This window comes from Lucilia cuprina, chromosome 2 (assembly GCF_022045245.1).
Source record: "Lucilia cuprina isolate Lc7/37 chromosome 2, ASM2204524v1, whole genome shotgun sequence".
Lineage (NCBI taxonomy): Eukaryota > Metazoa > Arthropoda > Insecta > Diptera > Calliphoridae > Lucilia > Lucilia cuprina.
Genome location: NC_060950.1, coordinates 50,191,068 through 50,258,567, shown reverse-complemented (window position 1 = coordinate 50,258,567; position 67,500 = coordinate 50,191,068). Strand labels below are relative to the sequence as shown.

The window sequence follows — 67,500 nt, the reverse complement described above, 5'->3', positions numbered from 1 at the left end:
AATAATCTTTTTTCGGGGTCTTTTGGCATTCTAAACAATGTTCCACCACCCTTTTCATATTTTTTCTTGCAAATAGTGCAGGATCGCATTTTGAATTTAAAATATTGGCAAAATTTCTTATAATTTTACTTTTTCTAACTGAAAACAATTTTAAATTTAAATAAATTAACACTGACAATTAGGAAACGGAAAATACAAGTAAATAAAATTTGACAGTTAGAAAATATAAAACAAATCGAACAAAAAATAATCAGCTGGCTTATTGACTTCACCTATAAATAAATACATCTTGAGTGCTACCAAACACATATATTCCAATTTTCAATATATTTTGATGAAAAATGTAGTCACAAACACGTTTTTACGATTTAGGTTGTTTTAAATGTTTATTTCTATTTTTTCTAAAAATGTTGATTTTCCAAAAGTAATTGTTCATTGTTTACGTTGTTGACAATACTAACAAAGTTAACTGATCATAGATTCAATAATGAAAAGCACTATCATCAGTTAAATTCCGCCTAAATTTGTTCCGAGTTTAATCTAACAGCATGTTAATAATAAGAAAACCGCCTTAAAAGCAATATTAATAAAAACCCCATTTAACGATTTTGAAGATTCTAACTACGTAAGACAGTTTTCAAGATATAAGATTTTTCGATTTAATCCATATGGGTGTTCCTAGCCACCTCGTACCCTTCTGATGAAAGTCCTTTTTATTACAAAATGTTTAGATGAATAAAATAGTCCTTTATGCAAAATTTTAAGAATCTACTTCTATAAATTTCCCAGATAAACGAAATTTTGCATTTAGTTCATATGGGAGGTGCCAAGTCCTCCATTGAAAGTCCGGCAGTTATAATCTAAATGTTCAGATAAATGTCAAAGTTTTTTAAATAAATTTTGAAGATCCTACCTTTAATTGTTTCTCAGATATACGAAAATGTTCAAAATATTAAAGTTCTTCGTGCAAAATTTTAAGTATAATAAGCCCCGCTAACTCCACTTTTGGTTAACCGAACGTTATTCTGCCGATTAAAATATTTTTTGTATGAAAACTGTCAATTTAACCTTAAGATATAGAATAACTAGACATTGTGTTATTGGGGGTAAGAATAATAGAACTAAACTATTAGTTTTTCAGATAAACGAATTTTTCTATTTAATTAATATGGGAGGTGCCGCTTTCCTCATGTATGTTAAAGTTATTCGAGCAAAATTTTAAGATTCAATTTTAATAGTTTCTAAGATAAACAAATTTATTTTTAATTTGTATGGGAGGTTACACGCCCTAATGCTAGGCCGTTCACTTTTTGTCCTAAATTATTATATTGGCACTAAAGAGGTTCCGACAAAATTTTAGGATTCTAACTGTTATATTATCTCAAATATACTGTTTTAATATTTCTTAATATGGGTGTGGCTCCTCGCCCACTTGAAATTTCAAAATTTCCGGTTCAGGCGTTTAGTAGTCTATAAAGTTCAAATATACAAACAAACAACCATTAATTTTTATATATATGCATATATGAGCAATAGAGTGACCGCAAAAAGTCGATATTGGATTCTTGTTCGTGTTAACCCCACAAAATGATTCCCCGTTCCAGCTATTGAAATAGCCGAAATTTTAGCTCGATTGAAAAACGTTAACACGTGCCGCTCGTCGCTCAAAGTTTGAAAAATGCAAATTTTTGGTCAAAAAGCTAACATATGAAGCTATAACTCCAGAACCGGAAATAATATAAACAAATGTAGTACCTCAAAATAATGCTAATATTATACTTCAAAATTAGTAAAACAAAGTTACAACAGATTTTGTCTCCAAAAACGTGACTTGGTCGCGGTATACGCATACTTCGTATATTTCGATATTATGTGATAAATGTTGCCAGTAGGTAAATATTTTACATATTATTGTCAAATAATCATAATGTACATAGATTTGGTATTTCGGAAAGGAGTAAAACACAAAAATTGGTTGAAAAATATAAAAGTTATTAAAAATTTCCCAGGACATTAACGTGTCTCAGAGCACTTGATTAGGAAATTAGGAGCAAATTATACTTATTTTGGAAAATAAAACTGTTTTATTACATAAAATATATGTATAAAAATATATATTATATATCACGGCAGTTTCAAAACTCCATTTCTTTTTTAAATCTTTGTTAAACATTTTTCAGAAATTTTGAAACCGGAGGATTTATGGTCAATATATTAGGAAATAAAACGGTGAAAAAATTAGGTCAATGCATCTTATAGTTAAGCTGGGGCAGATTCGGCACTTTTTATTTAGAGCTCTATATCTAAGTACTTAATTAACAGATATAAAAATTTTGTCGCTGGTTATTGTTCTAAGATAATGAATGATAAAAACTCGTACCAAAAACTTATGATAAAATAGTATTAGTTACATATTTTTAGAGTTTGTCAAAACAGTCAGATTCGCCGAAGGTGCCCCTAACCGGGGTATCTGTGGCATTTGATAGGGATTATAAAGTAAAACACCATTTAATAAATAATTAGATACAGGTTATTCAGTATTTATTTATAAGTTGAAGAAAATTAATATAAAAACAAGTAAGAGTGCTATATTCGGCTGTGCCGAATCTTATATACCCTTCACCATAGTGTATTTTAAACATATTAGTTTTATAAATTTTAAATTTTTCCCGTCTACATTATTACTAAACCAAAAGGAAAACAGACAGACGGACATTGCTTAATGGACTCGTCTATCTATAAGGATCCAGAATATATAAACTTTATAGGATCGGAAAATTATATTATAGAAATTACAAACGGAATGACAAACTTATATATACCCTTTTCACGAAGGTGAAGGGTATAATAAAACATTTCTTTTCTTTAAACGTAAAATATATTGTCTTGCTAAGCTGGTTTTCGAAGCGTTAATGTTGGGTTTCGCTCCATAAAACCAATCTTCGCCTGCTTCTTTCATAATGTTTCTTTTCCCAGCAAAAGACTTTTCGTTAAGATTGGCATATTCATAAGCTAATTTCCTTAAAGCCTTATAAGTCATTACACATATTTCTTTATGTATTCGACCAATTCAAGCACTTCCTTTTTGGTAAATACTTCCTTCGAAGTAAATTTAGATTTATAATTATCATTGCTTTCAGTCTGATTGGAATTTAGATCCTCTAATGGATATATTCTTTTAATACGCGATTCAATTGTTTGATTATTAAGGCTATATTTTCTAGCGGCGGACGTTGGCGTCTCAATGCCACACAAAACATTAGAAACAGCTTTTTGCATCGCATTTTCGTCAATAGAAGCGCGATGGGTTTTAGGCTTGTAATTTCGAACCATATTAAAGAATTTTTTAAAGACAAACCAAAAAGTAATTATAGGAATTAAAACGCTGAATTCACCCGAAAGCACTTTCTTTAGTTTTTCTTTTTTTTTTCTATTAGTCTTCAAAAAACATTATGATTTGACTTATTTTTGTAAGAAAATACATAATATTTAATGACTTTTTTTATAGCGCTGTCTTAAAAGTTTAAAAATTATATATACGAAATAATTACCAAATGGAATGAAATATTACAAAAACACCTTTAAAAATATTAAAACATGAGCAGTTAAATAAGCTTATTAGCTAGAGATGGCAAACTTTGCGGCAGTTATTTATTTTGATATTCGATACTTATACAACAAACCTAGTGATGTACAATGAGAGCTTTACATCAATAACGCCATTGCCGAAAGTACCCCAATGCCGGAGCTGCTCCAGTCTCCCCTACCTGCGATTTGAATTCTGGAAATTTTTTGGAAATATTTGGAAATTCTCATTAAAATATGTCGAAATATTATTTATTTGTTTGCTATATTTTCTTAAACTACAGGAATTTGTAATATATAGTCCGATACAAAAAGTAATAAGAAATTTGGGCTTGTCAGTTGGTACTTAAAGGAGTTGTCATTCGGTTCCTAACTCTAAGAATGTATTCGTAGAATTCTTGCACCACAATAGTTGCATAAAATCTTACATACAAATTGTACATTAAAATTTCTACTTCCCCATAGTTTTCAATTTGTTCTGCCACATCTGATCAGTAAACATTTAATTAATATATTTTTCGGACTTTAAATATATTTTAAAATAAAAAATAAGATTATTTTAAATATTTTTTTTTTCAGTTTCAATAACAAAGTGTACAACTTTGTCTTTGTATTATATATATTTTTTATTTTTTAGAAACTAAAATTTTACTGATTCGATAAAATTCATTTTGATTTTGATACATATTTAAACAAGTTTTGATCACCTTGAATTATAATATGATCATGTATAACAATATTATGATAAATACAAAAATATCATGATTAAATGTTTTGACGGTATTTAACCATAATATGATATTTTAGAATTGTTACAATTATGATAATATGTTTAGACTACAATCATAATTTTAGCCACAACCATGTTTTTTTTCTCTGCGTGCTCTTACAGAGAATTATATCATTTTCAATGAATCGTTTCGTAAATAAAGGTATTAAGATATATGCGTTTCACAAAAATAGTTTGTTATTAGAAATGTATCACTCTCTGGGATTCGGAATTAGTTGATAATTGACCCAATTGCTAATCAAAAAATCTTACAGATGTTTATATTTTGGTTTTAAATGTTATAAATTTATTACTTTGTAATCATAAATGTGTATTTCATTTAAGAAAAAAGTTCGTGTTCACCGAACTTTGAAAACCAAACAAAGTTCGGGTTCGGTACCGAACGAAATTTTGAGTTCGGTCGGACTATAATGTATATTAATCACTTTAACAACATGTATTTTGTTTCTGTACATTTGTCAAACTCAACTTATTGAAATAAAAGCAAAAAAATATTTTGACGTTTGTTTTTTGAAATATGAAAAACATTTGTTTTAATAAAACGAAAAATAATGTCATCCGACGTAATTAATTTGTAAATGGGTAAGAACAGGGATGGAAAAAGAGATTTTGTTTCAGTATCAAAAAATATTTCAGAGAGTACTTTTTTGGATCTCAAAGTACTTAGGTTAGGTTGATAGGAGGATGTGTACAAAATCAAATCCGAAGAAATACACCTAGGCCACAATCGGGACTGTTGTGCGCTCTTTATCATGAAAAAAAGGAACTGAATGAATTATTCCAATCAGTGTTAGTCAGGAATGTTATTTTAGGAATAACATCACTTCCAAGATACTTGGATCTATCTTCGACGACTGCTTGGCAGTGGCAAAGAATGTGCTCCAGAGTTTCACTGTCTCCTCCACATGCTCTACATACGTCTGGATCCACACGTCCAATTTTGCATAAATGTGATCGTAATCCTGTGTGTCCACTCAAAACACGTACTATCATACTAACTTCAGACTTGCTCGTTTCGAGGAGATTTTTAGTCTTGCTCTCATCAGGATCACCCCATAGGATTTTCGTGGTTCTACCCACTGTTTCATTATTCAAAGAGGTCTTATGGGATCCTCTCACCCATATTTTTAGTTCAGCTTTTGTTGCGTCGAATGGTTTTGCGTTTGTCAGTTTAACTGCCTTGATCCCCTTCCCTTTTAAGCTATTACATTCGCTCTTTCGTTACCAACTACTCCCGAATGGGCTGGTACCCATATGATGTGAACCTTGCCTCTGGGAGTGTATTCAGTTATAGCTTTCTTACAATCCAAAATACTAAAATATTTTTTTCGCTAAAAGTTTGTAATTTCTGAAATATGTATATTTATACATTTTTAAATTGGAATGGGCGTTATATGTTGATATGGTGTCTGTCCCTCAATGTTAACATCTTTGATATAATTTGATGAAGTTTTCCCAGGAAATGCATGGTATCTCATATCTACGATACAAATATTACCACGAAATTGTACTTTGTAAAATGTTATATTTAAAGCACTCATGGCGCTGTTATAAAGTCTCGAAAATTATAATAATATCTCAGATTCCAGATGTGATGGAGAAAATATGAAGTAATATTCAAACTCAGCGCTGATTAATCATAGTCTTAGGGTTTCAACTATTTTAACATTTAGTCTGATAATATTGAAGAGAAACAGCTACTAAAGTTATAGATTACTTTAGTAGCTGTTTCCTACAACTTTTAGTTGATGCATTTTCTGTTAAATATACTTTAATATTTCAATTAAATAATTCACAATTTACCTTTGAATTTTATGTTTTGAAATGAAAATAATTATAATACATTTTTTCTAAATTTTGTGTATAGGTGATGCATATTTGGAATACGTGAAAGATAGTGCTACAGCGTTTGCCGTTTTAAACTCCCTTGGTAAAGTATTTGCAAGCAAAAGTGTCTCAAGTCAATTATATTTGCGGAAGAAACTACTTACTATGAAATGTGGTGAAACGGAAGAGTTGGAAGCACGTTTCCGAAAGTTTGATGGTTTGATGAGACAGTTGGTTGCTTCAGGAGCGAAATTAGAAAAGCTTGATATTATATGTCATCTATTATTAACAATGCCTGATTCATTTAGTACAGTAATTACAGCAATAGAAACATTAAGTCCTGAAACGTTGGAAATGGAATTAATTAAAAACCGGCTATTAGAAGAAGATAGAAATAGAAATCGCCATATTAATCAAGACGCATCAGAAGAAAATATAGCTATGAAAACCTCATTCAAATGGAAATGCCATTATTGCGGCAAGAAGGGCCATAAGAAAAAGAATTGCTTTAAATGGAAGCGTGATCAATCAAATAAGAATGTTAATACAGCTGAAACAGGAAATAACGCTATTAGTTTTGTTGCAGAAAAGGTTTGTTTAGGTTCATCGGTAAGTACTGTTATGATGTGGGTCCTAGATTCTGGGGCTAGTGATCATATGGCTAAAGATGAACATTTCTTTGAAAATCTTCAAGAGCTTGATGATCCAGTTTTTATAAATGTTGCAAAGAATAAGGTGTGTATAAAAGCATCAATGATGGGTAATGTTAGCGGAAGAGTTAACGTTAACGTAAGGTATATTAATTGCCAAATAAAAGATGTTTTATTGTGTAAAGATGTTAAGTGTAACCTGTTTTCAATACGTCGACTGGAAGAAGATGGTTTCAAGACAGTTATTGAAAATGGAACTGTGAAAATCTATAAAGATGGAATTTTGTGGTTGCAAGGTATGAGAAATGGTAATTTATATGAATTTGATTTAAATTGCTCGAAAAGTACTAACACAAGTTTGACAGCTCAGAAAAATCAACTCAATATATGGCATCTTAGATTAGGCCACTTGAATGTTTCAGATGTGCAAAAGTTGTCATCTATGGTTGATGGTATCGGTTCAATAAATTCAGAAAACAAATTGTTTTGCGAATCTTGTGTTTTAGGAAAGCAGTCAAGAAAGCCATTCAAGTCGAATTCTCAACATAAGTCAAGTCGTTGTTTGCAACTCATCCATAGTGACGTTTGTGGTCCAATTACGCCAACTTCTTGGAATGGAAAACGATATATTCTTAGTTTATTGACGATTATTCCCATTTTACGGTAGTATATTTGTTATCAAATAAGTCGGAAGTTTTTAAATATTTTAAAGAATTCAAATCCATGGCGGAAAGTATGCACAATTGGAAGATTTCAAGCTTAAGGTGCGACAATGGTGGAGAATATTCGTCGTCAGAATTCAAGTCGTTTTGCAAAAGTAATGGGATTACTATTCAATACACAATTGCGTATACACCAGAGCAGAATGGAACTGCAGAACGCATGAATAGGACGTTAATGGAAAAAGCACGTTCTATGATATCCTCTTCGGGTTTAACTAAACAGTTATGGTCAGAAGCAATATGTTGTGCAAATTATCTTACAAATAGAAGTCCAACGAGTGCAATTTGTGAAAAGAAGACTCCTGCGGAAATTTGGTATGGAGCTAAACCAAATTTGGTAAATATAAAGACATTTGGTTGTAATGCCTACTCTCATATACCAAAAATGCACAGAAAGAAATTGGATATGAAATCAAGGAAACTGATAATGGTAGGTTACAGTGGTAATGGTTATCGTCTTTGGGATTGTGTAAACCGGAAAATAGTGCTAGCTAGAGACGTAATTTTTAATGAAAATTCCTTTACGCTTAAAACGATAACTAATGAAAATAAAAGTGAATTAATTTCTACAGGAATAGAAGTAGAGAAAATACAACGAAATGATCAATCTATAGAAGAAGAAATAATTGCCAGTACAAATGCGAATTTGGAAAGTACAAATACCAATGGAAATAGTGAACATGGAAACATCAGTGATGGTAAAGAAAGTAGTGAATATGAAGATTTTGAAGAGTTAGAAAGTCAAGTGGAAACCCGCGATGAAAATGTCTTAGAAGAAGTCTTAGAAAATTCAGCAACTAGAAGACAAGAAAAACCATCGGAAAAATGTAATGTAGAAGAAAAAGGTGAAATACAGTTAAGAAGAAGTAGCCGACAAAGAAAACCACCAGAAAAGCTTAATTATTATGCTATAGCACTCAATGCGGAAAGTTTTGTATCTGATATTCCAAAATCGTTTGCTGATATAGAAGGTAGGTCCGATTCAATGCATTGGTATAATGCAGTTGAAAGCGAATTGAATTCCCTAAAGAAAAATAAGACGTGGGATATTGTTGAGCTACCATCCGGAGTATCAGTTGTTGATTCAAAATGGGTCTTTAAACGCAAATTAGATGTAAACGGAAATCCTGGAGAGTATAAAGCTAGAGTTGTTGCAAGAGGTTTTTCTCAACGTAAGGGTTTGGATTTTGAAGAAACATATTCACCCGTTGCTAGAATAGAAACGTTTCGAGTGTTATTAGCCATTGCAAATAAGAGAAATTATCACATTCACCAAATGGACGTAAAAACAGCCTTCCTGAATGGTAATTTGAGAGAAAATATTTACATGAAGATTCCTCAAGGTTTGAATAGTGATAATAATAAGGTATGTAAACTGAATAAAGCTCTATATGGCCTCAAGCAAGCTCCGAGGATGTGGAACGAAAGGTTCAATAATTATATACCGAAATTAAATTTTAAAAGATCGGAAAATGATTACTGTCTATATATTCGTAAAAATAAAGGTAACCTTGTTTATTTGCTTCTTTATGTAGATGACCTGCTGCTGGTAGGAAATGATATTGCGGAAATAGAAACTGTGAAGTCGTTACTAATGGATGAATTTGAAATGAAGGATATGAAGGAGGCTAATGTTTATTTGGGTGTCAAAATAAATAGAAATCTCAAGCAATCAGAATTAACTATAAGTCAGAAATCCTTTATAAACAAACTGTTAACCCGTTTTGAAATGGAAAATTGCAATGGAGTCGATATTCCTATGGAACCAAAATTATTACTCGAAAAGAATTCATTATCTGAAGATATTCAACATCGTTACAGGGAATTAATTGGTTGTCTTATGTACTTGATGATTACTTCCAGACCAGATTTAAGTTTTTCAGTTAATTATCTCAGCCGATTCCAAAACTGTGCAAGCGAAAATCACTGGCAACATTTGAAACGAATACTTAGATATTTAAAGAAGACGATTGATATAGAACTCAAATACGATTCAAGATCAGATAATGTTATAATTGGTTACTCAGACGCTGACTGGGGAGGTGATGCAGAAGATCGCAAGTCTGTCAGTGGAAATTTATTTCAAATTTATGGATGTACTGTATCCTGGACAACTAAAAAGCAACCAACTGTCACACTATCGTCGACCGAAGCCAAATATGTTGCACTTTGTGTTGCAAGTTGTGAAGCCGTGTATCTCAAAAAGCTTTTGTTAGACTTAGATGTCAAAATCGAATCGCCTATAATTATTTACGAAGATAACATGTCGTGCATTAAAATTGCCGAAGAGCCAAAGGAACATCAGCGAATTAAACACATCGACATTAAATATAATTACGTTCGTAATTTAGTACAAGATAAAATAATTCGAATTGAATACAAGCCATCAAAAGAGCAAGTTGCTGACTTCTTTACGAAATCTTTACCAAGGATTCAATTTCTTAAATTTAGAGAATGTATTGGATTTATTTAATTGGGCAGTGGTGTTAAATATACTTTAATATTTCAATTAAATAATTCACAATTTACCTTTGAATTTTATGTTTTGAAATGAAAATAATTATAATACATTTTTTCTAAATTTTGTTCACTCGTTATCAAGTAGCCATACAATAAACACATCAAATTGTTGTCATTAATATTTTAAATAAACTTTTATATAAAATATAATCTTTTCTGCCTCTGTCTACTCAATTTTTTCGAGAAAAAGTGACAAAAAATATTTTGGCACTTTTTCATACAGATTTATTACCGTTTAAACGATAATCGAATATTGAGATTGTAGCCCTGAAAGTATCAAATAAGACTGGGAGTATCACGGTACTTTTGCACATCAAATAGTATCAAAAAAGTACCATCGTACCAATTTTGCCATCCCTGGGTAAGAATTTTTTTCTTGATACCACTGAACACTAAGAAGTGAAACGCTGTCATTTTTTACAACAATACCCAGCAGTTCGACAAAGAGTCAATGCATACGAAAAAGACAGTAATTTCCACTAATAGTTAACCAACTGGATGATTGTAATTCGTATGTTTTGGGTCATTCGTCACGAATGTACGCTGTGTAACCGAGTGAATACAGTAGGCAATTGTCTCTTTACTGTCTCCAAGTAATCAAGAAATTATACTCTTAAAAGTTGTTTTCGTTTTTATTGAACTGCCGGAAGTAGTTATTTTACCCATCTTTTGGAGATAAGATTATTGCTTTCTACTAATATGCCACGATCAGGTTGACTTAAATTTATATCATACATACATACATACATATGCTACAAAAACCATATTTTCGTAGTTGAAATGTCTGTCAAAAAATTATTTCAATTGCTATTATCAATGAATATAACTTGCTTTGATCAACGTATCCTTTAAGAAAATGTGATACATTTCAGTTTAATCCTGAAAGAAGTATAAATGTTGTTAAAATTATTTGTGCAAAATTTTAAGATTCTAACTGTAACAGTTTCCAAGATAACGAATTTTTGTATTTAATTTATATGGGAGGTGCCACGTCGCCTAACGCTAGTCAGCCCACTCTTTATATTATCTCAAGAAAAACGAATTTTTGTATTTAATTAATATGGGAGGTATCGCTCCTCTCATGGGTAGTCCGCCAATTTATTACCTAAATGTTAACATGGATGTTTAAGTTATTCGTGCAAAATTTTAAGATTCTAACTGTAATAGTTTTCAAGATAAACGAATTTTTGTATTTAATTTATATGGGAGGTGCCACGCCCCCTATCGCTAGTCCGCCAAATTTTTATCCTCTTTTAATATATTTCAAATATACGAATTTTTCTTAATGTGGGCGTGGCTCATCGCCCATTTGAAATTTCAAAATAAAAAGTTAATTTTTTATATATATAGATAATAATATCGATAAACATTTCATAATTGTATTTCATTGAATTACACTTCTTCTAAAAACTAAACTATTTTTTTACATCGGAATTGACCTTTCCTTTTAACATTTTTAACGCAAATAACTTATGTGTGTCACACAATGAGGATATAATTTTTGAAGATTACAATTGAAAAATACTTAATACGTGTCCTTTTAATAATAAAACAATAAATTCTAAAAAATAATTTGAAAAACCCAACGAAATTAATGGAATTCTAAAAATGCAAAATACTTTATTGTCAAGCAGATTCTAATGAAAAGCAATAAAATGCAACAACAAATGCACCAAAATTAAAAATATATATTTTTGATTGAAAACATAAAATTGCTTTTCACCTGTTTATTCGAACTTAAAAATAGAAGGCAAAAAACTTAGTTGATTCACTGTATGAAGTTCCACATGCATTTTACATATGCAATGTTTCATATGTATCGTACGATATGTACAACTTTTACGGATGGAAATTTTGACAGTACATATGTAAAATACATGTCGGCTCCATTAATTGCATTGAAATTAACTTGAAATCATAATGAACATCATAGTTTTTTGTGCAACAAGTCAGTTGTTGATTTCTGCAAAATCTGAGGTCATATTTTAAAATATTTTCAACTAATGTCTCCTTAAAATGGTTATTATTTTATATCCTTTTTTAAATTTTAATTATGTTCGAAATCGACATGTTGAAAACTGCCGAACAGGCAATAGCATTTATCCCTGAATACTTAAAATTTTCTTTTTATAAATATTCTAGAAATAAAAGAATTGGCAAAAAATAAAAATTATCAATAATTTCCATTTTTTTCTAAAAATATACAATAAATTTTATTGAAAATGTTTTATATATATTCATACATATATATATATACATATATATATATATATATATATATATATAATATATATATATATATATATATATATATATATATATATATATATATATTATATATATATATATATAATATATATATATATATATATATATATATATATATATATATATATATATATATATATATATATTATATATATATATATATATATATATATATATATATATATATATATATATATAATATATTATATATATATATAATATATATATATATATATATTAAAAATAACAGCTGTTTTGTTTATGTTTGTCAAACAAACATATAGATGGAAATTTTGACAGTACATATCTAAAATACATGTCGTCTAATATCACCTTCAATAAACTTAGACTTCACATTGGATATATTTTATTTGTCCTTAAAAAATCTTAGACTGTATTTAAAGTTTCCTTTCTTTAGTTGTCATTTGTCACCTTTAATTTACAAGTATTACATCATCATATTAGTCCTTTATTTTTTTTATATCGACAGGTAATAAATAATTGACATAGTCCTTGTTAAGGAAAAATTCAGACCACATCGTAAAAATACGTTGTGAAATTGTATAAGTGTTACCATTTGGTAGTGTGTGATATCTCTTTTTGTCGTAGCTAAATGGTTTTTCAATTTCTGTCAGCACCGTCTGAATAAACATTGTATTGTTAAAGGGTATATTGTTGTTTAAACTTATATTTAACTGCTTTAAAAAAAGTTGCCATCGAGGTTTGAAAAAATCTCTGACTATACCAGACCACTGTTTAGTTGCATAATCTACTATTTGTCCAGATGGTCCCCAGAGAGTTATTTGATTTCTTGCATTAAACTCAAATTGTTCCCTTTCTTTGGTTGTAGTTGCTAAATTTTTCGCACTTTCTAGCCAAGTACCCAATAGATAATTTTCGTGTGTGGACAGTATCAAATCCAAATCATCGAAGATATTTATCATTATTTGGGAAAGTTGGAGAAATTGATCGTTTTGTTTTTTTTTAAATGATTGAATTAGGTTGACATATATACGCTCTGCAGTTACTTGCAAAAATTGTCTTGTAATGTCTACCAGGTCGTTTTTGTATATGTTATAGTGATTATTTGGAATTGTTCCATTTAACTGTAGCAACTTAGACCAAGATTCATAAATATCAGAAGAATTGTACCATGTCCACACGTTTATTCGTGTTGAGGGCCGACGTGCTATCACATATTTACCGCGAATTTTTTTAAAGCTATAATAAGAGTATACTGAGTTCCTTAGTAATTGCCAAGCATTCCGCAACTCATTATTCACAATTCCATATTGTACATCCGCATATACGTTAAACCAATCAGTCAGATTTATGTCGTCTTTAAGCCATGCTCGCTCCAATGTCAAAGCATACATAACGTAGTTTTGGTTAATACCTTCCGGCGTAATTCCAACTCCAATCATAGAACTGTTTGTCATTGTGCGTGCTGTTCTTATTCCTCGATTGATAACGTCCACTGAGCCATGCATCCCTAAAGTTCCACCGAAGTTGTGAAGCATACACCAAATAAAATAATGGCCATAAAATGAGTGTGTTCTTTCGTATTGGGGAAATTGTTCGCTTTGTAAGTCTAATACCAAAAGCCCGCTTGTCGGAACTGCCGTGAGAAAAGCTTTAATTAGTTTATCGGACCAAAATATATTTTTGACAAACATCCATCCTTGAAGCAACCAAATGGCTTTATTATCCACTATGTGCATAGAATTGTAAATGTGATAGGCTGTCATATTTAGATATGAGGCATCGGCGATACGCGGCTGTACTTCATTAAACGGATCTGCAAAGTAAATGTGATCAGTGCCGTAGTTGCTTACAACCTTTTTTAAAAACATAGTAGTAATATTTTGAAATAAAGGGTCGATTGGATCTAAGAAAAGTCCGCAGCAGAACGAGTTAGGAAATTTATTCCAACGGTCAATAATAGAAAAGTTTGCTGTTGGATATTTATTTTTCATTGCAACTGGTAAATGTCCCGAAAAGGAAGGTAATGCTACAATCATACCAAGGCTTCGTTGCTGCTGAATAATTTTTTGTTGTAAAATCATTTGCATTCTTCTATATGTTGGCCCTAAAGTCCCACCCCATCCACGAATATTTCCCATACGTAACCTGCAAATAAAAAATAAATATTAAATGTATTTGAATGATTTTATTTTAACTTGTTAATGTTATTAGTTCTAAAGATTAATCACTTTAAATATACATATGTACATTAGAGTGATTCAAGCTTGTATGAATTGTTCTTTGGGTTGTAAAACTATGTCATGCAAAAAATTAGACTGATAGGATAACGTTAACAGCTGCCGCATAGGCTCTGAAGTTTCCAAGTGCATTTACAATGGGAGAATATAGATTTTTTTTCAGTTTTTGCTAACATTTTGGAATATAAATTTTAAAAGTTATTGAAAATTCCCCAGGGCATTAACGTGTCTCACAGCACATGAATTTGAAATGTAACAAAAAAAGAATTGCATTTTTAATATATTCTAAAAAAATTTGTTACTTAAAATATGTTTATAATTACACGAATATTTGTTTTTGTCATTATAAGATGACAAAAACTTGTTCTCAGCTATGGGCAAAAACTTTGATTAACAAACTTTGTTAAACAAATTCGAAAATTTGTAGGAGATCTCATGGGGATATATGGACAATAGATAATATTAAGATTAGCTGTACCTGCCATTTGAACTCGAAGGATTTCGGTAAAATCGCATTTATTAAACATCTTAGAGAATACCGTTAACCATTGAACATTTTAAATAAAATATTTTTCGAGTTTAAAAATCCAAATAATATAAATTATATATACGGGTTTTTATTAATATCGGACATTGTATACATATTTGGGAATTCTTAGTGTGCTATATCGAAATAATATTTATTTGTAGGACATATTTACCAAAAACCACCTAGTTCATATCGCAGTATAACAAATTACATATTATTTATTAAGTGCTCTACAGTTTTTGATTTAAACCAAGTACCTAAAGTAACTGTTATCAAAATTTTAAAAATCAAAAAATGCCCTTTTTAAGAAATATACACAATAAATAAAAATAAAAGTTGTTCGTATATGGTATTATCCAATTTATATTTTTTCTATTGTTTTGAAACACTAACATACATATATTTCAGAAATATTTTTTCCTTGTCAATAAAATTTTTCTAGCAACCAATGTTATTTTTTATTATTTAAAACTTATTTAAATTATATAGAAAGTATGGTCAATAATGGACTTTATCTTATAGGAATGGGTAGATAAATGTTGGTTCCTTTAAAGCATTAGGGCTAGAATCAAATAATGATACTATTCCCAAATTTAGTAAATAGATTTTGGTTCCAAATCATAAAACTTCATTACATTGAATTTTATCGCTTTATTAATAATTTTTAGCGATGTACAAAAGAATGTTAGAATGTAAAGTAAAACATACAAGAACTTAAATATAAGAAATATTTTTTCCTTGTCAATAGCTGTCAATAAAAAACTGACAAAAAGAAAAATTTACATCAAATTGTTATGGATAAGAATAAAATTGAAATTTGAACTGTATTAGTAACTATTTAAGAAATATAACATTAAACTTATAACTCCTATGTCCTTGATTTGAACATATTAAAATTTATTTCATTCTACCCTACACCACTTTAGTTGGGAGGGTATATTGGGTTTGTGCTTATGTTTGTAACGCACAATAATATTGGTCCTATACCAACCTTAAGGTATACCAATCGGATCAGAATCATTTTCTGAGTCGATTTAGCTATGTCCGCCCGTCCATGTAAACTTTGTAATCAAACTACAGGTCGCAATTCTTATAATTTAATGAAATTTGGACATGTTCTTCTATTGACCCACGGCCGAAGCTTATTGAAAATGGTTAAGATCGGTCCATTATTTCACCTAGCTCCCATACAACTGAACCCCGAAAAGGACTTGTAAACCTTGTAATCAAACTGTGTGTCGCAATTTTGGAGATAATTTAATGAAATTTGACATATGATCTCCTCTGGTACTGTAGACGAAGCCTATTGACAATGGTTAAAATTGGTCAATTATTTCACCTAACCCCCATACAACTGAACCCCCCGAATAGGGCTTTTTAGTACATAATCATGTTTAATATACTTGTATTTCGACAAAAAGCTGTAAATCCAAGTTCAATAATAGCCTTGATGACCCTCATGAACTTTTTAATTTTAGGGCCTCATTTGACATTAGCCCCTATAAGGAACCCCAATCAAAATTTAACTTAAATATCCACAGTTGTATTAAACAATTAATAGCTTAAGTATATCTGAGGCAAGGTACAATTCAACTTATATGCTTTATTATGAAAACTCAGGTTCCCTTCGGAAAATTACTATAACGCTGCTTTTTGGCTTAAAAATAAGAATTTAGCAAAGAAATTCGGTACACATAAGTTTCATGCGAGTCAACATCTTTCTGCTAAATTTTATATGGATCGGTCCATAATTGACCCTACCACCCATATAAGGTCCCCTTCAAAATATGACTTTAATGCTCATAAATGGCTTAAAAATACGAATATAGAAATAAAAATCGACACACATAAATTCTATGCGAGCCAAAAGGTCTCTGTCAAATTGTATGTGAATCGGTCCATAAATTGACCCTACCCCCCATATAAGGTCCAGAAAATCAACTTTAACTTCAGAAAATGTATTTAACACTCATTACTGTCCTAAAAATTTGAGTATAGCGATGACATTCGGTACAAGTAAGTTTCTTGTCAAACAAACCCTCTCTACCAATTTTTTAGGATCGGCTCATAAATGACCCTATACCCCATATAATGTCCACTTCTGAAAATGACTAATGCTCTTTACTGGCTCAAAAATACGAATATAGTGATGAAATAAGTTTTATACGAGCCAAAATCTCTCTACCATACTCTGACCCTACCGCCTATACAAGGTCCCCTTCAAAAAAGTACTTTCACACTCATTACTGGCTAAAAAATACGAATATAGGAATTAAAAAAATATACACTATTAAGTTCCTCGCGAACCAAAATTTATTTACCAACTTTTATGAGGATAGGTCCATAATTGACCCTATCCCCCCCTAATGGGTCCTCTTCAGGAAATGGCTTTAACGCTCATTACTAGCTTAAAAATACGAGTAAAGCGATAAAATGCGACACACGTGAGTTTCGTACGAACCAAAACCTCTGCACCATTTTTTTTGAATCGGCTCATAAATAACCCTTCCCCTATATAAGGTTCCCCCTCTGGAAATGACTGTAACTCTTATTACTGAATTAAAAATTGGAATATAGTGACGAAATTTAACACACATAAGTTTTATGGGAGCCAATATCTCTCCTTGAGAAAATTATACTGACGCTAATTACTGGTTAAAAAATACAATACCACCCATATAAGGTCCCCTTCAGAAAATTACTTAAACGATTATTACTGCCTTAAAAACATGAGAATTTCATGCAAAATGTGTTAGTAATTCACCCTACCCCATATATGTAAACCCCCTTTAGGAAATTACATTAACGCTTATTTCTGTTATAAAAATGCGAGTAAAGAGGCTAAAAAAATCAAAATCAGTCTACAAAAAGTTTTGAGGATAGGTCAATAATTGACCAAATCCCTCATATAAGATCCTCTTTAGAAATCCTCTTGAAATTCAGAAAATTACTATACTTAGGAACATAATTCTTCATTCCGAATTTAATGAGAACTAATCTATAATAGCTCCTATAAAAGGTTCCCTTCAGAAAAGAGTTTTGGTTATTAAAATACGAGTTTTTCTTATTTCAAATACGAGATTACGATGAAATTTGACAAAAACAAGTTCTACTTATACTAAACGAAATCTATGTACAAATTTTTATGAGTATCGGTTCATACGCTCATACGCTCACGGTTTAAAAATTTACCAAAAATATTTTGTTTTAAAATATTAATATTTTGTTATTTTAAAAGAACTTAGCCCATAATTGACTTAAGCCATATTCCAAATATCACCCTGATGTTTATAGGAGAGCATTTCTTTTATAGTATATATTAGACTGCCGAATATAACACTCTCACTTGTTTTTTAATTATGAGAGTATTTTTTATCAATGAAATTTGCGATAACTATATTAATATGCGCTGTTAGTACTTATAAATGTTTACTAATTGGAATTTATTTTATTTGAAAATACCTGAATCCAGGTTTTTAACGACTTTTTAAAATTTTATTATTTTAAACCGCTATAACTTTTGCGCGCATTACTGAGAATAATAAACGTTTTCATATTTATTATGTGAAATTATTATCCAATCCATCCACTAAATATGGTTCTTTTTAAAGGAAAATTTTGATTTTGCTCCTATATACTATCGTATTTAATTCTAGTCTCTGTTTTATGCTCATCCATCTTCAATATTTTAACATAAATTCTATTGGGGTATATTTATTGCATTTCAATATTGACTGTAATGCCTTATTTTGTAGGCAATTCGATATTTTTTGTAGGCAATGCGGTCTATTTTCTTTTTACATATACAGTGTCTCTCATAAATATTCGAATTTAGGTATATTATGAGAAGAAACCAAATTTAATAAATTTTTTGCGTGCAAAATAAATAAATAAATAAATTTGTTATAAGTATTATCTAGACAATCCTTAGGTTTCATATCACACTTTTTAAAATTTCAAAAATTTTCATTTACTTAATATAATTAAGCTTTTTAAAAACAGTCCATAAAATTATCTCACAAAAGTATTCGAATTTTTCCTGTATTTCACATTTCATCATATTATACGAAACACAAATTTAAGAATCGAATGGTTTTTATGCTTAAAATTGGTTTACCATTAACCGTAAGGATATATTTTTGGCCCATTAGGTCAAAAATTTTGGGGGATAGTACCATCATTTTATGTAATATCATTAAAATGGCGATTTTTGGCAATATTTGTAATTTTTTGTCCTTTTTTCCAGAGATAAAATTAAAATTCGATATTGGAACTTAATAGACCCCTTGGGGTATCTAAAAATAAAATTTTTTGTTATGGGATCATTCTTCTGTAGCTAATTCAACTTATTAGAACTTAAGTCCATTTTTATAATACTAGGGTAAATCATTGTCTTGTATGTATTCCTTTAGATATCAGTTTTTATACATTTTAAGTTTTCAGTATATTGTAGAAGTATACAACTCCAAAACATGCCTCGAAGAAACGCCATTTATTATAGTAGAATCATTCAAGATGGTAAAATCGCCCCAAAATTGTGGCCCAAATGGGCCAAACATATATCCCTTTGGTTGATAGTAACCCCTTAAACAGTTTTAAGCAAAAAAAAAAACAAAACATTTGATTCTAATTTTATGATTTGTATAATATGTATGATAAAATGTGAAATGCAGGAAAAATTCGAATTCTTTTGTGAGGTAATTTTATGGACTTCCTTTAAAAAACTCAATTAATTTAAGTAAATGTTTTTTAAATTATAAAAAGTGTGGTATGAAATCTAAGAACTGTCTAGATAATATAACAGATTTATTTATTTTGCAAAAAATATTATTAAATTTGGTTTCTTTCCATAGAATACCTAAATTCGAATACTTATGAGAGACATTGTACATTCTAAATGTTTTCTAAATTTTAAGTTTTTTTTTACTTTACTTTTTCAATTTCTTCATTGTTAATTTTTATTATTATATCACTGTTTTTTATTTCCATCACTTTAGTTTAGTTTAATTTAATTTATTAATTTTTAACAATTTATTTACATTTAACATATCTTCTATTAAGTTTTCCTTCCATTTTTGTTCTGTTTGCGCTTCCGTGAAAGTTAAAGTGTCATCTGCGTATAAAACTATTTCACATTTTTTTTTAATTTTTGGTAAATCGTTTATTTATATAAAAATAACAATGTGCTTAGAACAGATTCCTGTGGTACACAAAATACATAATTATTTGCAGTTGATTTGATATTCTTTACTGTTATTTGTTTTCTTTCATTTAAATATGATTTAATCCATTGCAATTCAGTTTTTTGTATTCTATACATATAAAGTTTATGAGTTATTATATTTCTGTCTATTGTAACAAATACTCGTATAATTTTATTAGTTTTCATAATTTTTTCTCGTTTCTTAATTACGGATTTCACAAGAGTATTTTTACAAAATCTAGATTGATATTTCGAAAAAAAGATTATGAAAGTATTCTTCTAGCTGTCTCTTTACAACCATTTCAATTATCGTTTTAAAAGTTTTCAGTGTATTTATTGGTCTGAACTCCTTACATTTTATTGTTTTGTTCAGATGTTTCATTTGCTTGTATATATTTTGTAATATGCGTTTCAGTTAATATCATAAATTATCATTTGCCACATATATTTCTATTTCATTGAAATTATTAATTAATCTCATGTCTGGAAGGAACTATAGGCTATCTTTTGTTTTGAGATATCAAGTAGGCGAACTGTCACGCCCACATACAAAGTTAATCTCATATCTCAGAAACTGTATGAAGCAGTATATTTGAAAAAAATATATCAGTAAGAGTCCTCAAATTTTGTCGGAGCCACATAGGGTTGCCAGCCCGGCTGGACTTGTCTGGATTGTCCAGCTTTTTTGGTGCTTGTCCAGTTTCAAGCTAAAATTTAATTTGTCCAGCCAAATATAAAATTTTTAGTATACTACAATAACTTGGCAATAATTTTTATGTTGTACTTACTTTTTTTTTAGTATTTAATTTTAATTCTTACATAAATGTGTATATGCAAATATGTATGTGACGAAAGACTTAACCGAAAAAATGTAAGTTTAGATAATTAAGTTGTAAAAATTGCAATGAATTTATTTAATTGTAATATTTTGAAATAATAATACATAAAGTCTCTGTTTTAAATATTATTACTACCTTTTGGTGCACTGATGAGCTTAAAATCACTTTATGGGGCGAATAAAATCTTGTCCGTCCTTCCGTTAATATTTTTATAGGAACTTCTTATAAACCACTTATGGTACTTATATGAAAAAACCATTCCGATTTTTATGAAATTTGGTGGGAGTAAGTCCACAAAATTAAATTTAAAATTGAAAGTAAAAATGCAATTTCTAGACCTACTTAAAATTCTGTACAAACAGATGCTGTGATAATAAGTCGAAATTCTGAGATAAACCAAAATATATTTATTAGTATAAATCTAATTAATATTCTTAAGTAACATAGGTAAGGAAAATGAAAACAAAATACAAAAGATTTGATACCTTTGACTTCAACTGTATCATTGGGACCGCGACTTTTCGTTCTTTATTTAGATTTTATGGATAAAGCTGAAAACGAGGTTTTATTTTATCTTGTTAAGCTCTTAATCATATAGTAGTACATATAGGCGAAACCATAGTAGAAATAAAGAAGGTAGTTTCAATCAAAAAAATTAAATTTAAATAAGGTTTTTTGACGTTTTCCTTATTTTAAACATTATATACAGAGTTGCCACGTGCTAAAAATAATAATGGATTTCCAGACATATTTTACAAAAAATGTGTAGTTAATTTATTAAAATAAAAATGATTTCCTCTACAAACTTACAAATAAAAAACATTTCGGGTTTATTAAGTGATATTTTTTTTTATTACTGTGTGAATATTGTTTTCCTTTAAAAGATTTTAAAACCTAATTCGGATGGTCGACCTAGATAAAATCGTTTAAAAATTTTCTTACCTAAATCTATTTTAGAAAAATTTAACAAATTTGACATATAATTTGTATTAATTGACAATGAATATTTTACAAATGAATTCCAAATGGTTTAAAAAGTTGGTTTTTGTTTCTGTAATCTCCCCAACACTTTTATTAATACGCACTAAACACTTTAGTTGTTTGTCATTGCTGGTGGGTGCGACTGTCTATGGAGGGAGCACACGCACTTTTTTCAATTAAATTTTCATTTAAAACTTACTTTTTTTGTTTATTAATTTCGTTGAAAACTTTTTTCCTTTTAATTTCGAAATCAGGTACAAAATTTTGGTTTGTTATCTTTTCCTTACAATTCTTGTAATTACCTTTTTCTCTTTCTCGTACAAAATTTTTTATTTCTCGCAAATGCCTGGCGACAATGTTTTTACAAATTAGTTTTTTAAAATTTAAATATATGATTTTAATTCAAAAAAATGGTTATTATATTTTCTAACTGATTTGAAATTATTTTTATAATTTTTTTAAAGCTATAGAAATTTCATTACAAAATAGGAAAAATTAAATTGTATGTGGTATCACTAATTTAACGAAAACTTCAAAATCCTTAAGCATGTCAGAAAGAGAATTTTAAAAAATTATGAGAGATTGACACTACCTTCTATTTTTCTACTATGGGTGAAACTGAAGGGGTTTGCCAAAGAAAAAATAAGAAGTGAAACGCTGTCAAAAAGTAGCTAAGTCTACTGTCGGTACCTAACTCTAAGAATGTATTAGTAGAATTCTCAAGCCAACATAGTTGCAAAAAATCGGATTTAAAAATTTAAAAAAAAAATTATTTCATTTGAATTTATATTTTAGAAGATTTCTTTAAATATTTTGCAACATAATTTATCTATAAACATTATATATGAACTTATCATTGCTTTTTAATCTGCAATATTGAAATAATAATTAAGTTAGTTGAAATATTTTTTTCTTGTACCATACGAAAGTTTACAACATTGTTCTTTTTTCGTTTTAATTTCAACAACAAAAATTAAATGTCAAAAAAATAAAAAATATTTTTTTTTCGTTTGTAACAAAGTATAACAAGTAGTCCAACTCTCGCATATAGGAAATTACTCTCTCACATCTACGAGTGCCGTGTGAAATCGACTCTCCTGTGAGAAATTAAAACAAAAATAAATAAAATCCTATATTGCATGTGTAATATTTGAATTTAAACATACAAAATGTGTTGTTCAATAATACGAATTTTTCGGTACTGCGAAAGGACCTGACACTATATAATTCGTACTAGTGGACGTCTACTGTATATGCTTTTACGCTATTTCACGTTTTACAATTTCGAACATATTAAGAAACAATTTCAAGTTGCGAAACAACGAAGCATTTCGTACAATGTAGAAAGCTTGGGTTATTTTCAGTGCATATAAGGATGCCTAATAATCCCAGGATTTGGTGTTTTAAAAATTGCCATCCCGGGATTTTTCGAATTATTTTATATATGAAAATCTTCAAATCATTATGTTTGTAAAGAAAATGTTTAAGCAGGATGCACTAAGTAAGGTGAAATCATCAAGGCAGCTGATTTTTATTTGTTTATTGTAAAAGTGTTTGGGTTTTGTCAAAAATAATTTCTTTATTTAATTCTAACATAAAAATTAAATTTGTGTTTTCAAAAGAAAAAAAATTCAAATCAAAAATTATGAATGAAAATGCTGATAAAAGGGTTCCAAATGAAGAATATCAGATGAAGCACCAATAAGACGTCCTGCTGCGAATACAATTTAAATACAACGACGGTTTTATTATGTAATATTGTGAAATACACAACAAATTTTCTTTCCAATATTTATTATTTTTCAATTTTAGAAATTTCATTTTGAAAAAACCCATACTCTAAACCAAAGTATAACAAGTAGTCCGACTCTCATATACAGGAAATTACTCTCTCACATCTACGAGTGTAGTGTGAATTCGACTCTCTTGTGAGAAATTTAAACTTGTCAATACCCTCAAATGTTTAACTTACTTTTTTGGCCACTTTTAAGGATTGTACGCGAAATTTAAATTTTCAAACAGAGTTTAAATTCTTGGTACTGAAAATTCGAACAAATTTAAAATTGTATCTTTTTTATAAAACTCTGTGTGTTTGTAATTCACCAATACATATACATTTTTGTTACTAACACATATTTAGAGTTATGTACTTTTTCACTAACACATGCTTAGAGTTAGGTACAGTGTTGCCACTTTGGTTATTATTAACCAAAATTGGTTATTTTTATTTTGCATGTGTACATGTGAATTATTTATTCGTTTTGGTTATTTTTTGCAAACAATTGAACTAAAAGCTGTTGTTGTTGGAAATAAGTTGTTTTTTAGTAGAGTTATTTATAGAATATTTATGAAAAAATAAAAATAAAAAGTCGACACAGACTGGGGTTGAACTCAATACCTATTTTATTTTCTGTTTGTCTAAAAATAGACATTTGATATCGTGTTCACAAAAAAAGGAAAAAAACAGAAAAAGTAACTGTTTTATTTTTGTTTGTTTCTTTATTTTGATTTTTTTAAACTTTACCTACAAAGTAAATCATTAATGAAGTACTTAATGGTAATCGTTGTAAGCAAAGATTTTGCTGGGTGGTTATACTTATGTGCACAAAAGTATTTTTCGATTTCTTAATTGGTTAGGATTTAGCAAAAGTACCTATGAGTTTTCCACATATTAAATGAGTTGATTAAAATCATAACAACACCGTAATATTATTTTATTTACACTAGTCAATCTATCACTTAACTTAAAATCACTTTTTGGGTGGATTCAAACTCGAAAAAAATTTGTGAGAATAGTCTACGTACTTAGTAGATTATGTCCTCCAACTTAAATTTAAAGTATAATTGCAACTTCTATACCTATTTGAAATTTTGCATAAACAAATACAAATTTGCCGAAATTCGTAGATAAATAATTTAATAAGAATAAATAAAGCATTTTCTGCTAATTGATACAAAAATAGTATCACAATATCTTTAAAGTATTAATTAACTGATAGTTTTAAGTAACACAGCTAAGGAAAATGAAATTGTATTGTATACAAAAGTTGTAATAACATCTAAACTCGTAAGACGAACAATAATCGCGATATATGCAAAGATTTGACTTCTACTATCTCATCATGACTTTTAGTTCTTTATTTACATTTTTTAGATGATGTTGTATACTAGTTTTTATTTTGCCGTCTTAAATTCTATATTTTGGTCAATTTGTCTGATAATTTACATAGATTACGTTTACAAATAATGCTGAAGTTATGAATGTAATGCTAACATCCGCTACATGGTATTATAATTTAAACCCAAATTTCGAACAAAATCTTCAAATCTGTACAGAAAATGGGAAGAATTTTATAATTTAAAATTGTTTTCCAAAAAGACATATGAGGAGTATTTTTAAATTGCGCTAAAACGCGTTAAAAACTCAGTTATTTTTTAAAATAAATATTAATTGCATTTGTTAACGAATCTGCGAAGAGACATATATTTATTTTTATTATTTTTATATTTTTAATTGACCTAGTTTGATTGGTATAGAAAATGCGAAATATCGGTCAACGATTTCACCTAGCCCCCATACTATGCCTTATTCAGAAAATTACTATATTGCTTAAAAATTTACTGCCTTATTCATAAACATTTATCAAAGGTTTATAGAACAAATTTTGTATGAAAATTTGATTTACAAAACTATGATAAAATTTTATGAATAAGAACTATAATCTATAGCAATAAAAGTCAATATAAAAAAGTTTTATTGGAAATGTATTTGTCAAAATTTATCGGAATATAATTGACCCTATCCTTCATAAAAAGTCACCTCTGAAAATGACTTTAAAGCTCATAATGTACTGCAATATAGCAACAAAATTCAATATAATCAAAGTTTAAAGGAACTAAAATATCTTTGTCAGATTTTATGAGAATTGGTCCATAATTGACCATACGTCTCATATAAGATCCCGTAGAGAAAATTACATTAAAGCTCATAACTGTCTTCATAATACCAGTTTAGAGACGAAATTTAACATAAAACAATTTTTTTTTTAATTTTTAATTTTATTACGACTGAGTTTTATTATATACATATGTACTCATCTAGTAATTTAAGTTTCAAGATAAACAAAACTCTACATTAATTGTTGGTTCAAAGTTTTTGGAAGGAGATAATCCATTAGTTATTCCTAAGAGACATCCTTGTATTGATCATCAAATCGGATGGCAACGTTCTTCTACTTAAGTCTTCTATTTTCTATTGGGTTGTGGATAATGTTCTGTAGTTCTTCGTTACAGTGTAAATGCAACCTGGCGTGGTGTTTAGCTGCATACATGGCAATAACTTGTTCTACTGTTGGAAGTTTTAAGTCTCTGTGTATGTCTTCATTTCTAACATACCAAGGACTATTAGTTATACATCTAATAGCTTTATTCTGGAAAGTTTGTAATTTTTTTAGGTGACATTTTTTCGTGCATCCCCAAATTTGAATGCCATACGTCCAGACAGGTTTTATTATTTGACGATAAAGTAATAATTTATTTGCCAGTGTAACTGCTGATCGAGGACTAAATAACCAGTACATCTTTTTAAACTTCAAGTTTAATTCAGTTATTTTCTTTTTCACATGTTCTTTCCATTTTAATTTAGCGTCAAGAGTAAAACCTAAGTATTTTGCTGTGTTGGAGTATGGGACTATATTGTTATTCATATAAATTGGTAGATTCTGTGACCGTTTTAGGGTAAAATTTATATGAGTAGATTTAGTTTCATTTAGTTTTATTCTCCATTTCTTGGTCCATCTTATAATTTCGTTAGTTGCAAACTGTAGTTTTCTTGTAGCTTCCGTTATTTGTTTATGGGTAACTAGGATTGCCGTATCATCCGCAAATGTTGCGATTTTTGTTTGTGGTGGTATTGGCAGGTCTCTGGTGTAGAGAATATATAAGATTGGACCCAGTACACTACCCTGAGGCACTCCTGCTTTAATATTTTTTAGCATTGAATATTCACCTTCATGTTTAATTCTAAAGCATCTTCCAGTAATATAGGAGTTTAGAATAGAACTATATTCATCTGGCAGATCGCGTTGTAGTTTATAAATTAAGCCTTTGTGCCAAACCTTGTCGAAGGCCTGAGCAACATCTATGAAGAGTCCAGCACAAATTTGGTTTGTGTTGAATGCATTTTCTATTGTGTTAGTAACTCTATGTACTTGTTCAATTGTTGAATGACTGCTTCGAAAACCAAACTGGTGATGTGGTATCAATGAACGCTCCTCTAGAATTGGTAGCAACCTTTTAAGTAGAAGCTTTTCAAAAACTTTTGCCATTGATGTTAATAAGGAAATTGGCCTGTATGAGCTAACAATGTTCGGATTTTTTCCAGGTTTAGGTATCATTAGAACTTCTGCGACTTTCCATTGGTTAGGTACAAATTTCAATCGAAATGAAGAATTTATTATGTACAAAAGAACACGTAGACATTTATCTGGTAGTTCCTGCAAAATTTTTCCCGTTATAAGTTCATATCCTGGTGATTTTCGTGGTTTCAACATGTTTATAACTGATTTAAGCTCTCTAATTGTAACTTTCTTTATAGTTGTATGATCGTTTCTGGGTATTAACGTTGCGTTTTCTTCTTATGAAAGTTGTGGTAGGGGTTGAAAAGTGTTTTCTAGGTATTGGGCAAATAATTTTGCCTTTTCTTCTGGGCTTTTTACCCATGTTCCATTTTTACTTTTTAGTGGCGGTGTTGTTATTGGTACGTTCTGTAAATGTTTTGTGGCCTTCCATAGGGAGTAATTACTGTCTTTTGTTGGGGAAAGATATTTTAGTCTACTTGACATAGTATTAGATTCATGATTTTTTAATGCTTTTTTTACTCTATTACATAGCCGATTTAAAATATTTTTATTTTCAGGGGTTCTATGCCTCTGCCAGTTTTTCCTAGCTTTTCTTTTAGCACTTATCAGATATTTTATATTTTGAGGTATTTTCTGAATCAAGAGGTTAACATTGACAGTAGTGGTGTTATTCCAGGCCGATGTTTGTATTGCTGTAATCAGGTTATCTAATTCACATTCAATTTCATATGGTGTTTTCAATGATACATTTAATGATATATTTTCTTCTAGTTCAGTACTAAATTTTTGCCAGTTAGTTTTTGCATTAGTTAGCGATGGTTGTTGTGGGATCTGCTTGGCTGAGTCATTTAGAGTTAATAGAACAGGCGAGTGGTCTGATGACAGTCCATCTCCATTTTCTACAAAAAACGACTTTTATGAAAACTTCTTGTAATAAAAAAATCTATTAGATCTGGCATTTTTTGTGTGTCTGTTGGCCAATACGTTGGCTTCCCCGATGAGTGAAAATCACATTTACACAACTGACCTGCTTTAAACAGTTCTTTACCTTTAGTAGAGGTTATTCTCGATCCCCAGAAGACATTTTTGGCATTAAAGTCACCTCCTAGGATAAAACACGGTCCAAGTTCATTAAAAAGAGTTATGTAATTATTTGATTTTAAGTTGTATCTTAGTGGGCAGCAAATAGCTGCAATATTGCATTTTTTACAGTTTATTTCTACTGTTATTGCGATTACTTGCATTTCTACTAATGTTATTTTTTATTTCATAGTGCTTTATACTTTCTTTAACAACATAAAACAAATAAAAATAATTTTGTTTACTTTTTTTCTTAATTTGGTTATTTTTTATTCGAATTTTGGTTAGAAAAAAAATTTTGTTGTGGCAACACTGGTAAGGTACTGCTGTCAATTACTCTATACTTTGCTCTAAACATACTTTGCTCTAAACAAACAAAAAAAAATTGTGTTTGTTGCGGTTGTTGCCTAAACGCTCTCACCTTACTTATTACATCATGTGTTTAAGTTTGTTGAAATTTAGCAGACAAATGATGTATTTAAATTTAAACAATCTAATTATTATAATTTTTAAATAAAAACTTTCTGAATTTCATAATTTCTGCATATTTCCTAAGTAAAAATAAATATCAAGTTCCCAAATTAGACTTAAGTACTTTTTAAGACCTCATACTGTTCCATGCGAACTAATAATTATTACCGAGTCCAATTCAGAAAATTTTGGAATTTTAGATAAATATATATTTGTTTTGAAACATAACTAGTATTTATTGAAAATTTTGTGCACATTCAGAACAAGATAATTTATCTTTACCGGTATTACTCAGATTTGTAGAAAGTTTGAAATGCAAAATCTTCTTGTATTATAAAATAAAGTTTGTATTCGACTGTGGCAAAATTAAGTACCCACCATTAAAATATTGTAATGTATTGTTACTGATTTTTTCGGAGGAGGTCCTATTAGGTCTTCTTGTCTCAAGTTTTGCCCAAATTTGCAGCTCAAGTATAATGTGTCTTTTAACTCGTGTTTTCAACTTACAGACACAGAATGTGTATATAAGTTGAAACTTATATAAACTGATTTAGCAGTTTTTGAATAAAAGGTATCGATATAATCCCTTAATTGATTTAGCACATTTTTAATAAGGGATATAATTATTTTAAAAAAGGTCTAGTTTTATAATTATTGTTTTTTTGTGTTTGAATAAAAAAGCAGACAGACGGACAGCGCTAAAATTAATTCGCTATCTATAAGGAATTAGAATATATTGCTCTACAAGACTGGCAAAATCGAAAAAAGTCGATTCGAGAAAAATATTTTAGTTACTAAAAACTATGAAATTATATAAATCTCTAGAAATGACAAAAGTCAACCATTTTCACTTTTTTCCTACATGTGAAATTATTTTACAATACCTAAAAGAGAAATTTCAAAACAATCCAAATAAATATTCAAATTAAACACAATTTGGAGAAATATTAAAAACACAAAACGTAGATTCGACGAAAGATTTTTAAAATACTAGTTTACCCCTTGAGTTAATTAGATAATGAAAACTTATATTGAAAAACATATCTTAGATTCGTATTTTTTATATTAACGTTACGATATGTATTATAATCAAGAAATAAAGCATAGTCGGTCGTGCCCGACCATATGGTAAATGTTTTTGATGCAGTATAACGATTTTATTGTTTATTTATTTAGTATGTCGAATTTTACGACAATTCCAATATAATATATAGGTATGTACGTATTTTTGGAAACGTTCAATTATGGACCCATCATCTTTAAAACATATACCGGCGGATAGAGAGGCAGATAAAAAAAATCACCACTACACACACACTATTAGCATTTTTTCATTGAAATTGCACTGGAAAAAATATTTGGTTATTTTTAATTTTGAAGATTAAATTGCATTACTGTAAAATGCGAATATTTATAAACAATGTGTAATCAATGTACTTAAGAATGATAATTTCTTCACATAGAAACAACATTTCTAATTAAAATGTACAAAAAAAGTATGAAACAAGATTAACTTATTTACTTTCCTTGTTATGCATTCTAGAAAATTATTTTGAGTGTACGTTGTTTTTATAAATTATGCTCTTGCTTTTGCAAGTTGTTTTTTCAAGTTGTGTTTGCAATTTCTTTAACAAAGCGACATCAACCTGCTTTGTTGAATGCTGTCAAGCAACCACAGGGTATACAGAGATGTCACGAGCAAAAAGCTATTTTCCTCTCTTTCGCACAAAACGAATTCAATGATTTTTTTAGCTGTATTTTATATACCTCTTCTCGCCAAACAATTTCAAAATCAAACAAAAGCTGATTTTAGACTTTTTCAAATGTCAAAAGTGACATCTCTGTATACTTTGTGCTGTTGTGGTCTCCTTTGTTAGTGTCTCTGGTGGAAATCGAACCCACGACTTCCGATCTAACAGACTAGAATACTAACAACTAACCCACCGGAGGCACACAGATAAAAAAACAAGTAAGAGTGCTATATTCGGCTGTGCCGAATCTTATATACCCTTCACCATAGTGTATTTTAAACATCTTTTATAAATTTTAAATTTTTTCCCGACTACATTATTATTACATCAAAAGCTAAACAAAAAGAACAACAACGCTAAACGAAAAAAAAAAACACAAAATACACAAGTCATCTAAACAAACAGACATCTTAACATACATAACGAAAAACACAGAAAAACAAAAACAAAAATAACAACGCAATGACGCCAACAGCATCCAAACCAAGGGTGCCCAAGCCCTATGCGCTTGGTACTCTTTTGTTTTTGTAAATGCGCTTAGCTATAGACCATATACCGGCGGATAGAGAGGCAGATAAAAAAATCACCACTACACACACACTATTGGCATTTTTTTCATTGAAATTGCACTGAAAAAAATATTTGGTTATTTTTAATTACTATAAAATGCGAATATTTATAAACAATGTGTAATCAATGTACTTAAGAATGATAATTTCTTCACATAGAAACAACATTACTAATTAAAATGTACAAAAAAAGTATGAAACAAGATTAACTTATTTGCTTTCATTGTTATGCATTCTAGAAAAGTGTACGTTGTTTTTGTAAATTATGCTCTTGCTTTTGCAAGTTGTTTTTGTTTTTTCAATTTGTGTTTGCAATTTGTTTAACAAAGCGACATCAACCTGCTTTGTTGAATGCTGTCAAGCAACTAAATAAAATATTTGTATTTTTGATGCTCTTGTTTAGAGGTTCGTATGCGATCGTGTTGTGTAAATGTAATTTGCCGAAAATCTTCGTTGTCAGAACAATAGGCGCAATTTACATGAAGACTTTTCAGACGTCTGTTTTTTCCAATTCTCTTTTGAGAATCTTCAAAAAAATCATGAACATTTATACGGTGATTTTTTACATGCAACTATGCATGTCTTTTTTTGATGTTTAATTGTATAATCCTTTTTAATTACTTATTCGTAGTAAAAATAAAATGAAATTTTTAACATAAAAACCATTTAATTTGATTTAAAAAAAATTAGTATTTTTTTAATGCAAATTTTAATGTTTTCATGTAAAAAAAGACATAATTATTTATTTTACATGAGCATAATATCAACAGTACGAATCAGTTTAAAGAGGAATGTCAAAAACAATCATGAAAATCCCAAATCATGTTTGTTTTCTTACCCCCCATTCTCCTCTTCCCCGCTCACCACCAATAACCGACAAACATGAAAACAGACGTCTGGACAAACATGAAAAAAAATCATCGTGTAAATTGGGTGTATGAAAAATGGGAGACTACATAGTTTAAAAGAAATTTGTGTAGTGTATGTGGAATTTATATTAATGATTTCTAAAATATTTTAAGTCCAGCGATAACAGTTGTTGAGCTGGCCCGATTTAGTTAGTTAGTTTGAAAGGAGGATGTTTCATCAAACCTGAAGAAATACACCTAGGTTTACACCGGGCCTGTTGTCACAGGGTATACAGAGACGTCACGAGCAAAAAGCTATTTTCCTCTCTTTCGCACAAAACGAATTCAATGATTTTTTTAGCTGTATTTTAAATACCTCTTCTCGCCAAACAATTTCAAAATCAAACAAAAGCTGATTTTAGACTTTTTCAAATGTCAAAAGTGACATCTCTGTATACTTTGTGCTGTTGTGGTCTCCTTTGTTAGTGTCTCTGGTGGAAATCGAACCCACGACTTCCGATCTAACAGACTAGAATACTAACAACTAACCCACCGGAGGCACACAGATAAAAAAACAAGTAAGAGTGCTATATTCGGCTGTGCCGAATCTTATATACCCTTCACCATAGTGTATTTTAAACATCTTTTATAAATTTTAAATTTTTTCCCGACTACATTATTATTACATCAAAAGCTAAACAAAAAGAACAACAACGCTAAACGAAAAAAAACACAAAATACACAAGTCATCTAAACAAACAGACATCTTAACATACATAACGAAAAACACAGAAAAACAAAAACAAAAATAACAACGCAATGACGCCAACAGCATCCAAACCAAGGGTGCCCAAGCCCTATGCGCTTGGTACTCTTTTGTTTTTGTAAATGCGCTTAGCTATAGACCATATACCGGCGGATAGAGAGGCAGATAAAAAAATCACCACTACACACACACTATTGGCATTTTTTCATTGAAATTGCACTGAAAAAAATATTTGGTTATTTTTAATTACTATAAAATGCGAATATTTATAAACAATGTGTAATCAATGTACTTAAGAATGATAATTTCTTCACATAGAAACAACATTACTAATTAAAATGTACAAAAAAGTATGAAACAAGATTAACTTATTTACTTTCATTGTTATGCATTCTAGAAAAGTGTACGTTGTTTTTGTAAATTATGCTCTTGCTTTTGCAAGTTGTTTTTGTTTTTTCAATTTGTGTTTGCAATTTGTTTAACAAAGCGACATCAACCTGCTTTGTTGAATGCTGTCAAGCAACTAAATAAAATATTTGTATTTTTGATGCTCTTGTTTAGAGGTTCGTATGCGATCGTGTTGTGTAAATGTAATTTGCCGAAAATCTTCGTTGTCAGAACAATACTAGCGCCGACGTCTGCTATACACAGTGTGTTTTCTATACACTTATATGCGCTTAACACTAGCAATACGTTGTTGTTGTTCTTAACAGTATACAAGCAAGAGTAAAACAACAACACTTTCGTATTCATTGTAGAGGGCGAAGTCGACATAAAATTAAATCTTGTACGTTTTTAAAATATAGTTTGGCCAATAATAATTTATTACGTTACAGAATCAAAAATAATTGATCTTACAGTCTAGTTAATAAAAACATTAAAAAAATTTGAGTCGATTTAAGCCGAATGTTTCGGCGGCGGCTCAAGCAACTAAATATAGTTCGGCGGCGGCTCAAGCAACTAAATATAGTTCGGCGGCGGCTATGCTCCGACTCGAAGCCGGTCGACTTCGACCTCTGATAAAGTACTGTTAAAAAATATAGCGCACCTTGTGATAGGTTCTTATTATTTTTATATTATTGCAATTAATTAAGTTAGAAAAACATCATTGATGGCAAATTCATGAAACGAAGTCCAGTTTATGTAATAAATATCAAAATTCGGCGTAAGACGGCAAAATAACAGGTTTTTATATTCATAATTATAGGGCACTCTTTGAAATAAGTTGAAACAATATTGAAAAATGTTACATAATTTTGAAAATTGCAACTTATGATAAAAGGACCGTTGTCTATGCTTCTAAATGCTATTTAATTTAATTTGACAAAAATTAAGCGGTTGTTTTTGGTTATTTTAACTGAAATATGTCTTGCAGTTTTTAGTTTGTATACTAATTAAATAAAAATAATAGTTTTTGTATACTAATTGAATAAAAGTAATAGTTTTCGTTCGAATTGATCTCTATTTTCCATAAATTTCCATTTAGACAAAAATAAATTACCATTTAAAACATTTTTAAAAATATGTTCTTGCTGCTGTTAGAACATATGCATGTCTTAGCATATTTTCTCTTGGTCAATTATCTTTTTTTAAGGATATGAAAATATTAGGATCACTAAATTTTAACCTTTTGTATAATTTATGACCATATTTTTGGGCTTGTTTAAACATAGGCCTATTTGAAATAATAGAAACGATTAGTGCTATGGCGCGAAGTTTAGAAATTTTATATATATCAAAGAAATATTCTAATATGTATAACATTGACTAAATTGTTTATAAATAATATTTTTATTGATTTATTAACGATTAATGTAATATGTATGTGGGTAGAATTTCAAAAATATATACTACGTCTGCCAGCAAATTTCAGTTTAATTTTGGATAAATGAACTAAATAGTCACTAGTCGCTAAGTTAAAAAATTTACAAAATTTCTAATTTTGATCATAATTTTGTTAAATTAAAAACTTAAATGATAATAAGTAGATACAATAAAAATTTCAAAAACGAACACTTTTTAATGCACTAACAAGATCATTTAATGCAAAATCATTCTTGCTCTCAAAATTCAGATGAAAAAGTGTTTGCACATTTCAGTAACTATATTTATTTCATTGTGATCAGTTGTGTGATACATTGTAAAATTTAGATTTTGTAACAAGTTGTGTTAATTTACATTTTTATATATCAAAAATATATGTTTAATATATAATAAGCATAAATAAAAGATTAGTGAGTGTAAAACAATATAAAAAGGAGAAATAAAAAATATTATAAAGTCGCTTTTATAACATAAAAGAGTGCAAATTGTAATAATTTCCAGTTTCTCTATTGTTATGGCAAAACAGGAAATTTTCTACTTTTACGAACTTTTATGTTAAAAAAATATGACTTGAAAATGAAATGAAATCGACTCATCAGGTAAGTTTTTTATGTTATAAAAGCGTCTTTGTAATAAATTTATTTTATTTCTCCTTTTTTATATTGCTTTACACTCGCTAATCTCTCAGTGAGCTTATTATATATTACTATGTTTTTGATATATTAAATTTCAAATTAACACAATTTATTACAAAATCTAAATTTCATAATGTATCACAATGAAATAAATATATTTAATAAAATGTGCAAATACTTTTCCTTCTGAATTTTGAATGATGCAAGAATGATTTTGCATTGAACTATCTTCTTGGTGCGGGGTTCTTAGTCCTCAGTTAATGTAGGCTTAACTTGCTGTTAAATTAAACTCGGAACAAATTTAGGCGGACTTTAACCGATGATTGTGTTTTTCAGTTTTAGATTTAAGCTCAGTTAACTTAGTATTGCCAACTTTTCACTTAAAAACATAAACAGCTGTTTTTTGCAAACAATACTTTTGTAAAATGGAAAATTTTGGAAAACTGTTAAATATACATTTAAAACAATAATAAATAAAACAAAACAAATCAGAAAATTGCAATTTACTTAACATATTAAGTTTTTGTTCTTCCGAAATCATTGTTTTATTGTTTTTGTTAATTGTGTTTTCTTACTTATAACTTGAATTTAATTGGCCAATTACACTCAGTTAAACTAAGATAATAAGTAACTTCACTGATAACTGAAAAACACGAAACATATATTAAACCAGGTTTAACCAAAGAATAAGATTATCTTTATCAGAAAAACTCGCCCTTAGTGCATTAAAAAGTGTTCGTTTTTGAAATTTTTATTCTATCTTCTTATTACTTATCATTTAATTTTCCTTTTGGTATATTAAAACGCACTAAAATTTAACAAAATTATGATCAAAATTTGAAATTAATGTATTTTGTTTTTGTAAATTTTGTAACTTAACACTGAGAAACATAAAATTGAGCCTTTATAGTGACTATTTAGTTCATGTATCCAAAATTAAACTCAAATTTCCTGAAAGGGATCGCACACCAAGTATATCAGTTACTGTGTCATTTTTGTGTAAAGTAAGCCAGGTTGTGTGTAAGTTTGAAAGTACTTTCGAATATAAAAATAATAACAATGTAGTAAGCTAAACATTTTCTATGGGGTTTAAGAAGAGTGTACTTAATATTATGTGTGTTCGCTTACTGTTCGCTTACTGATTTTATACAGCCAAGTTTTAAATAAATAAAAATTGCAAATAATTTATTAAAAAAAATTTTAAAACCAAGATTTCTAATATTAATTAATATTAGATTAATTATACTATATATTAAATTTTCAAATATAGACAAAAATGAAAAATAGATAAATAAGTGAAAACTCAAAAGGAATTAAATTTTTATCCATTTAAATAAATATAAGCAAAATAAAAATAAAAATATTAAGTCGTTAAAACTATAATTGTTAATATCTTACCATGGTAGAAATGCGGGTCCGGATATATGCATATCAATTTCATCCTCGGTTAAACCCATTTCTAAATAGGTTTCATACCATAATTGCTCTTGTATTGGTGCTATTGTAAGACTTATACCCATCATGGCCATCCAATCAATATGCTCAACCCACTTCGACCAATTCCACCATACGAAGCTATAACCCCACGTACATACATTTTGATAATAAATAACAGAACTAGAGGATTTTGATGTTATATTAACATAAGGTAATTCGATGCCATCTTCAATATATATATGCTTATTGTACCAATAAATTGTTTTATGAAGAAAGTACTTCAGATAGTGGTTGAATCCTTTAGCTGCAGATACTCCATCGTATCCAATAATGACGATTTTATTGGTAGTTGTTTTATAAATCTATTATAGAAATAAAAAGAGATGCAAATATGTTACAGACAATATCAAGACATGAAACTTACAAACTAAAAAAAATGTTTCGGAATGTGAAATTGAAATCGAAAAAAAAGTTTTTTTACAGGTTCTATTTTGGTACTAATACTATAAATAAGCAAAAATTTAATTTGTTACACGCAAAGACAAAATCAGTAGCCTCTCATAATCTGGTTCTTGTTCACTAACACATGCGTAGAGTTAGGTACCCCTGTCAAAAAGTCGGACTACTTGTTATACTTTGGTCAATAGTAAGCAAACCAATATACCTTTCACTATGATGTGTTAAAAAACAGTCAGTATGAATTTAATTACAAAAAATCAAAAAATAACAAACTGCAAAACAGTAAGGTACCAAAAAGTCCCCTTGTATGGGTTCTCGCTTAACCCAGACTCTACATACTTAATTTCATGTTTCTAGGTTCAATATTATAGAAATTTCAAAAAGTACCTTTTGAAGAACGAAAAAGTACCAAAAAGTTTACTTTTATGGGTTCCTGCTTAATCCAGGCTCTACATACTTAATTTTATGTTTCTAGGTTCAATATTAAAGAAAATTCAAAAATACCTTTTGTAGAACGAAAAAGTACCAAAAAATCCCTTTCTAGCCAATAACAACGTAACGTAACGTGATGTTTATAAACAAGAAATCACAATACTGTGATACTGTGGTTTAAACCCAAATTCTCGGGAAGAGTAAGTTGCGGTTAAAAGACTGATATAAGGTAATGTCAATATTTCGGAATAAGTTTCGTGCTGTTTATAGAAATTAAAACGAAATGACAAACTTATATATACTCTTCTCACGAAGGTGAAGGGTATAAAAATGGTTTATACTGTCTTTCAAACACTGCAAATAGTTAGTTTGAAAGGAGGATAACATCAAATCTCAATAAATACACCTAGGCCTCTATCGGGAATGTTGTGCGTTCCTTAACCTTAACCAAAATCTGCAAATAACTATTTTAATTAAAAGGTTAGATTCACACGGGTTCTGAAAACTTTAAAATGCATAAAACAGAATGTGTACTTCGTTTTTAGAACATTTTTACACAGTTTGGTTGTATAGTTAAATAAAAAAAAAAAAACTCAATGAAACTGAAATTAAATAATTTGTAAATAAATATTTGAATTTTATTTTAAACGTTTTTATATTTAAATGCTACGAGAAGTCAAAGTTAAAATTTTTATATTTAAATGCTACGAGAAGTCAAAGTTAAAATTTCTAAAAAAATAAAAATTCTACATTCTTCGAAGTGTTGTAGTCACATATCTAAATTTTTTAATGAAGTTTCTTCTATAATTTGCTTAGAACTTCAATAATATTGTGGTAAAGCCGAGTGTACAATTTTTATATTTTTTAATTTTTTTGTCAGGAAATCGATGTACCATCGTATTGATAAAAAATTTGTACTCCAGATCAAAACAGAAGTAATTGCGTGTCGCGATGATGTGCCGAAATAGATTGAATATAAAAGAACGACAAAAACTCCAAAAATTAAAATGCCACTTTTTACGAGGCAAACTCATAATATTGTACTTAAAGTTCTAAAACATATTTTTCAATTAATTCTTTTTTAAAAAATCTGTGGCACATGTTTCATATCTTATTCCCATAAAAAAATAAAAAAATGCGAAATTTTAATGTTTCTTTTCTTTAGTATGAAAACTAAAACATGTTTTGTAACTCTAAGAGTTCCAGTCAAAATAATGTTTAATTACTATTCATATACAAAAATATCGTAGATTTTCTCAATTCAAAGTTCGAGACACACGAGAGCGCTTGTTTAAAATTACTAGCTATAAAAAAAGAGTTTTGAGCGCTTAAAGTAAAAAACTCAAAATATGCTCTTAAAATTTTAAAAATATGCTCTAAAAATAAAATTTATTTTTATTGTTTTAACATTGAAAATCTCAACAAAACCGAAAATGTAATATAATATTCAATATTTAATGTCATATATATTTCATGCTACAAGATTTTTATAATTAATTCATCTCATAGTTTAAAGAACTACTTTAACAGAATTTTACTTTTTCCGTGCAAACAACCAATAAATAACATGATACACTACATGAAATCCAAAGCAGTCGGTTTTTGAAACTACTATATTTTTGCTGTTAAAGTTTTACAAACGAAATTTAAAAATTTTAAAGAAATTTAAAAAAAATAAAATGATTTTTTTTTTTTAATTTAAACAGAAAACTAAGATTAAATTTTGATATAAAAGTTTTTATTTAATATACAAATATGAAAAACTTGAGAGAAAAACATCAAAATATGCACTAAAACAGTAAAATATGCTCTAAAACTCGAATATGTTCCTTAAATAAGCTACAAAGTCAAATTATGCTAATTTATGATCTTATGGGAAAAATATGCAAAAAAAAGCTGAGTCTGAAAAGTGTAAATATATTATCCATGAGTCCATACGACGCACCACAAAAAACATGCATTTACATATTTTGGATACCCTCATAATTACTATATACAATTGAACTTTCTAGCTAAAAAAATGCTTAGCATTTCATACAAAATTATGTTAATTTTATTAGGAATTTGTTGTTTGAATTTAATCATCTGCTAAACCCTTTAGGATTTTTTAATTATTTTGTTTTGTAATATTATGAACAATAAGTGTATAATTTTAAAATATTCTATATCTTAAGGCTTTATTTATAAATAAAATTTTATAAAACTTAAGAGCCCGACCGAACTCAAAATTTCGTTCGGTACCGAATACCGAACTTCGGTAAATTTGAAAGTTCGGCCTTTGTTCAGTTTTCAAAGTTCGGTGAACACGAACTTTTTTTCATAAATGAAAAATGCATTTAAGATTAAAAAGTAATAAATTTGTAACATTTAAAACCAAAATATGAACATCTGGAAGATTTTTTGAAAAGGGTCTTTAATTAGCAATTGGGTCAATTATAAACTAATTCCGAATCCCAGAGGGTGATACATTTCTAATAACAAACTATTTATTACGAAACGATTCATTGACAATAATATAATTCTCTGTAAGAGCACGCAGAGAAAAAACATGTTTATGGCTAAAAATATGATTGTAGTCGTTATTGTAACAATTCTAAAATATCATATTATGGTTAAATACCGTCAAAATACTTGATACCGTCAAAATCATGATATTTTTGTATTTATCATAATACTAGATTATAACCTGCTACCTTGTTAGCGAGCCGTATCCTCTCTAATGCCTTAATGTTGTACTACCGATATTTTAGAAAATTCAAAAAGTACCTTTTGGAGAACGATGAAGCACCAAAAAGTCCTCTTCTATAGGGTCTCACTTAATCCGGGACATACATGCTTAATTTCAAGTTTCTGAGTGTAATATTATAGAAATTTCAAAAAGTACCTTTTGAAGAACGAAAAAGTTACCTTTAATGGGTTCTCTCTTAATCCGGGTCATACATGCTTAATTACATGTTTCTAGGTTCAGTATTATAGAAATTTCAAGAAGTACCTTTTGAAGAACGATAAAGTACCAAAAAGTTTTAAAAAGTTTCTTTTGAAGAACGAAAAAGTACTAAAAAGTTCTCTATTACAGATTTTCACTTAATCCTGGTAATACATGCTTAATTTTACGATTTTAGGTTCAATATTATACCAAAATTCAAAAACTAAATTATATTATAGAAATTTAAAAAAGTACCTTTTAAAGAACAATAAATGTATGGGTTCTCACTTAATCCGGGCCATACATACTTAATTTCATGTTTCTAGATTCAATATTATACAAATTTCAAAAAGTACCAGAAATATCCCTTTCATGGGCGTATTTTTATTTTTTCGTTAAGTTATGAATTAGACAAAAATATTTTTGTACGTTCTTTGGTTTAAAAGAAACATATGGTGCAAAAAAAAGTACCGAACTACAGTTTTAACACGTTTTTCCCTAAAGTCCCCTTTTATGGGTCCTCACTTAATCCGGCCATACATGCTTAATTTCATGTTTCTAGGTTCAATATTATAGTAATTTCAAAAACCTACAAAAAAGTCTCCTTTTATGCAAAAAGTACCAAAAGTAAGTAGATTTTCACCCCCTAAGCGTCCGAATATCCGAAAAGTACTACATACGTATTTTTATTTTTTCGTTAAGTTATGAATTAGCTAAAAATATTTTTTGTATCACCCAATTTACACGATGATTTTTTTTCATGTTTGCCCAGACATCTGTTTTCATGTTTGTCGGTGATTGGTGGTGAGCGGGGAAGAGGAGAATGGGGGGTAAGAAAACAAACATGATTTGGGATTTTCATGATTGTTTTTTACATTCCTCTTTAAACTGATTCGTACTGTTGATATTATGCTCATGTAAAATAAATAATTATGTCTTTTTTTACATGAAAACATTAAAATTTGCATTAAAAAAATACTATAGCGTGTAATTAAATTTTTTTAAATCAAATTAAATGGTTTTTATGTTAAAAACTTCATTTTATTTTTACTACGAATAAGTAATTAAAAAGGATTATACAATTAAACATCAAAAAAAAAAAGACATGCATAGTTGCATGTAAAAAATCACCGTATAAATGTTCATGATTTTTTTGAAGATTCTCAAAAGAGAATTGGAAAAAACAGACGTCTGAAAAGTCTTCATGTAAATTGCGCCTATGTTCTTTGGTTTAAAAGAAACATGAGGTGCAAAAAAGTAAGAAAATACAGTTTTTACCCGTTTTTCCCTAAAGGGGCCGAATTTGTAAGAAGTACCTGACACATGTTCGCTTATGTTTTAAGTGAACGACGATAAGCATTAAACTGCTTTTGTATCTTATCTAGTTTAGGAGATATGAAGTTACCGAATTTACCCGTTTTTACGCTTTTTTATCCTCTAAACATTCGAATTTCCAAAAATCCCGTCATAGTATATCTATTTGGTATGAGACCAATCTCCTGTCCAAATTTCAGCTCTTTAGCTTCAACCGCTTAGGCTGTGGAATGATGAATCAGTCAGTCAGTAACGTTATAATTTTATATATGAACAAAATTTCTTTTTAAATATGTATCGAAATCAAAATGAATTTTATCGAATCAGTAAAATTTTAGTTTCTAAAAAAATAAAAAAAAATAATATATACTTACAATACTTAACAAAAATCGCAAATTTCAATTTGCTGATTTATATGAAACTTTGGTTCATACAAAATTTAAGTATAATTTCATAAAAATACTAGTATTTTTAAGCCTGTTTTGAACGTTAGTCATTTTCTAAAGCGAAGCTTATATGGAGGTCATGTCCAAATTCAAATTAAATGTTTCACTTTTCTTAGCTTTTTAATCACTTTCTGGTTAACAGTTATTCAAATCATCCGATAAAACAACAGTTAAAAAGACTTTCTGTACCTATGTATGTATATCGGAAATTTATTTATTTTATTAAGTAGATAACTTCTGTAAACAAATTTTTAGCATTTTTCAAACTTTTTGATGATGTAAAAATATGATAAATAAACAAACATAATTTAATATGTGAATGGTGAGTTTTTACAAAAACATGTTAAAAACACGGATATAGAATAATATTGGGAATAACACACATTACAAACATAAGTAAATTTTGTCTAACTCAAACTTTACAAGAAATATACTATGAGACCTGCGCTTGCAATTCCCATAATAAATTTCTCAATAATGATAAGTTAAATAGATGATACAGTGGGACCTTGATTTTCCGTGATGGTCGGGACCGGAAGCATTCTGTATAATCGATTTTCCCGGTTAATTGAATGCCTACTTTTTCTACTTTTTTAATAGATATTTTTATTAATTAATAAATGAATATGTACATATTTATTTAAAAATGAAATAATTCAAGGATTTTATATTCATAAATGATTTAAAAATATAGAAAAAAAATTGTCAGAAAACAGTAAACAGTAGATAAGGATTTCATGTTATATAATTTCTAAAAATAATCGTTTAATGTTGTTTGTCTCTTATTTTCCAATTTAGTATTTTTATTTTACGGGAATTCCCCTTTTTGATTTGTTCTAATTGTTCATGTTAAAAAAATAATAGAATTTTGCTTATAATTACGGATAATAGAGGTAATCACGGTTAAACGATGCTGAAAAATTTACGTCAATCCAAATTAAATTTAAGTTGATGCAAAAAAAATGTATTTTTCCACAGGATAATCAAGGTTCTACTGTATATACATATGACATTCATCATTACTAAAATATTACTGATGACGCCCTGTAGCGAGGGCAGACAATGCATTACAAATTGGTAAGTATTAAAATGTATAAGTTTAATATGTGATTCTCAATAGATTATACGTTGGTTGAACAAAAACAAGAGCGCAATACGCAAAAACAACGTACACTCCAATAAAAGTAACTAAGATCGTACCTCTCTTTCTGGGGGACTATGATGTAGATCCATTGCCCTAATAATGGCCAAACATCAATTTCTCTGGCCCTGTGTTAGGTTTTCAAGAGAGCAAAATAAATGCTTTATGTCATACCTATAAATGTTTGACAAAAATGCCGTGAGCCCTAAAAAATCTACATTTTGATTTGCTTAAAATATATATTTATTTGCACAAACATAATATATCTTTAACGACATCAGTTCAGAACGTCTTTATTATTTGTTTCGACAATATTTGCAATTACAAAAATCATGCAGAATCAAATAAATTTACAAAATTACTGGTTACGTCTTTTTCATCAAATGTTTGACAAATGTTGGGACCTGGGACTAAATACATTTTAAAAACAAGTAAGAGTGCTATATTCGGCTGTGCCGAATTTTATATACCCTTCACCATAGTGTATTTTAAACATATTAGTTTTATAAATTTTTTCCCGACTACATTATTATTACACCAAAAGCAAGATAAAATGAACAACAACAACACTAAACGAAATAAAAAACAAAATAGTCAAGGCATCTAAACCAACCGACATCTAAACATACCGAAAAACAAAATAAACAACGCAATGACGCCAACAGCATCCAAACATACAAAAAATAAACAGCTGATTAAAACCAAATATATCTACACACACGTATACATCTTTTTCTAATATACAGTGTTGTTGTTGCTTTTAAAAAAAATATGATTTTTTTGATGAAATTTTTAGAGGTTGTCTCGGATTTTTGCTCATATCTCCGTTATTTACCGACCGATTTTGCTAATTTTAAATAGCGATCTTCTCGAAAGCATGTCTAACAGAATTATTGAAGATTCGGATCTCGCTGATATCTGGGGTCCTCTAAAATCTGATTTCAACAGTCAGACAGGTAACATCCCCCCGGGGGCATGTTACCTTGGCGAGACCTCCGCCTTGGTGTTATTGCAATCCCGGGGTATAAAGAGGGCCCAATACCTCCAATCTGACCGGGATTGAAAAATTGGTGTTCTCAGTCTACTGCTTGGCTTAGTCCTTGCATAGATTGCCAGAGGTCAGACCAGAGCACCGCATAATCTGGTACTACGGGTGGCCAGTTGCCCGCATGACTATGTCCTGGCTGGTCAGTTGGTTGAGGTTCCTTCGGGATCCACGTAGTGGCTGTTGGTTGAACCCAAATTCGCGGGGAGAGTATAAGTGGCGGTTAAAAGACTGATGCATGATAATAGTCAATATTTCGGGATAAGTTCGGTGCTGTTGCCGAAAATCAACAGATACCTCACAGAGGAGTGGCTGTGGGACTAAGCGTTGGAAATGGGTTGGTGTCAATTGTATATGATACAGAATGAATGTAGAGGTATTCGGGCCTTACCCCACCCGTATACCTAAATGAGTGTGTCGTATGTTTTTCTCTATGAATGTGTCGAATAAATGAGATGTGTGCTGGGTTGAATGATGATGGATGAAAGGTATCATATGCAAGTGATACCAATTAATTTTCCTTCCTTGTCCAGATGTGTTCAGAGTATACTCTGTTCATATCAGACTTACCACAGCGTGTCACTGTGAGTAAGAACGATGTCTACGGCTTATTGATGGATCGTGCTTCGGTCCACCGGTTACGTCTCTAGGTGCTGTTGCCGAATCAACAGAGCCATAGTAGTGTGGTTGTCTTACAACGTGACTACTTTGGCAAGAGATTAGATAGCTCGAGTACTCCAGCAAAGTACTTGCGCATGGTACCGGTCATAGCCAATGTGCAAAAATTGCCACCTGAGTCTTCATTGAAGACAAAGGGGCGATGGTAGACCGTTCTCAAGTCTACCCTGTGGATGAAAAAGGCCACCGTGAGATAAGGCCGACACGGCAGGTGCTCACGTTAAAACTCTCGACAGTCAGTCAGACAGACAGACAGACGGACAAGGCTTAATCGACTCCGCTATCTATAAGGATCCAGAATATATAAAGTATATATATTCTAGATCCTTATATGTAGGGTCGGAAATTTATATTATAGAAATTACAAACGGAATAATCTTCTCACGAAGGTGAAGGGTATAATAAGCGCATTTTGGAAAATGTCACCCTAGATCACTCAGGCACCATCTCCTTAAGATAAAATATAACAAGATTTTTAAAAAAGAAGCTTTTAAGTATTTTAAAATTTGTTAACTGTTTCAGTTTTTTTCAGTAAGAGCATTGTATACTTTCTAGACCACCTGAAATTTTTTCTTTTTCCAATCAAAACATTAATCTTGAAATACTTTTTAAAGAATGACAAGCAGATGAGGAATTAAAAAATGTTATTAATGATAAGAAAACGAAAAATAATTTGAAAGAAGTTGATATTCCATTGCATAATTTTAAAATATGGTGTGATATTTTAGATAAAACAAATCGTTTTAACTAATATATATATAATATATATATATATATATAAATATATATATATAATATATATATATATATATATATATAATATATATATATATATATATTATTATATAATATATATATATAATATATATATATATATTATATATATATATATATATATATATATATATATATATATATATATATATATATAATATATATATATATATATATAAAATATATATAATATATATGTATATGTATATATATTATGGCTTCTAACTGCATGGGCGTACCACCAAAAATTAGGGTTGACCAAGGAACACAATTTACTTCTAAATTATTCAGTGATTTAACGAAACTTATAGGAACACATAAAATCCATTAAAAACTGCTTTTAAATCTAGTAACAATGTGAAAGTTGGTCTGAACAATTACCCATTATTTTGTTGGGAATTCGACCAACAATAAAGGAAGAACTCAAATGTTGTCCTTCTGAATTAGTTTATGGTCAAGCGTTAAGACTACCTGGTGATTTGGTAGTTAAAAATAATAATATTCAAACTTTTGATGAACTACTTCAAAGATTAAAATTACATTTAAATACAGTTCAAAGTGAAGTTATTCATCATAGTAATGGTAATAATTGTTTTTTACCTAAAGATCTGTGGAATTGTGAATATGTTTTTTTTTTTATTTAAATACCGAACAATTTAGAATGCCTTATGAAGGGCCCTTTAAAGTTCTTCAAAGGAATAAAAACACTTTTAATATCCAATGTGGTAATGTTATAAAATTTCATTCAATTGATCACATGTGGAAAAATCAACACAACTATCAAATACAAATCAAAAACCTAATACAACCTTTCACATTCAATAATAGTTATTTTTCTTTCAATTATATTACTGGTGGGGGAGTAATGTTGTGTTTCACTACATGCTTTTATACCTTTCATGAACTTGTGTTATTTACTTTATATTACTATGCTTTCAAATCAAGTTTTATGTTTTTATACGCACCATCAAAAAAGATGGGGGTATATTGATTTTGTCATTCCGAGTGTAACGCATCGAAATATTGCTGTAAGACCCCAGTATATATATTCTGGGACCTCGTAAGATTCTAAGACGATCTAGCCATGTCCGTTCGTCTGTCTGTTGTTGGCACGATAGCGTCCACAAAATAAGAGATATTGAGATGAAATTTCCCCAAAATATATATTATTGATCAGAAATGTTTGGTATTGAAAATGGGCAAAATCGGTCAACGATTTCACATAGCCCCCATACAAATGTACCCCCCGGAATAATGTACAATTATCTTCAAATATTCACAAATTCGTTGTTTATGAAGCAGATACCACAATATTTCGCATAGGTCAGTTTTTTGACGTCTGAAAAATAATTCTGCATTATGGCGGACATAGGACCATTATTGGCCCTACCCCCCATATAAGGTCCCCTTTCGAAAATGACTAAATAGCTGATTACTGGCTTAAAAATGGGAATATAGCGATGAAATTCGACACACATAAGTTTCATGCAAGTCAATATCTCTCAACCAAATTTAACACCCCCCCCCCCATATAACGTCCCTTTCAGAAAATGACTTTAACGCTCATTACTCTCTTAAAAATACAAGTATAGCGATGAAATTTGACATAAGTAAGTTTTTTGCTAGCCAAAAAATCTCTATGAAATTTTATGTGGATCGGTCTATAATTGACCCTACCCCCCATATAACGTCCCCTTCAGACTCTCTTAAAAATACAAGTATAGCGATGAAATTTGACATAAGTAAGTTTCTTACTTGCCAAAACCTATATATGAAATTTTATGTGGATCGGTCCATAATGGACCCTACCCCCCATATAAGGTCCTCTTCAAAAAATGACTTTAACGCTCATAACTGGCTTAAACAAGCGAATATAGCGATGAAGTTTGATATAAGGAAGTATCTTACCAGCCAAAAAATCTTTATGAAATTTTATGTGGATCGGTCCATAATTGACCCTACCCCTCATATAAAGTCCCTCCATAAAATTACTATAACGCTCAATACTGACTTAAAAATACGACTAAAGCGATGAAATTTAACAGAAGTAAGTTTTATACTAGCCAAAATCTTACCAAATTTCCCAGCAATAAGTTTTATACTAGGCAATATCTCTCTACCAAATTTTATGTGGATCGGTACATAGTTGATCCTGCCCCCGTAAGAAGTCTCCCCATAAATTTTCTTTAATGCTCATTACTGGCTTAAAAATAGGATTATAGCAATGAAATTACACAGAAGTAAGATTTATACAAGTCAAAATTTACCAAATTTTATGTGGATCGGTTCACAATTGATCCTTCCCCCATATAAGGCCCCCTTCAGAAAACGACTTTAACGTTAATTATGGGCGTAAAAATACGAATATAGCGAAGAAATTTGACATAAGTATGTATCTTAGGAACCAAAACCTTTCCACCAAATTTTATGTGGATCGGTCTATAATTGACCCTACCCCCATATAAGGTCCCCTCCATAAAAGTACTTTAACGCTCATTACTGCTTTAAAAATACGAGTATATGAAATTTCACAGAAGTAAGTTTTTCACAACCCAAAATCTCTTTACCAAATTTTATGTAGAACAGGCCTTAATTGACCCTAACCCCAACATAAGGTCCCTATCAGAAAAATACTTTAAGGCCCATTACTGGCTTAAAAATACGAGTATAGTAATAAAATTCGACTCAATTAAGTTCCTTGCCAGTCAAAAACTCTTAACTTAATTTTATGTGGATCGAGCCTTAATTGACCTACCCCCATTTAATGTCCCCATCAAAAAAAGGAAAGGGCTAAAAAACCAGTAAAGCGATAAAATTCGATATAAACCTAACCTGTAGGAACCAAGATCGTTCTACAAAATTTTACGGAGATCGGTCTATAATTGACGCTACCCCCATATAAGGCCCCTTCAGGAAATGACTTTAAAGCTCAGTACTGTCTTAAAAAATACTAGTAGATTTATGAAATTCGACATAAACTAGTTTCGTGTAAGCTAATATCCTATCTATTCTATAGGAACCGAAATCTCTCTATCAATTTTTATGAGGATCAGTTCATAATAACACCACCCCATATAAATTCCGCCCCAAAAAATGACGCGAAAAATACGAATACCGCAATGCAACTCGACATAAAACAATTTTGATTTAAAATCTCACTACCATATTTTATGACTTTAATGCTCCTTAATGGCTTCAAAATACAAGTAGATCGATGAAATTTTAAACAAAGAAGGAACTGAAATCTTCCTAGAGACTTTTATGAGAATTGGTCCATATATGTACGTATAAATACCCTTACTCGCTATAATAATTAGCACTGTCAATAGTAAAACCCCCATTAATGGACCTCTTTCAAATGTTACCCTGATGTTCTCATTAATATCGATATATAATAAAATATTCAAAATATCAAAGTTCATTTACATATATATCAGTGATTTGATGGTGGGTATAAAAGATTCGGCATAGCCGAATATAACACTCTTGTTTATTTTCAAATAACTTCAAGCACAATCCAAAAAAATCAACATTTGTTTGAATTTTTTCCAATTTGCTTTTATATTTTAAAATTATTAATTCTTAAGTTTAACTTAATTCTTCTTAATTCCAAATCTGGTTTATTTAAAAAAAAATTATTAAAATTGTTTGATTGATTGCATTTTCTAATTTTATATAAACGCAAATTAGTTTTTATTTCAATAGGGATTGATATAAACTATTGGGAAATAATAAAAAAATATTATATAATACAAATATACGACTTTTTTATTATACCCTTCACCTTCGTGAGAAGGTTATATATAAGTTTGTCATTCCGTTTGTAATTTCTATAATATAATTTTCCGACCCTATAAAGTATATATATTCTGGATCCTTATAGATAGCGGAGTCGATTAAGCCATGTCCTTCTGTCTGTCTGTTGAAATCAGTTTTTAGAGGTCCCCAGATATCGGCGAGATCCGAATCTTCAATAATTCAGTTAGACATGCTTTCAAACAAAATCTATAAATAACGGAGCAAAAATGAGCAAAAATCCGAGACAACCTCTGAAAATTTCATAAAAAAGCCACATTTTTTCATACTTTGTTAAAAAAGCAACAACAACACTGTGAATTGGATAAAGATGTATATGTGCGTGTGGAGATGTATTTGGTATTTGTGTATTTTTTTTGTATGTTTTGATGCTGTTCTGTTCTCACGAACGTGAAGGGTATAAAAAGAACAAGGAGATAAAGCAGTAATATGTTGGTAATACAGCTCATATTTGTTTGAGGGTCGTAATACAGTTTGACGGTGGTATTACAGTACAACGGTTAATATTTCTTTCTGTTACATTTATATTTGTTTGTGTGTATGTTATGTGTGACATGTGAAATAAATAAAAACTGTTTTTTAAAACATGCTTGGTGAAGGGTATATAAGATTCGGCACAGCCGAATATAGAAACATTACTATCGGAATTACCAATATCGTTAAAGTTCCTTTAAACGAACCGTTACCGTTATAATAATAAATCGCCTGTTAAAAAACAACCTTGGGCCCTTGTGAATATTAGAACTGAAAGTTTTGACATTTGACATTTTCTTACAAGATTGAAGTTAAAGAAATAATTTATACTATAAATTGTAAATTTAACACTTGAAATATAATTATTCAATTCACAATCAATGTTGTGTGCGTAGTATGGCAGAAGTTGCTACAATAGTTGTAACAATGTTTTTGGTAGCTCTATACAACTACTACGACGAAAAAATATGACTGCTGTGAGCAGTGTTGCCAAAACCTATTTGGGAAAAAGTGCTAGATTTTTTTTTCAAAAAAAATGCTAGAAAGTGTTAAAAATAAAGAAAAAATACTAGAAAAAAGTGCTAAGAAAATATTATTTCTTTCATTTATAATGGAACGAGTTTAACACTAATTTTAATTTTATATACAGATTTATTAATTTATCTATTACAATACAATTACAAATTATACTCAACCCAATTTACCGAGGGTAAATTAAGATCAAAGTTTCTTGTAGGAATTGAACCAACAACCAGCAGACTGACTAGCACACTAACAAACATATAGCATATAGCCTACCGTAGCACCCAAATTTATATATAGATTTTTTTCGATTCTTACTTTAACAATCCAAAAAAGTGGATTTTCCAAATCTATCTTTTAGATTTTTGCTCTATTTTTTGTACTATTTTCAACTGCATAAATATAGGTTTTAGCTTAGTACGCGAACCTACCAAATCCACTTATTTTGGGATGATTTAAATACGGCGTTTAAAAATTTCAATTTAAAAGCAGTGAAAATATAACAAATTTGTTGAAAATATATTTGAAATATAAATTGACTGTTTCCCAAAATTGATTTTAATCTCAAAATTAAAAAAAATATTGATTTAAGAAGTAATTCCAGAACTGATCATTTGAATTTTCTATGTGAATATTTTTGAAATTGAGTTTATCATTATGATATTTGGAATTAAAAAGACACAAAATTCAATTCTTTGTACAGTATGTGTCTGTTCAATAACTTAAAGTTTTTACTAATTTTAACAAAAATATTTGAAATTTTTATTGAAATATAAAACCAATTTGCTATAACTTGTAACACTTTTTTGTTAATGAAAATACATATTCTTACAATTCCAAAAAAAAAAAAATGGAAAATTCTTAAAAACGTATTACTGTGCATTTTTTTATTTTTTTGATATATTCTGGTCCTGTGGCGCGAATTTCTATATAGTATCTATATTGAAACAATTATTGTTAGTAGTAGATTTTTTGGAATAATTTAAATATCTCTAAAAAATTTTTAGAATTTTTGAATTATTTCTTTTGAATATTATACGAATCGATAATTCTACAAATAACCGGTTAAAACTTTCTTTTATATTACACATACTTTGTAAACATATTATTACAGAAAAAACTATTAAAATTAACGAAAACAAAATATGTAAAATATATTTGAAAAATGCTAGAAAAGGTACTAGGTGCTAGATTATATTTTTGGGTGCTAAATGAGTTTAAAAAGTGCTAAATCTAGCACTAAAAGTGCTAAATTGGCAACACTGGCTGTGAGCAACCCTCATAAGTTAGTGTGCTTTTTTTAAATTTGAGTTAGCTACAACCATAGAAAAATAAATAGAAGTGTTACTGAGAGTAAGAAATATTACTCTCTCACATGTACAGGTTCTGTGTGAATTTAATACAATTGTATGAGTATTTTTATTTTTGTTTAAATAAAATAACAAAAATACGAAAGTACATAATGTATCCGAATTCATCATACCCTACCCCATTGCGAGTAAGTAGCAATAAGTTATTTAGTATTTTTTAATGTAGAAGTTATATTCAAGAGATTGATGTTTGCTTAATTAATGAACGTACTACTCATTATAACAATATATAGTCAAAATTTCGCATATATAAAATTTGTTGAGTCGAATTTTATAAATACCCTATTCTTGTATAGCATAAACCGCTTACAAAAAAGTTCAATAGGCTAATTTATGGACGGATTACATCATTACATGGACGCAGGTGTTACAAACTTTAAGACATAAACAAAATGCCGTTCCCATTAGTGTGGTGTAGGGTGTATTTTGACTGCATTTGGGCTGCTTTGAAATTAACAATAATCGTTCATATCAAGCGTTAATTTTAGCATAAGCACAATTCCTTTGGCAAAATAGCCCCTGCTGCTGCAATAAACACTCCTAAAAGTTATGTTTTTCCTATAAAATTATTGAAAATATTTTCAGAAAAAAAAACAAATTTTTCAATCGTTTTTATTTTTTTAATATAATTTTCGAGTGTCAATATTGACTCAACCCAGCAAACACAAAGAGTTTATTTAAAATTAAGAATAATTTTTAATGAAGATCTTTCTTACATTGGTCAACTGATATTGAATAAAAATGGCTAATTCAAAACATTATTTCATAAAATATCGAAATATAATATCAAACAAAAATATAAAAACTTTTTAGACGAAAGAGTTTGTGTTTGTTGGGTTGCATATTTTTCAACTAATACATTCTCACGACTTAGGTTTTTGACAGCAGACTTAGGTTCTGTCACTCTCAGTTTCATTTCTATGTATACCTATTCTATGGCTACAACCATATAGTAGTACATATAGGCGAAACTGAAGGGGTTTCCAAAGAAAAATTTTTATTCTCTTCACACAGACGAGCTCTAAGAGAATAAAACAAACTTGTGAGAACTAAACGCACTCACTAAACATCAAATTTTCTTCGCAAAATTGCGGGGATAGTACCACTTATAAGTTTTTCTTATCACTTAAACTTAATGTTTATTATTTTTTTCAAAACTTTTCATTTATTTAAAACCCCGAAAATAATTTATATTTTACAAACGAAAAAAAAATATTTTTTATTCTTTAACATTTTATTTTAATTAAAATTGAAAAATGAAAAGCTGTACATTTTAGTATTGAAAATTAAAAAGTATTTTACATACTTTTTTAAATTCAACAAAAAAATAACAAAAAGACGTGTTTATATTATGTTTTAAAATAAAATATCTTTTCAAAAATATAAATAACTAATATCTTCATTCACTGCCATATAAAATTTCATTAATAACACACAAAGAAAACAACGTCCAAAAAATACATTTTTTATTTAGTACCTTTTGAACAACTGTGTTTATTTTTGTGCTTCTACTAATACATTCTCACCAGTTAGGTCTTTGACGAGGGACTTAGGTCCTTTCGCCTATATACTACTATATGGCTACAACTATTACAAATATTTTTAGTAAAAATGGCAAAAGCAAGTCAAAAACTGATATAAAAGTAGGTTTGTGTATAAAAGGCTTATCGGACATTGTAATGTTGGATTATACAATCCATTTTTATAAAAAATTAAAATATTTTCTTTTTAATTTTGAAAAACGAAATTGTTTAAAAACATAAACAGCTGTTAATGATTAAGCCGAAAATATTTCATGTCATGTTTACGTACAAATTGCATATGTTCACTTGCGGCATCTTCTAAATACTATCACCGGCGCGATGAAGACTATTTTACCTTAACTTTGATTTACACTGTTTAGTTATGACAAAACTATAAACATATCATAGAAGGTGTTATTATTTTAAGACTTTTTTCTTTCAACAATTTTTTTAGCCTATCACAAAACTTTAGTATTTTATGACAGTACGACTTGATAGCAGAAGTCGGCGGCGCGGCTTGCAAAATATTCCCAGTGCCAGCCCCCGCCGATTTGAGCCGTCACGGCTTGTATCTTTGATATAGAAAACATACATAGCGGTGGAATTTGGCATAAACATGTTTTATAAGAGCATACGGTCTCCTCCAGAAAATGCCTTTAAAGCTCATAACTGGCGAAAAGAAGCATTAATAGTGATGAAATTCGGCGAACCGTCTCGGCTTGTAACTCTGATATGAAGTCCCATTCAGAAAATGATTTGAAACTCTCATAACTATCTAGAGGAAGCATATATAGCGGTAAAATTCGGCATAAACATGTTTTATAGGAACTTAAATCTCTATGATCGGTCCATAATTGACCTTACCCTTCAAAAAATGTCTGTAACTCGCAGTATTGCCTTAAAAGTACGGATATGCTCGGCCCAATTATGTTTCATACAATCCAAAATATCTCTTCCAACTTTTTTAAGGATTGACCCTAAACCCTAATTATCTTGCTAAATATTAAGAGGGTTGGTTTATAATTATAAGGGTTGGTTTAAAATTACGTAAACGCTAACTGCCTGGAAAATGCGAGTACAGCGCAGAAATTGGAGATAACTAAGTTTATTACGAACCAAAATCTCTCTACCAAATCTTATGAAGATCGGTTCATAACTGATCAGAAAATTTCTTTAGCGCTCACAACTGGCTTAATAATATGAGAGTAGTGGTGAAATTTATCGAAAATCACTGATGTCAATATTAATTGCGAATAGTAAAATTCGGTATATCATGAATTCCATGAGAAATCAATCTTTTATTTTTTGTTAACACATACTCTATTTGACACATAAAATTTACAGCGATTTAAATTTATTTGAAAGCTACAAAAAATCAACGAGTTATAAATCGGATTTTTTTTTATTTAAAACCCAATCTATTACTATGGATAAGTTATTTTTTTCTAATTAATATAATTTTTATATTAAAAAGATTCATTTATTGCTAAATAAAAAATTAATTCAATTCAAGTTAGTGAGCTCTGTGAAAAACTTAAAAGGAAAGGAAATGCAAGATATTATGGAACATATGTACAAATAAATGATATTGACATAAGTAACTCTTACCAGCATAAGAAGTCAAAAAAACAAATTTTGGATTACGACAACCTTGTAGTAAAGTGCAATACGCATTTTGTTCAAAAATGCCTTTTATTTACCTGAAAGCTGCGAAATTCTAAATTTTTATTTATATCGATTTCAAACAATAAATCTTTTTCCAACAGTGTGCGGTGAACCAATTCTCTAACTGCCTTCAACTGCGTTTCTTTGGGAGTTTCATTTATTAATTGTTTCGGAATTTGTGCTGCAAATACTTGAAGACAAAAAAACATTTATTATTGTTTATACATGTTTATACTCGTATATTAATAAGAAACAGAATAAAACATTATGCCCTGGAAAAATTCTCAAAATGCTATTTATAGGCAATTCGGACATATATAGACAATTGTACAGAACTCTGACCGATCTTAAAAACTGTTTGTATTTTATATCACCATTTCAACTTTCATACTGGCTGGTTAAAGTTTAAAAAGTATATCAGTAATCATATTCGTAATGATAACGAAGCCAAGAAAGGATTTGATATTAGCATCATCCTGTAGATCTATTAGATTACTGTCTTGTCTGTCAAACCTATTTCAAAAAACATTCTTGAACATCCAACTTATTATTCAAGACCACTAAACAATGTGAACATCCCACAATATGATCATACCACATACATATATTGAAGATAAGAGGCTCCATATAAGACTAAAAGCTTCCAATATACAGTAGGTAATAAACCATCACTCCAAGTTAAGCCTTGGCTGCAAAGTAAGGTTGTTATTCGATTAATCGAGGAACAGTTTTTGTTTTTCTTCGAACGAATAAAAATTTCCAATTTAGAATAAAGAGTAATTTGAACAATTTTTGTCGAATATTCGAATAATATTTTAATGTTACTTTTTACCCATATTTTATTATTATGTCTAAACAAAGAAACAAATCTTCTAATTTTTGAAATTTATAAAAATTTATATTTTGCAATGTTAAAAGTAGAATGCTTCCTATTTTAGAAGTGATACAATGGATTTTTTAAAAAACCTGTTTATGTAGAATTTAGTTGCTATACTTGTATTTTTAAGTGAGTTAATTTATTTTCTAATGAGGGTTTATATGGGAGGTAGGATCGATTATTGACCGATCCCTATAATATTTTACAAAAACACTACTGCAAAGTCATCCTATAATTGAAAGACTATTTTAACCGTCTTGTCTATACCCGAGCAAAATTACGTACATCAATACCCAACATACCCGGATATGTCATACAATTTATATGGCTATTTCATATTCTTATACATTTCTAGTGTATAATTTAGATAATTAATAAAACTAATTTAATAAAACGTTTTTGATCATAAACCGTTAAATTATAGCAATTTCTTTTGAAGTTTTCTTATTGCTTTCCTATTTACAAAAATGTCATATGCTAAAAACCTAATGAAAACGCCTTTATAACGTATAATGTACATTATGCAGAATTTAACTTTGACTTCAAGAAACTATTACTCAATGTCCGGGAAAGATAATTGAACAAACTGGTTTTATATATTATTTATCAAGGTGTATAAAATCGATTAGCATTAAAATAATTGTTTTTGCTGTCGTTAATAGGGAAGTTTTTTGTAAAAAAAGATAGCTAAGTCATGGTCAAAAATTTAAACTTAAATATTTTTGTTTATATGGGAATAAAATTATTATAATCAGCATAATTTTAATTTATCAAGTCATACACAATAAAAAAATACTTCATTAAAATCGGCCCGTATTTGTTAATGTTACAGGGTCCACAAATATGAATAAAGACACATGACTCTATATTTGGAACTAAATTTGTTGTTTAGGAAAATTAAACAATATTTTATGTGAAAATTGATGAATCTGTTTAAAAAATACAGGTTTTTATTGGATAGCTGAAATTTCGCGTACCATCCTTAAAAGTGATAAAAAAGTAGGGTAAACTTTTGATCGTGTTGACAAGTTTAAACTTCTCACAAGAGAGTTGTCGGAACTCGTTGATGCGAGTGAGTAATTTCCTATATGTGAGAGTCGGACTACTTTTTATACTTTGGTATTAAGTATTATTCATTTTTACTTGTTGTTATCTTAGTACACAAACGTGATAATAGGGCTACAAAACGTGTGTGTTTGAAAATGATTGCCCCAAATTATCCACAATTTGTTTAAACTCATTTTTAAACTTTTTCGGTATGCACATAATGTTTACTGGTACTTGCCCTAATATTTCCGTATATCTTCAAAAGTTCGTCAAGAAATTCACCAAAAATGATCTTATTTTCATGTTTATACTTTTTCCGATAGAAACAATTCAAACTATATGGAAACTATTTTGAAAAAATGCTATTTAGTTCAAAATATTTTTTAAAATATTCAAAGGTTTGAAGCGTTGATTATTGGTGTCTATAGTCTAGTATATAGTTTAGTCTAATGTGAAGAATATGGTATAGTCTATAGATTGTATTAATGTACATACATATGTATGATAGTTTAAATTTTTCATGTTGCAAATTTAATTTTGTTAGTTCTTTATCCATATTTCAGAAACTGCCGATGCAAAACATTAGAAATTGCTTCCAAGTTCACAAGGCTAGACACTTTCAAAATATCTATTATAATAAAGAAAACGAAAAATTTAATTTATTGGTTTAATTTTCATTTCATTTTTACTAAATAAAAAAAACTTTAATTTATGAATTATTTCTATTAATAAAAATATTTTCACAGTCTGTTGAAATTTGAGTTAATTTACTTATTTAAAAGTTTAAACTCATCCCATTATCGATTTTAATCGGACACATCTAATATTACTACAATATCTACTATTAAGGATTGACCTTCCTTAACCCGCGCCAAAAACTATGACACCAATACTGTGGAGATCTGTGGGATCGATTTTTGTGGAGCTTATATAATTACTGTTATTAAAAATAAGTAAGAGTGCTATATTCGGCTGTGCCGAATCTTATATACCCTTCATTAAACATATTAGTTTTATAAATTTTAAAAATTTTCCCCTACTACATTTTTATTACATCAAAAGCAAAACAAAATGAACAAGAAGAACGCTAAACGAAATATAACACAAAATACACAAGGCAATTAAACCAACAGACATCTAAACATACATAAAACCAATCTACGTCCAAATATACGAACAGAATTCACAAAAAGAAAATAAAAACAAAATACACAACTCAATGAAGCCAACAGCATCCAAACATACAAAACAAAATACACAACTGAATAAAACCAAATTAGGGTTCTATAAATCGACTTTTTGTCGAAAAAAGTCGAAGTCGACTATTTTATTCCAAAAAGTCGAAAAGTCTGAAAGTCGAAAAATGTCAAAATGTCGGAAAAAGTCGAAAACTCGAAAATTGTAGAAACAACTCAAAAAAAGTGGAAAAAAAGTCAAAAACTCTATAATAGTCGGAAAAACTCGAACTCGACTATTTATAAAATACTTATAGTCGAAAAATCAACTTTTCATAAAATGCAAAAAGTCGAAAAGTCGACTTTTAACTAAATTAAAAGAGTCGAAAAGTCGACTTTTCGTTTCAACTATAGAACCCTAAACCATTGAACACTAAGAAGTGAAACGCTGTCATTTTTCTACAACAACAACGTTACGCTCTTCTCACAGACGAGTTCTGTGTAACTCCAACACACATGTAAGAAACTTACTCTCTCTCCAAACTTCAAAACTTTGTCGCGAAAATTCGTGGCTTATAGAACTTGAAAATATTTTTTATCACTTACCGTTATATTTTATTATTTTTTTGCACACTTTCAATATATTTAATAGCCCGAAAAGATTTAATTTTTTACAAACGAAAAAAAATATTTTTTTTTATTTTTTTGACATTTAATTTTTGTTGTTGAAATTAAAACGAAAAAAGAACAATGTTGTAAATTTTCGTATGGTACAAGAAAAAAATATTTCAACTAACTTAATTATTATTTCAATATTGCAGATTAAAAAGCAATGATACGTTCATATATAATGTTTATAGATAAATTATGTTGCAAAATATTTAATGAAATCTTCTAAAATATAAATTCAAATGAAATAATTTTTTTTTTTAAATTTTTAAATCCGATTTTTTGCAACTATGTTGGCTTGAGAATTCTACTAATACATTCTTAGAGTTAGGTACCGACTGACAGTAGACTTAGGTACTTTTTGACAGCGTTTCACTTCTTATTTATTCTTTGCCCTAAACCAAATACATCTACACACACGTGTACATCTTTTTCAATATACAGTGTTGTTGATGCTTTTTTAACAAAGCATGAAAAAACAAGCAAGAGTGCTATATTCGACTGTGCCGAATCTTATATACCCTTCACCATAGCGTATTTTAAAAATACTAGTTTTATATTTTCCCGACAACATTAATATTACACCAAAAGCAAAACAATCTGAACAACAACAACGCTAAACGAAATAAAAAACAAAATACACAAGGCATCTAAACCAACAGACATCTAAACATACATAACGAAAAACACAGAAAAACAAAATAAACAACGCAATAAAACCAACCTACATCCAAATATACGAACAGAATTCACAATAACAAAACGAAAACAAAATACACAACTCAATGACGCCAACAGCATCCATACATACAAAACGAAATACACAGCTGAATAAAACTAAATACATCTACACACGCACATGTACATCTTTATACAATTCACAGTGTTATTGTTGCTTTTTTAACAAAGCATGACAAAAATGTAGCTTTTTAGATGAAATTTTCAGAGGATTTATGCTAATATCTCCGTTATTTATAGACCGATTTTGCTGATTTAAAATAGCGATCTTCTCGAAAGCATGTCTAACTGAATTATTGAAGATTCGAATCTCGCCTATATCTGGGGTACTCTAAAAACTGATTTCAACAAACAGACAGGCGGACATGGTTTTATCGACTCCGATATCTATAAAGATCCAGAATATATATACTTTATAGGGTCGGAAAATTATATTATAGAAATTATAAACGGAATGACAAACTTATATATACCCTTCTGACGAAGGTGAAGGGTATAACAATTAATTAAATTGTGATGTTTTAAGCATAATTAAAAGAAATTGTTGCAGAAAATATCATTTTATTTAACATTTATAAGATTAATTACCCAAGTTTACAAATTAATATTTTTTGTTTGCTCATGGAATGAAACATATATTTTTGGAAAGGGCTATGTCCGGTTGTTAATGAACAATTTTTATTATTTCATATACGTCGATATAAAGTGGTGTTTGTTAAACATCCTTCTTCAAAAGTGATGGAGAAATATTTGAAAATGAGAATGGATTTTTGGTACTTCTTGAAATTTCTATAATACTGAACCTAGGTATTTATCGTTCTTCAAAAGGTACTTTTTGAATTTTGTAAAATATCGGTAGTACAACATTAAGAAATAGAGAGGATACCACAATTTTACAAATTTAAAATTTTTTACAAAACCTATAAAACGGCTCGCTAACAAGGTAGCGGGTTATAAGCTAGTACATTATAAAATATTAAATAAAAGAATTTTAATAGTTTTTGATTAAAAAATAAGCAGAATCATAAAATTTTAAACATTTCGGCCTATTTTTAAATCGAATTACATAACTCATTGAGTAATTTTTTAGATTTAATATGACTATACTCTAAAAATAACAAGTAAGAAATTATGTTTTAGTTTTCATAATAAAGCATTTGGCTTGATTTGTACCTCGCCTCCGATATATTTAAGCAATTTATTGTTAAAAAACTAATTTGCTTCATAGGGGGCTTCCCAAAAGCCGCCCGTTTTAGGCGATCCTCATAAAATTTGGAGGATTAATTTACGGTTACATAAAATGTATTTTTAAGTGAATAGTGGACATTAAAGTCATTTTTTGAATAGGGCTTTGTAAGCGGGCTTGGGTTAAAAGAGGCCCGAAATTCAACATTGTCTTCATGAGCTACTCAGGCAAACCCAATATACCCTCTCCACTAAAGTGGTGTACAGTATAAAAAGGACAATAAATATCAGAATCTATACTGGTAGTCAACATGTTAATAAGATGGCGAGATGATAGTTCTCTTATATGGGTAAGAGGACACGATATATAAATATAAATAATATTGCTTATAGCTTAGCAAAAGCTGGAACTACGATGGCTATTCTTGATATAGACCAGTTTTATAGTGTTTCCCTAGCGGCCATTAAAAGCCATATATCCGATATTTAGCTCAAGACGGATGGTCACATGAGTGGTGTATCTAGAAAGCACTGTATTTAAATAACTATTTTATTATTTTAAGTACTTTGAATTAATTTTTTTTATGGGAAAGCTTTTGCATTAGTAAACACATACTTAATGTATTCATATTGTAATATGAAAAAGAAAATGTTATTTTTGTCGATAAATTATTAAGATTTTTTTTAAATTTATTTATATTTTTCGGGATTTAGAAATCCCGGGATCCCGATATCGGGATTTTTCCTGTACCACATGACACTGCACTTTATATTGATTCCAAGCTACCTAAAGTCTGTTTAGATGATAAAATCTAAACATAGTGTTTTTCCTAGTTCGTATATGGACTTTGGAGAAGATAAATTGTTTTCCTTGAATATGTGGTGTCAAGCCCCCCATTATTCTCTAAATGTTCACTTGAATGTCAAAGTTCTTCATGTAAAATTAAAGCTGTATTGTTTCATAGATATATTTTTTTATTTAATAAATGTGGGGGCTTCAAGCTCCCCAGATGAAGGTCCGCCCTTTTTTCTGCAAAATATTCAGAAGATCTATTAATTATCAGATGCAACATTAAGAATAAGATACCCAGATAAACGAATTTTTGTATTTAATTAATGTGGGAGGTGCCGCTCCCCTCTTCCTAGTGATGTAAAAAGATTTATTCAAAAAAATGTTGCATAGTGGGAGCCTATAAATATGTATATAGAAAAACCAATAAATAGGAAACAAACTTTTACAAAAAAGTACCAAAAATTAATAAGATTTTTACCCCTTAAACGTCCCAAAAGTACCAAACTTATATTAGTAATTTTTCAATAAGGTACGAATGTGATCTAAATTTTATTTCTATGTTCACTGGTTAAAATAGTACATAAAGTTCAAAAAAGTACCAAATATGTACAGTTTTTTTTTTGTAGTATCCCTTTTAGGTTTGCAGATATCAGGTTACCGAATTTACCCGTTTTTACACCCTAAAAATATGAATTTCTAAAAATCTAAAAATTGATCTACATAACCAAAAATAGATTTTGTGTCAAAATATTATGTTTCTAGCTTCTGCCGTTTAGGCTGTGCGATGATCAATCAGTCAGAAACGCAACTCTTTAATATTTTTTATAATGATACTAGCTTATAACCTGCTACCTTGTTAGCGGGCCGTTTTATAGGTTTTGTAAAAAATTTTAAATTTGTAAAATTGTGGTAATTTCAAGATTGTGAGTCTAATATTATAGAAATTTCAAAAAGTACCTTTTAAAGATCGAAAAAGTTACCTGTTATGGGTTCTCACTTAATCCGGGCCATACATACTTAATTACATGTTTCTAGGTTCAGTATTATAGAAATTTCAAGAAGCGCCTTTTGAAGAACGATAAAGTACAAAAAGTCCCCATTTATATGTTATCATTTACTACGGTCTCTATATGCTTAATTTCACGTTTTAAAAAGTTCCTTTTGAAAAACGAAAAAGTACCAAAAAGTTCTCTATTACAGATTCTCACTTAATCCTGGTAATACATGCTTAATTTCACGATTCTAGGTTCAATATTATATCAAAATTCAAAAAGTGAATTTTGATGAAGAAAAGTACCAAAAACAACCCTTTTATGGGATCTCACTTAATTCAGGCATTTAATTTCATGTTTCTAGGTTCAAAAAACCCCTTTTTATGGATTCTCACTTAATCCGGGCATACATACTTAATTACAAGCTTCTAGGTTCAATATTATAGAAATTTCAAAAAGTACCAGAAATAGCACTTTTATGGGATTTGATTTAATCCGAGCCATACATGCCTAATTTCATGTTTCTAGGTTCAATATTATAGAAATTTCAAAAAGTACTTTTTAAAGAACCGAAAAGTACCAAAATTACCCCTTTTATCGGATCTCACTTAATCCGGGCCATACGTGCTTAATTTCATGTTTCTAGGTTCAATATTATAGAAATTTCAAAGTGTCTTTTGAAGAACGATAAAATACCAAAAACACCCCTTTTATGTGATCTCACTTAGTATTATAGAAATTTCAAAAAGTACCTTTTGAAGAACAAAAAGTACCAAAAGCATGAAGTGCAAAAAAAAGTACCAAAATACAGTTTTATCCGTTTTTTCCCTTGTTTTTTACACTTGTTCTAAAAACTTTTTTTTCATCGGAACGGCCTCATTATTTTTCTTTAAATATTTTTTAACGCAAATAACTCTGTTTCACACAATAAGGATATGATTTTTGGAGATTACAATTGAAAAATACTTAACACTTGTCCTTTTAACAAAAAAAAAAAAAAAAAACAATAAATTCTAAAAAATAATTAAAAAATAATTTGAATAACGCAACGAAATTAACTGGAATTCTAAAAATGCAAAATACTTTATTGTCCTGCAAATTCTGATGAACAAAAAACAAAATTCTCTTAAAAAAGTAGGCAAAAAACTTAGTTGATTCACTGCATATACATATGAATTAATTTGTTAATTTATTTATTAAGATTATTCGACACAGTTATAATTTTCACTTCCAATAATGCATAAACTGCCAATTATACGTTAATATAATCTATTGATAATTCATGCATATATGAATTTATTTTAATTACCAAGCGAATGTGATAAATATATAAAGAAAACTGACACCAACGCTTCTCTAGCGCCCATTGTATAAGATGTACTGAACAAAAGCCCGCATAAGAACAGAAAAATTTTAATTTGTATGATCGACGATAGTGTTGCCACAAAATCAAATTTTAGATTTGTATTATAAAAACTGGAAATTTTAAATCCCGATTTTTAATCGAAATTTAAAATTCATGCCACTACAGGTTCAGCCAAACGCCGAACTTATTATGCAAGATACAAAATGATGAAACAGAACACGACCGTATCTTTAAGCATAAACCTTGTCATGTCTCTCTATTTCTTTCTATTTAATTTTGTTATTATTTTTCGTTGCCTATTTACCTGTTTTTTTTTTTTTTTAATAATATGTATGGAAATATTTTGTGAGTGTGGTAACGTTGTTGAGAGAATGAGTACCTAAATATGTGAGCATAAAAATGAACGCTCTCAAAATAAAATCATTAATTCTTGCCTTCCCTGTCAGCAACTCAACAACTAACTTTAAATGCATCAAAAGCAAACTTTTTCTTCAAATAGTGGATACTTAAATAAATAATGGATAATTTTCTTTTTCATATCTATTGTAAAACTTAATTATATTTTAAGTAAACTCTTATATGGAAATTTTTTAACTATAAGTTAACTGAATTATACCCCATTTACACATACACGAAATCTAGTAAATTTCATAGACCGTTTACACTTAATATTTTTAGCATTTAGGAGGATTAAAATTTTTCTAATACTTCTTAAAATTTTGTTTAATAAAAAAATATAAGGAAAATGGAATATTTATTAATAATTTATTTATAATAAACAATTAGAAATAGAATTATAACATTACCTTTTATTTTAAATAAAGTTCTGATTCATGTTTTTCAATTTATACAAATTTTGTCGACATTTTAGTTTTTGTTTCCTCTTTTTGTTTTTCTCTTTTTTCTTGTACAGCGTCGTATTTTTTAGTATTATTCAGAAAAAACAGAGTTGGATCACTAAAAACTATTAGATTTTGAGTAGATTTTAACAAAATCTAGTTACGATTTGTCTCGAAATCTCATAAGTACTAGATTTTCTGTATGTGTAAATGGGGTATTATACTTTGCTTTTATAAAATATTGTATAAAATCTTGTTATTTTCTTTCTTTATACAAAACATATTAAAAAAGAGTAATCTGAAAGAAAACTATTTTCAGCGCTTATTCTTAAAGCTATTTATCGGCTCAAGTTCTTTAGATTCACAAAGTAGGTGAAAATACCCTGTATATAGAAACATTTTTAAGATTTGGAGAGAAGTCCAGGAGTCTATTAAATCCCAATATTAAAGTTTGGTTTTATTTCTGAAAAAAAGGAAAAAAATGCAAATATGGTCAAAAATCGTCATTTTAATGATATTAAAATATATAAGATATAATATTTCGATTGATAGTAACCCCTTAACACAATTTTAAGCAAAAAAACTCGAATATAATTTTTGTGTTTCGTATAATATGGTCTCATATGAAATATAGGAAAAATTCGAATACTTTTGTGAGGCAATTTTATGGACTTTTTTTAAAAAAGTTAAATCAATTGATGTAAATGTAATTTTTCCCAAATTTTGGGAAATCTGGGAAAACATTGATGGGACAACAATTCTACATAAATGTTAGTTTGGGTTGATTTTAAGGATTTTAATGATGGACAAAAACAAAGACTACTAAAATATAAGTAAGAAAGTTTAGTTGGTCATGTCGGTACATAATATGCAGGTTTACCACAGTAAGGATTTGATTTGTTATTCTAACCAGCAAAAGACCTAACCAGGTAAAGGTTATAGAAATAGTAGTGTAAAGTAAAGACTGTAGTTTGTGGAGGCTATGGATATATGTTATATAAAAACAGAAAAATGTTGAAACTGATCAAGTACAAATCATCTTCTGAGTTCATGGCTGCCCATTTGGTTTAGTATTTACGCTTACTTAGTAATTTATCGTTTATGATTCATTTACTAGCTTTTAAACAATTCCATGAAAAGGTAAACCACGACTGAAAAAATAAAACCCTTACAACTTCTGCATTTTTGAAGATAATTCAACAAAACTTGTATATGAAATATATGATTTTGAAATAGGTCTATTTTTACACCTCACCGCAATACAAACGACACGAAAATATCACTTTTTAGCTCATAATTCTGTTAATTATAATACTATCCCTGCAAAAATCGGCAGATCTAAAATGTTTATAAGCCTTTAAGCCGATTATCATAACGACTACACCTCATTTGACCCTAGTTCCATTCAAAGTTTAATTTCAGAAAAACACTTCAACGTCCGTAAATCACCTTTAATCACTAGTTTTATGATAAAATTTGGCACAAATAAGTTTTATATGATTTAAAATCACACCCTATAATTTTATTATCGGTCCATATTTGACCCTAGTCGCCATATAACTCCAGTTTTTTATTTTTATATATAAATTGCTTAAACATGTATATAGGTCGGCCATGTCCGACTGCACTTTCATACTCCCTTTGATTTGTTGAAGTGTGTATATGCATATATTACCAAAATATATATTTTATAACCTAAAAAAAGTTAGGAGAAAAATCTGTCACATATGATGTGTCACGTACGATATTTAAAAATGTTCATTACAAAATTATATTATTTTTATACCCTACACCACTTTAGTGGGGAGGGTATATTGGGATTGTGCTGATGTTTGTAACATTCAAAAATATTCGTCCTATACCCACCTTAAAGTATACTAATAGGCTTAGAATCATTTTCTGAGTCGATTAAGCTATGTCCGTCCGTCTGGCTGGCTGCCCATGTAAACCAGGCCGCAATTTTCAAGATAATTGGATTAAATTTGGCACACGCTTCTTTTGGCCCAAGCCTATTGAAAATGGTTAAAATCGGTCCATTATTTCGACTATCCCCCATACAACCGTACCACCAAATAGGGCCTTTGGGCTTGTAATTAATTTAAATGATCTATTATGTTAACAAAAGTCGACGAAACCTAGTTTTATAGAACTTTAAATGACACTACCGATTTTTGTAATGATCGGGCTTCATTTGACCCTAGCCCCTATACAAACTCCCCTTCAGAAAATGACTTTAAGGTCAAAGGACTTTACAAACACTAATAACACTTTTAAATTCTAAAGGATAGGGCCATATTTTGCCCTACTCCCCTTTGAGCCCTCTTGTACAAAATCTCTTTTTTACCAAAAAAGAAGTA

The 67,500-nt window shown here is 29.2% G+C and overlaps 1 protein-coding gene across 3 annotated transcripts; it reads right to left on the bottom strand.

The window, feature by feature from the left end:
* Nucleotides 1-12,712: 12,712 nt before the first annotated feature.
* On the bottom strand, nucleotides 12,713-64,395 carry LOC111691033 (alpha-N-acetylglucosaminidase). 3 transcript variants are annotated; one of them, XR_006941562.1, is made up of 5 exons: nucleotides 64,248-64,395; nucleotides 55,498-55,652; nucleotides 36,839-37,239; nucleotides 28,545-28,601; nucleotides 28,256-28,395 (listed from the first exon to the last, which is right to left on the bottom strand). XR_006941562.1 is itself a non-coding variant. In XM_046956250.1 (4 exons), exons 1-4 carry the CDS (start codon nucleotides 64,303-64,305, stop codon nucleotides 12,824-12,826), a joined length of 2,283 nt encoding a protein of 760 aa, XP_046812206.1. In that variant the 5' UTR covers nucleotides 64,306-64,394; the 3' UTR covers nucleotides 12,713-12,823. The 3 variants fall into 3 exon arrangements, 2 of the variants coding, with proteins under 2 accessions (XP_046812206.1, XP_046812207.1); XM_046956250.1 differs by lacking the exons at nucleotides 28,256-28,395; nucleotides 28,545-28,601 and adding an exon at nucleotides 12,713-14,492 and having other exon boundaries at nucleotides 64,248-64,394; XM_046956251.1 differs by lacking the exon at nucleotides 28,256-28,395 and having other exon boundaries at nucleotides 28,464-28,601.
* Between the last annotated feature and the right edge of the window lie 3,105 nt (nucleotides 64,396-67,500).

What these genes read in the sequence shown, in the direction of transcription:
- LOC111691033 (XM_046956250.1), bottom strand. Translation starts at nt 64,305, where the DNA reads ATGGGCGCTAGAGAAGCGTTGGTGTCAGTTTTCTTTATATATTTATCA. An exon ending in ATATTTATCACATTCGCTTG is followed by an intron (nt 55,653 to 64,247) that starts GTAATTAAAATA and finishes TTTGTCTTCAAG; the next exon opens with TATTTGCAGCACAAATTCCG. An exon ending in TAGAATTTCGCAGCTTTCAG is followed by an intron (nt 37,240 to 55,497) that starts GTAAATAAAAGG and finishes TTTCTATAATAG; the next exon opens with ATTTATAAAACAACTACCAA.